At 48.6% G+C, this 70,314-nt stretch overlaps 2 protein-coding genes across 6 annotated transcripts; both read left to right on the forward strand.

The window, feature by feature from the left end:
* The first annotated feature begins 11,309 nt into the window (after nucleotides 1-11,309).
* Nucleotides 11,310-35,496, forward strand: SYNGR1 (synaptogyrin 1). Of its 3 annotated transcripts, XR_003998259.1 has the most exons (5): nucleotides 11,314-11,626; nucleotides 27,271-27,508; nucleotides 30,066-30,211; nucleotides 33,421-33,721; nucleotides 34,540-35,496. XR_003998259.1 is itself a non-coding variant. In XM_030546583.1 (4 exons), exons 1-4 carry the CDS (start codon nucleotides 11,528-11,530, stop codon nucleotides 32,180-32,182), a joined length of 582 nt encoding a protein of 193 aa, XP_030402443.1. In that variant the 5' UTR covers nucleotides 11,310-11,527; the 3' UTR covers nucleotides 32,183-33,513. The 3 variants fall into 3 exon arrangements, 2 of the variants coding, with proteins under 2 accessions (XP_030402443.1, XP_030402431.1); XM_030546583.1 differs by lacking the exon at nucleotides 34,540-35,496 and having other exon boundaries at nucleotides 11,310-11,626; nucleotides 32,084-33,513; XM_030546571.1 differs by having other exon boundaries at nucleotides 33,421-35,496.
* Nucleotides 35,497-48,208: 12,712 nt separating this feature from the next.
* Nucleotides 48,209-58,774, forward strand: TAB1 (TGF-beta activated kinase 1 (MAP3K7) binding protein 1). Of its 3 annotated transcripts, none has more exons than XM_030546556.1 (11): nucleotides 48,209-48,304; nucleotides 49,620-49,756; nucleotides 49,961-50,114; nucleotides 52,422-52,508; nucleotides 53,098-53,236; nucleotides 53,761-53,874; nucleotides 55,856-55,967; nucleotides 56,092-56,236; nucleotides 56,613-56,835; nucleotides 57,179-57,335; nucleotides 58,128-58,774. In XM_030546556.1, the coding sequence occupies exons 1-11, from the start codon at nucleotides 48,272-48,274 to the stop codon at nucleotides 58,333-58,335; spliced, it is 1,509 nt and encodes a 502-aa protein (XP_030402416.1). In that variant the 5' UTR covers nucleotides 48,209-48,271; the 3' UTR covers nucleotides 58,336-58,774. The 3 variants fall into 3 exon arrangements, with proteins under 3 accessions (XP_030402416.1, XP_030402407.1, XP_030402410.1); XM_030546547.1 differs by lacking the exon at nucleotides 48,209-48,304 and adding an exon at nucleotides 49,099-49,305; XM_030546550.1 differs by lacking the exon at nucleotides 48,209-48,304 and adding an exon at nucleotides 49,351-49,450.
* The last annotated feature ends 11,540 nt before the right edge of the window (nucleotides 58,775-70,314 follow it).

Here is a 70,314-nt window from a genome sequence, read left to right on the forward strand (position 1 = left end):
TTTTCTTTCTTTTTTATATAAAGCTTTCTTTTTAAGACCTGTTGGAGTTTTTCTTTAGTGGGGAACTCCAGGGAATTGAGTCTGTACTCACCAGGAAATTGGTGGGAGGAAGAAGTCAGGGGGAAATCTGTGTATGTTAGATTTACTAGCCTGACTTTGCATTCCCTCTGGGTGAGGGGGGAAGAGAGATTAGCTCTTGGTAATTTTGTTCTCCAGGACTGGGAACGGGGAGGGTGGAGTCCCTCTGTTTAGATTCATGGAGTTTGCTTCTGTGTCTCTCTCCAGGAACACCTGGAGGGGGGAAGGGAAAAGGTTTATTTCCCTTTGTTGTGAGACTCAGGGGATTTGGGTCTTGGGGTCCCCAGGGAAGGTTTTGTGGGGACCAGAGTGCCCCAAAACACTCTAATTTTTTGGGTGGTGGCAGCTTTACCAAGTCCAAGCTGGTAACTAAGCTTGGAGGTTTTCATGCTAACCCCCATATTTTGGACACTAAGGTCCAAATCTGGGACTAGGTTTATGACAGCAGCATTAGTCATAGTCCTAGGGTTTAAGGCCAGAACAGATCTACTCTGATCATCATGTACATCACAGGCCACCAAACACCCAGCCACACTCACATCAAACCCAACAACTAGAATTAGACCTAAGTATTACAGCCTTTAGGAGACTAAACTATGGTGTGCCACAGCCAGAGAATAGGAAGGACCAAGGTGCACCAGTGCCCAAAGCCTCTGCAAGCACTTTTCCTTCACTTTTGCGTATCCACTTTCTTCTATCACCAGCCTCCACTCCCTTTAAACTGATCATGTTTTCAAGCTACTAGTGTACTCTAGCATGACCCATCACCTCTCCTCTCTTTCTGATGCAATTGACTGTGGTGTCATCACCCAGTCATCTGAGGGGACTATCCAGAACCAAATACAGGGGACAGATGGCAGGGCAGAACATTACTGTCGAAATGAGCACAACCCCACAGCTAAGAGGTTGGAGTTCTAGGAGAGCAAAGAGCAGGGCCAAAAAGGTTGGATCTCCATCTGCCAGTGAAGACTACTACTAGACACAGAGCCGAATGGACGGGGAGCTGCATCGAGTCCACCTGGTGCTACTCTACTTCTTGACCTATTCTATCTTTGTGAACATCTACAAACCACTGTTCCATCCCTTCACCACTGTAGCAGACCTAGCGTCCCAATGGTTCACTGCCCAGGTGATCAGGCTCTTCATCCTGTGGCGCTGCAGCCTAGAGATGGCAATTGCTTTACTCTTAATTCTGGGCAAGAAGCTCTGGGCTGAGATGCTAGGAAATAAGGCACTATGGCAGTCCCTGGCAGCAGCCAGAGTCTTCTGCCTTCACCTAATCACCATCCTGCTGCACTGTGGTAGGAGATGTGCTGTGCAGCTGCTGGGGCACCTGAAACAAGTGGTTTGGGCTACCTTGTCATCCAGTACCCAGTGGGTCCACCCTCATCTGGCTGCCTGTTTCCAGGAGGACAGCAAGAACTGTAAGATAGTGCTACGAGGAGGCATGCGGAAGGTGAGCATCTCCCTCTTCTTTGGGTTCCTCGATGTGGTGCTAGAAGTTTTCCACATGTCAGCGCTGGCAGTGAGATATGGAATCACCCACATCTTCAGCTATGCCAAGCCCACATGGGACCCTGCCTCAGAGGACAACAGCTTAGTTACCATCACTTCTGTCCTCCCCCCTGCCCGGGTTCCGTTGAGTCACCGCTTCCAGGGCTCTACAACCTCAGTCCTCAAAGACTTCCCCTCATCCACTGACATGCTTCAGTTTGTGGTTGTCAGTAAAAACATAGGTGCCGGTAGGTATAGTTTGAAGGGCACGGCTCTTCCCCTGCATGTAAGATTCCAGAGCTATAAGAGAATGAGAGAGCCATTTTCTGTGCAATCCAGAAGCACTACAGTGAGGCAGCTGAAGATAGCCTGCGTGGTCTTCATTGTGCTCTACCTCTCCATACTTTCTGTCATTGTCCAGTGAGTCACATAAAGGACCAGCTCATATATTTGTGATATTTTATTTATGAAAGATGTCCTTGCTCTAACCCTGTTTTTGAGGGGAGGGGCCTAACAGCACAAGGTATGTAATGCAGGGGGAAGAGTCCTAGTGGTGCAGTGTGTTTTAAGCATAAGATATCCATCTCTGAGGACCATCTCTGAGGATTTGGGTACGAATCCTGATTTAGATGACAAGTGATAAGAATTTGGCCTCATCATATTTCTTGATGTGTCATAAGAACTCCATCAAGGAATGAAGAATGTGTAGAGTGAGGTATTAAGAGGCGAAAGCAGGAAGTGGGATATAGCGTGATGGGAAGCCAGAGAGATGAGATGGAGTAAAGGAAGAAGGTGAGGGGCTGTGGAGGGAACAAAGGGAGCAGAGAGAGGCAAGAGACCAAGGAGGACACAGTGAGAGTAGAGGGAGCAAAGAGGAAGCAAGAGAATGAGGAGTGAGAAAGAAGGAATGGAGGGAGGGACAGGCTGAGAAGAGAGTTGAGGAAAACAGAGATCATACAGACGACTGACAAAGGGGGTAAGAGACAAAAGGAGAGAACAAACAGGAAGAAAACAGAGAGGTAGAGAGAGATGAGGCAGGGACAATTCAATGTCTGTGGCCATCCCAGTCGTTGGCCTTTCTCCTGAGAGTACCAGCATAGGGAGCAATCTGTACCAAATGGGCATGTAGTTCTTTTGGCAAAGGTTGTTCAGTGCTCTACAGTATGTGCAGTGAGTTGGGCGTATCTCAGTTCAGTCCTAGCAGAGAGATGGACCACACTGCAAAAGCCACCATCACAACGGTCATACGTTTAAATGTTTAGGGAGCGTAGCAGTGACCTTCATTTAAACTTCACACAGTATTTTTTGTGTTAATTCTCTTAAGTCATATTTCAAAGACCTTACCCAAGAAAATACTAATTGACTTTGAGATTTTTCTTATGTAAGGAATTCAGGATTTGGCCCAGTGATATCTCCTGAACAGTGGAAAATGCATATTTTAAGTGTCATGCTGGAAGAAAAACAAATAAATCTGAACTCTTACATTCAGTCAATGGACTACCAGTTAGTAGCAGCAGTTTATCATATGAATCATCCATTGGTTGATCATGTCATGAGAACACTGCACTTTTTATAACAGCTTCTGAAATGGCTCATCCAAAGGCAGGAGCCTTTCATTTGGAGGATTCCCACCACCTTTTAAATATGCAAGACAAATTCATTTACATCACGACATCATGGGATGACATTGCATTATGGTGCCATCACAATGCAAGGCCACCGTAATTGCATCTGCCTCATCTTCCCCACTCTTAAGTAAGCCGGGGATAACTCACCAGCCAGCCACATCAGTGAAGCTCTCACCAGTATCGAGAGTCCCTTCCCTGTTTCCAGAGATGCAGTTATTGTTCAGGCGTAAACACAGATATAGGGTGAAGAGAAAGAAAGGATTTATGAAGAAGGCAGATATTCAAAATTCATATTCGCAATACATACAATCTCTTAAATAAATGTATACATGTAGTCATCATATTACATAGCTCAGAACGACCTTAATGACACCTGAAAATGGCACAGTGATATGGGGTTAGAGTTAAGTTTTAAAAGGTTTGATCAATTGCCTCCACTTTCAGGATACACTAAGCATGTTTTATTTTTAAGTAATCACAAAAAATATTTTTCTTCTGCAGTTATAAGACAAGTAAATATAGGGCCTATCACAGAGCAGTGTGGCAACTTTTAACGCTGCTACTGAACAGCTCCATGTTCATGGTAATTTGTAATGCCTTGTAACTCAAAAACAGCCTTTAATTTATTCATACTTTGCAAAAAGATACAGTAAAAAAATAGACACTGTAAAAAACAAAACATCCTTAGATTCGATAACAATTGATCAGATAAAATAGATCTAGTTTCTTATATTGGAATCCATTATTTTCGCATTTGAGCACCTCAAGATTTAAAGAAAAGACATAAGATAATTCACATCTCCCGTCCCAGCAGGGACATGTTATCAAGCTGATTGTGAGCTTTTCAGGGCAGGAAGCATGTACTCGTATGTATTTTTAAGTGCCTGGTACAACTCACCCTGAATGCAGTTAGGGCCTCTAGGTACTACTCTGTCAAACAATACAAAACAATGCTCTGGAGTTAACATTATGCAGGGAAGGGAGAGATAATATTAAGCTTTATCGTGGAACCTGTTTGCAACAACTAAATGATGGAGACTATCACCTCTTCATAAGAAAATGTAATACATACACCACCAATATTAAATCACTCTCAGTTCATTTTCTAGTATTTCTAGCATACAAATCAGCATAATAAAAATCAAGTCATACTGCTGGATGGTAGAAGCTGGCTCAAACCATGTCCATAACTTGTTTATACAAGGGTTTCTGATAAGGCATCTCTTCATTCTGCTAGCTACATAGGGCTGAGTTGCAACCTGAACAGTTATTAATTGGGAACTGGAGGATGAGATAAATTATTAATTCATCCTTTGGCAAAGGGAAATCAGATTGTACTGGAGTCACGAAGCTCTCTAAGGTCTGTCTAGATTTGAAATTGTGCTAGTACCCGTTTAACTACACCTCTACCCTGATACAACGTGACCTGATATAACATGAATTCAGATATAAAACGGTAAAGCAGCACTCCGTGGGGGCAGGGCTGCGCGCTCCAGCAGATCAAAGCAAGTTCGATATAATGCTGTTTCACCTATAACATGGTAATATTTTTTGGCTCCCGAGAACAGCGTTATATCGGGGTAGAGGTGTAGCTGTTTTCAGACACAGCTCTTGCCAAGCAGCTACAATTCTTCAGTGCAGGCTCCTTGCCCTTGCACCTGCAACACTGCTGGGCCCCCGCCCAGCCATAATCTGGCCTCAAATCCTAGACCACACCAGGCAGAGGAAGAGGAAGGCAGATCAGAATTCTTGGCTTGTTCTGCCAACAATTCAGTAGTGTCTGAGTCATCGACAGGCTGATACGTTCCTCCAGCCCGCTTCCCTGGCCTGCTAGTATAGCAACAAGTTCTTCTGTTGAGAATGCAGGAGGGAAAAAAATGCTTTTGTGCCCAAACTCTGATTCCTGCAAACACAGCTCACTACAGAGCCTTGTCTAACATTGGTGCCACCTCATCAATGGGCGCAATGACAGGGCCTTAGTAGCCATCGCTGTCTTTTAACAGTGTATTGTTTATATGTGCTCTGAGCAGAAAGAGAGGAAGGAGAAGAAAAGATGGAAAAATTCAATAAAGAGAAAAAATTAAGCTAAACAGATAATGAAAAGTGTGAAGGAAGGAGTAGATACATTAAGATGGGGTAAGTCCTCTGCCCTGCACCAAGTCTGAGTAAACAGGGTGAGTAGAAGGAGAACAAATCCCCCACCCCCTCCACAGCCAGAGAGAAACAGAACTATTCTACCACTAGTGTAGCACCCAAGGGAGCAGCAGTTTATACACAGGAGTTTGGTCAGCAGACCCACACATATATGTGTTGTCAGGGATTCATGCCCCCATCTTCTCTGCAAATCCTCCCTGCTCAATGGAATCCGACACCCAAGGCACAGTTCTGTTGCCTTTCCAGTGGCATGTGTACAATAGGTGGAAGGGGACAGGATTTGGCCCTGTACAGCAGAAGAAAAGTGGAGTGAAAGAAGGGAACTGAGGAAGAAAAGAGCAAGAGAAACAGTATGGAAAGGCAGAAACTCAGATTAAAATGACAGATAACCAATGTATATATTATTGTTATGGCAGGTGTTCATAGGTAGCCCTATTACCCCCAAGGGTCTCCCAAATTCTTTTCCTTAGCATACGGACAAGCTTTGATTATTCTTGTGTTAGATTTTGGTTACCCACGTTACCAGGTACAGAGAGCTGTGCTAGTGGCAGGGTAATTTGTTGTCTGCCTTGGTCTCAGCTTAGAGTCAATTCCTGAAGCATAGTTACTCTCCAGGAACCAAGCCTTTGTGTTGGGTTGAGATTCCTGGAAACTGGATTTGCCCTGTGGACTGTTTGGTCATCTGATACCAGATCTGATGTACATATGTAAATAAAGCAACTTATGCTTAGAATGTACCTGCAACGCTGATTTCTCTTCCATTGGGAAGCTAGACTGCAAGATTCCAGTGTCTGTCACCACTCAGTGGTCTTCCAGGGGGTACATCAACTAATCTGGATATTTGCCTAGTTCTACAACAGGTTACATAAAAAGCACTAGCAAAGTCAGCACAGACAAAAATTTCATACAGACAATGACTTGTTTATACTGCTCTATATGCTATACACTGAAATGTAAGTACAATATTTATATTCCAGTTGAGTTATTTTATAATTATATGGTAAAAATGAGAAAGTGAGCCATTTTTCAGTAATAGTGGCTGTGATACTTTTGTATTTTTATGTCTGATTTTGTAAGCAAGTAGTTTTTAAGTGAGGTGAAACTTGGAGGTGCACAAGACAAATCAGACTTTTGAAAGGAGCACGTGCTTGGGGTGGCACAATTATAGGGGTGGCATTCCAGCCATTCTTTTTTTTTTTTTTTTGCTTTGGGCGGCAAAAAACCTAGAGCCGGCCCTGTTCCTCGGTGAGCTCTGCAAAACTGGCAGGCGCAATATGCAATCATGAGTCCCAATACCAGTCTGTTCACTCCTGCCACAGACCACCCATCTTCCACCCATCCTCTAGTCAAGCCCAGACCCACAGAGCATGGAATCCTAAGGAAGAGGCGGGAGAGCCTCAGAAGCAGATGGGGCCCCTTCCAGACCCATGTATCTAAGAAAACCTCTGAAAGCACAAAGATCTTGAGGGGATGATTCAGGTCATAGTCCGGTCCACAGAAATGAGTCCAAACTCTAGCAGAAGTAAGTGAATTAAGTGTGCTCCAACAGAGCTCCCTTTTGCAATTTTCTTAGTAACACTAAATGCCAGCCAGTCTTGTCTGCTTTTTTAACCTTTTTGCATTCTGCAACATGGAACTGGGATTAATCTCGGTCCCTCCTCTGATCTGGAGCTACGGTTTTGCAGTGTAAATTTGACCAATTGCAAATCAAGCAGAGCTGTTAATCCAAAATGCTATAATGTTTCAAATCCCCATTTGGCATAAACTCCCCTTCTTCAGCTAGGGACTTACCTGTAAATTCAGCGAGTCTCATGTTCTAGACTCCCAGCTGATTCTCCATGCTCGTAACCTTTAAAGTCTTTGAAAGTGCCTATCTCAGGTGGTTACCTGGCTGCAGGACCGGCTTTAGGAACTGCAGGTCCCGATTCAAATATCTGGTGGCAGTCTGGGTCTTCGGTGGCATTTCGGCAGCAGGGGGTCCTTCACTTGCTCCAGATCTTCTGCGGCACTGAATGATCCCCCACCGCCAAAATGCCGCCGAAGACCCAGAGCTCAATCAAGGGTGCAACTGTGGTTCCATGATGCTCCCACTGAAGTTAACGGGAACTTTGCCATGGACTTCCTTGGATGCAGGAACAGGCCCAATGTCAGAAGACATCATGGTTTTTAAAGAGGATGCAGCATCCACGTGCTTGAAGAAGTCACGGACACAATCAAAGGTCCAGAATATATTCTTGTAACAAGCAATAAGCCAATATGGGCTGAATCTGTTGGTAAAGCAGCACGGGCGTTGATTAAAAAGGAAGAGAGTCTAAGCAGTTGCCATCTTATTTTTCACCTGTGACTCCTCTCTCTTGCCTCAGATTTGATAGATCTAAGAAAACCTCTTACAGTGTCAGTTTCCCTCCTCAGCACTGCTCAGATTTGAAGAGGCAGAGCTCATATCTCCAAAGATGCTAAATTAAACAAGCCTAAGTTTGTTCACCTTCGAGCATGTTGTAACATCTGTTTCTCCAGGCTTTTACTGAGGGGGTGGGTTAACTATGTTGAGAGAAGAGGGGTTTACTCTTGGTATGCAATGTTTTTTCTTTGTTGGCATTGCTTCAGCCTTAATTCTTTGTAATAGATTCAGTTGCACCTAAAGCTCCAGGTGGCTGCGTGCCTATACATCAGAATAAATCCACAAAAATGGAAGGAAGGATGGTCCAGCAGTTAAGTCACTAGCCTTGTCCAGCCCTTAGGAGACCTGACTTCAATTTCCTGCTCTGCCACAAACTTCCTATATGACCTTGGGCAAGTCACTTAGCCGCTCTGTGCCTCGGTTCCCCCTCTGTAAAATGGGGATAATGATACTTCCCTACCTCAGAGGGATGTTGAGAGCATGAGTATGTTAAAGGTTGGGAAGCACTAGAAAAGGTTCTGAAAAGGGCAACTAAAATGATTAGGGGTTTGGAGAGGGTCCCATACGAGGAAAGATTAAAGAGGCTAGGCCTCTTCAGCTTGGAAAAGAGGAGACTAAGGGGGGATATGATAGAGGTATATAAAATCATAAGTGATGTGGAGAAAGTGGATAAGGAAAAGTTATTTACTTATTCCCATAATACAAGAACTAGGGGTCACCAAATGAAATTAATAGGTAGCGGGTTTAAAACAAATAAAAGGAAGTTCTTCTTCACACAGCGCACAGTCAACTTGTGGAACTCCTTACCTGAGGAGGTTGTGAAGGCTAGGACTATAACAATGTTTAAAAGGGCACTGGATAAATTCATGGTGGCTAAGTCCATAAATGGCTATTAGCCAGGAAGGGTAAAGAATGGTGTCCCTAGCCTCTGTTCATCAGAGGATGGAGATGGATGGCAGGAGAGAGATCACCTGATCATCGCCTGTTAGCTTCACTCCTTCTGGGGCACCTGGCATTGGCCACTGTCGGTAAACAGATACTGGGCTAGATGGACCTTTGGTCTGACCCGGTATGGCCGTTCTTATGTTTTTATGTTATGTTCTTATGTTCTAAGCACTTTGAGATCTGCTGATGAAAAACTAGGTATTATTAAATAAGAAGCTCAAATTTTCCAGAAAATGTGTCTAGAGGAGAGCAAAAAAGAAAAGTGAACCAGAGCTTTGCTAAGAAGAATCCACAATGTGGTCATACTCACAACAGCTTTGACTTTCTCTACACAATGGCTTTTACAAACGTTAAAAACCCAGTGAACCTACTTCTGATTTCAATTCACCAGTGTAGAAGAGTAATTCTATTGAAGCAAATGGCGTCCGGGCATAAAACCAGTATATGCAGCAGGAAAATCAAGCCCAATAACTTGAGCTATGTCTCCACTGCATTTTTTTCCTTTACAATTTCCCACCGAGGCAATTCCACTGGTGGCAGCAAGGGTAGGAGTCTTACCTCAGACCAGCAGCTTTGCCAACTCTCATGACTTTACCACAAGTCTCACTAAGTGGTGTTTTTCTTAAAGCCCCAGCTCATGGAGTCTGGTGATTATATGAGAATCTCTGCTTTCATTTTTTAAAAAGTATGTTTTTAGCCCTTGTGGTTTCAGAGAAATTCTTGAAAATATGAAATGAGCGCATGTAAGCGCTCAGAAACAAAGTAAATAAAAAGAGCCCAACATATTATTTTTTGAAAAAAATCATGATTTTTAAGTCAATCTCATGATTTTGGGGTCTGACTCGTGATTTTTTAATGCTGGACTAGTGGCACTTTATCCACCATGTCATCTGAACCTGCTCAGAGAAGGTCTAGAAAACACGGTAGTCAAAATGTAGGTGGCCATGGGCACCTTGTCTACACTAGAGCATACATGAAATTTCAAGAATCAATGTCTAGGCTACTCAGTCCAAGCTTACACCTGAATCATGTGCCAACACACTATGGCTGCTAGGGGGCGACTCTAGGTATTTTGCCGCCCCAAGCATGGCAGGCAGGCTGCTTTTGATGGCTTGCCTGCGGGAGGTCCCCGGTGCTGCAAATTCGGCGACAGCCTGCGAGAGGTCCTCCGAAGCTGCGGGACCAGCGGACCCTCAGCAGGCATGCAGCCAAAGACAACCTGCCTGCTGCCCTTGCGGCGACCAGCAGAGTGCCCCCCGTGGCTTGCCGCCCCAGACACGCGCTTGGCGTGCTGGTGCCTGGAGCTGCCCCTGATGGCTGCTCAGTGCGGATGTGTCTGTTAAAAAAAAAAAGCGGTTTAGCCCAGGTAGGAACCCAAACTACAGTCCATTATTGAATCCTGTTCTATGAGGGCTTGCTCCCACCCACACTGGCTGCCAAATTGGGTTAGATATGGGGTTTTGTCTACTACCAAATTCACAGATAGCTCCAGCCATCGCCCTCCTTTGCCCACTGTCCAGCCCAGCATGGGGACAGGTACACTGGGATTCTCTCAGGAGTCACTCCACCCCCTTTCTGACTCCTTTACACTGCTGGAGTGGCACAAGGGGTCCTGGTCCATGACTGGGGCTTCTACCTGCTATAAGCAACAAAGAATCCTGTGGCACCTTGTAGACTAACAGACGTTTTGGAGCATGAGCTTTCGTGGGTGAATACCCACTTCCTCAGATGCATATAGTGGAAATTTCCAGGGGCAGGTTTTCACACCTCAACTGCTAGAACAGGGCCTCATCCTCCCTGATTGAAATGACCTCGTTATCTCTAGCTTGCTTGCATATATATACCTGCCCCTGAAGATTTCCACTACATATATCTGAGGAAGTGGGTATTCACCCACGAAAGCTCATGCTCCAAAACATCTGTTAGTCTATAAGGTGCCACAGGATTCTTTGCTGCTTTTACAGATCCAGACTAACACGGCTACCCCTCTGATACTTGATACCTGCTATAAGAATATAGATAGATAGATATAAAATGGAGGCAAGACGCTGACTCTAGGTCTTTGTCTCCTGTGAAGCACCTCATAGGGGCTTCTGCGCTGTCAAATAAAATAACTATAAACCCTGTGATTTACTGACTGTCTTGTTTGCTGGCAAGCAAGCTGAAGATGAAGCAATGAGGGAGGTTCACTCCCTGGCCCCTAATATCCATATCAGCCCTGTAGCCTGCCAGCTCAGGCTGGTGGGATCTCAAAGCATCCTTCATGCCAACCTAAGGCTGTTTCGACACCCCCAGCCCCTCCAACTCACCCATGCCAATGCAGCAAAGGTGAAATGTTTATCAGCTGGACTGAGATAAGGTAACCATTGAGCAGGACTCAGGCTGGGCCCAGGCACTTGTGAGCAATACTTTTTGTAGGCCCTACAAAAATAAAACAGGCAGCACCCTTCATTGCCCTGAGTGAGCACTGCATTAAAAATACCTAACAGCCGGGGTTTCACTGTGGTCCGCACAGCTCGCGTACAGATGGGCTCACGCTCTCCTGCCCGCACTCGCTCGGAGCGCGTTCCCGCCACTCAGCTGCTGCTGCGAGGGAGCGCGCGGCCCCTGCGCTAGCGCCTGCCCCGGAGTGGAGCGACCGTCTCTCTCCAGCCGGGCAGCGGTGACTGAGCGGGGCGCGACAGCGCGGCCATGCACAGCTAGCCCCCGCCCGCGCCCAGCTGCCTCCCTGAACCCCCCGGGGCGGCGTCCCGGGCCCCGCGGCCAGCTGCTCGGAGCGGCTCAGACACACGCAGGGGCTCAGCGCCGTGCTCGGGGCGCCCCGAGGATGGAAGGGGGCGCGTATGGAGCGGGCAAAGCCGGGGGCGCCTTCGACCCCCAGACCTTCTTCCGGCAGCCTCACACCGTCCTGCGGGTGCTCTCCTGGGTAAGGGCGCGAGGCGCGGGCCGGGCTGGGGGGTGCCCTTCCCCGGCCGCGCTCCGCAATGAGCCGCGTGCCCTGCGCTGGGGGGGCGCTCCCCCCACCACGCACCTGCCGGCCCCGCTCCCCCTGCCCCACACCGGCGGGCCCGGCCTCAGCGCGGGCGAAGCGGGAGCTGGGGCTGCAAAGTCACCTCTGCCCAGAGAGAGGCGGCCGCTCTGCTGGGATCCCCGGCTCAGGTGGCGGCTCCGGTGCTGGTCGCGCATGTCCCCCCCCCCGCTGCCCGGAGATGGGGTGTTTCTGCAGCGGGGTGGGGGCGAGAGGAGGGTGGAAAATTGAACGTGATCCAAACACAGTCCCGCGGGGGGATCCCATCCGGGCGCGGGCCCCCTCCCCAGGGTAGGATCTGGTGCACTGGGGGCGCCCTCCCCCGGGTCAGTCAGTGTAGTGGGGACATTTTCAGGGAGGAGCTTGTTTTTGTTGCAAGAGGGGACCTGGAAACACTGGTGTCTGCGGGGGGGTGCGGAGATGATGATTCTGCACGACAATCTCCCTGCCTCGCCAGCCAGTCTAATGCTCTCTGCTCTGCTTGCTGCTGGAGACGCGGGGGGGCTTGTACGAGATTACGGGGCGGGGGGAGGGGGAAGCGTTTTGTCCTTTCTCGCCCGCCCGGCTCCCGTGTCTTCTTTCCCACTACGCGATGTGTTGTGGATCCGTGGGGGAGGGGGAGGGGCTTTTCGGCCTCTTTTCCTTGCTGCGGTGGAGGGAGGAGGGTCTCTCATCTTGTAACACTGATCCCATGGCTGCAGCTCTGTGCGGGAAGGTCACGGGGATTAAGGGAGCGAGCTGCAAACACAGAGCTGGAGAGAGAGATTGCGTTAAGAGAGGGGGGCAGTGTGAGGAGGAGAGTATGAAGAGGGAGAGTCACACACACCCCCCAAGGTGGACAAGCACGAGCCTGAGGTGCCCCAAAGCAGCTCCCTGTTTGTTTGTTTTTGTTTTTTAAAATGTATATGGAAAAAATGGAAAGGAAAGGGCAGACAGAGGGTGTGGGGGACAGGGTTGATTGGACTGACCAGGCTGTTGCTGGCACTATCATCCTATAGCCAGACCAAGCTCTGTGCCGGTGCAAAGGAGGTGCTCTGTCTGCTGGTGTGACCAAAGTGGCCCAGTCCATTTCTGTCAAGGAAGATGCCCCTTCGGCCTGATTGCAAAGCCTGGCTGCACCCTGAGATCTCTGGGGATATGATTAATGTGGTCAGTTGGTCTGTCAGACTGGGCCTATGTATGGTACAGTACAGCATGGTTGTTACTGGGGGATGGGGAATTCAGTAAATCTCCTGGTGTAAGGCTGCTATGGAAATCCATTATGAGGTGTTGGATGCATCCCGCCATCACCTGGTTTGGGGAAAGCAGCAGAGAGTGTTCCAGCCAAGGATGATGGACATGGGGGCGGGGAAGGGATAGCTCAGTGGTTTGAGCATTGGCCTGCTAAACCCAGGGTTGTGAGTTAAATACTTGAGGGGGCCATTTGGGGATTGCTCCTGCTTTGGGCAGGGGTTGGACTAGATGATCTCCTGATGTCCCTTCCAATCCTAATATTCTATAATTCTATGATGTGACCTAAAAGGATTTTTCCATCCCTAATCTCTAGGACAGAATTTCCTCTCCCTTTTTGGTAATACCACGACTTCACTCTAACACTGCAGGCAGAGTTCTGGCTTCCCAAAGCCAGGAGGGAAAGAGAACAAGAGATGGTCTCTCCTGTGTGCTTCTTTCTGCTCCATTGTATCTTGTACTCTGGCGGCTCCTCCATGAACTCTCATACTTGTTCCATAATGACTGCCCAGCCATGGCAGACTACCCTGGGTTTAGCATTCCCTTAGATGCCCTGCATTTCCCCACAACCCCAGCTCTGTCTCCTTGACCTTGACAGAGGATGGAATGAGACTGACCCTATGCAGTGCATTACAGCCCTTCACTTAGCTATGGAAACAAATGTCCCACTGCAGAACATTGGCGGTACCTCGGGGTCAGCATCCCAACAGGGACAGCCTGCTTGATAGTCATGGGGAGAAAAGGGGTGTGCACCTTTTTCTCCCCCTTACTTCATTTTCTTCTCACTTGTTCCTATTGGCCCATTTTACCCCCTCTTTAGCACCTCTCCCCCAATGCTGCGGAGCCAGAGCCTTGAGTTCACAAGCTAACCCAAAGCATTTGTAATGATATGCTGTGTATTATTAGTGTTTATTGTGAAGCACCAGAGGTATGCCTGGCACTTTACCATCACAGAGTAACACCTGGCCCCATAGGTGCTGGAACTAGAGATGCGGGGATTAAGGGAGCGAGCTGCAAACACAGAGCTGGAGAGAGAGATTGCGTTAAGAAGGCGGTGAGAGGGGGGCAGTGTGAGGGGGGTGCACCTTCACCCCCTAGCTTGAAGTGGTTTCCATCATATCCACGGTTTACAGTTTGGTTCAATGGCTCTCAGCACCCCCTCTATAAAAATTGTTCCAGCACCTCTGCCTGGCCCCTGCCCCATAGAGCATGCAATCTAATTTTGATGAGTGCAGTACACACCTTTAAAGGATGAGGCACAAGGACTCGGGTAGGTTGTAGAAGATGGCGTACATTGTTTAACGTTGAGAAGAAGATAAGCGCCTGGTGATAGGGTCTGACACACAGGAGGCTTAGGCCAGTGTAGCGAGGTTGGTATCACTAGAGTGCCTCTCTGGGTGGGCAAACTTCTTTGCCTGAGGGCTGCATTGGGGTTCCGAAACTCTACGGAGGACTGGGTAGGGAAGGCTGTGCCTCCCCAGACAGCCTGGCCCCCACTCCCTATCTGCCCCCTCTCACTTCCCACTCCCCGACTGCGCCTCTCAAAATCCCTGACCCATCCAATCTCCCCCCCCCGCTCCTTTCCCCCTTGCCATGCTGCTCAGAGTACCAGGACTGGCAGCTGCGCCGCCCATCTGGAGCCAGCCACGCCACCATGCAGTCTAGAGCACTGGGGCAGGCCGGCGACTCTTGCAATTGAGCTGCCCAGCAGGAGCTCGCAGCCCCGCCACCCAGAGCGCTGGCTGTGGGGGAGGAGGGCAGCAGGGGAGAGGCCAGGAGCTTGTCTCCCCAGCCAGGAGCTCAAGGGCTGGGTGGGATGGTCCTGTGGGCTGGATGTGGCCCGCAGGCCGTAGTTTGCCCACCTCTGGTCTAGAAGATAACATCAGAGAAGCTTAGTTTTGCAGTTCTCAAACTGTGGATTTGTGTCTCCAGAGAAAACATGCTGTTAACAGCAAAAATGTTTTAAAATAAATAAATAGGGGTGAGAAATAGTTAAATAAAACAATGTAAATGTCTGTCTGATGATGATCTTCTCCTAATACAGCATGGCAAGAAAATCCTCCAAATATTAATGATTAACCTGTTGAATTGGAGATAGTTCACCTCCCAATGACTTCATAAATATCTGCTTCAATTAGCTCTGGTAAATGAAACAACCAAACAATCATTCATTTTCTGATATAGCTGTAAAATTAATCTGAAAAGTTTTCAAAATAAATCACTTAAAATGTAGAGTGTGTACCTTCTAAAATTGAAATATACATCTATCTCCGAGTTGTGAAGAATACGTATTAAGGTTTTAACAACCAACAAGAATACACTTTTATGTAGAAATCCAGGATTAAATCAAGTCTTCCTGACTAGTGATTTAATTCATGATTTAAATTTAAATCAAATCCACCCTGGACATGCCCACTTTTAAATCTAGCTTTGACACCACAAATAAATAAAGTGCTAATTGAGAAAAGTCTTGTTGCTTATTGTTCAGGGTTTCCTGATTGCTGGGCGCTATTCATTCCAGAGATTGAAGCATCATTCAGTTTAAAAAACATAAACAGCTTGGGAGTGTCTCTTTGTTTTAGAAATAGGTTCAGTTAGGTGGCTTGGTTCTGTGCATTTCAAACAGCAGCTGCTCAGTGAAAGCTTTGAATAAAATGTTGCCATATGACTAGGAAAGCAAAGTTTCCTTCAAGGATATGTGAGCTCAAGAATCAGCTAATAAATAATAATAGGATAATAAAAACAGCCCCCTACCATCCCCTCTCCTCTTTCACTCCATGTTAGTGTTATCATTTATCTCTTTTAATTACAGAAGCTCCTAGAGGTTCTATCTAAACTGAGATCAGGGCCCTGTTGTGCTAGGCCCATGACAAACACGTCGTGAGAGACAGTCCCTGCAGCAAAGAGCTTACAGTCTAAGGCCTTGACTACACTGGCCCTTTACAGCGCTGCAACTTTCTCGCTAAGGGGTGTGAAAAAACACCCCCCTGAGCGCAGCAAGTTACAGCGTTGTAAAGCGCCAGTGTAAACAGTGCCCCAGCGATGGGAGCGCGGCTCCCAGCGCTGTAAGCTAATCCCCACAGGGAGGTGGAGTACCTGCAGCGCAGGGAGAGCTCTCTCCCAGCGCAGGCGCCGCGACCACACTCGCACTTCAAAGCGTTGCTGCAGGAGCGCTCCCACAGCAGCGCTGTACAGCTGCAAGTGTAGCCATAACCTAAATATGCAAAACAGACACAGCGACTACAGCCCAGAGAGGGGAAATAAGTTGCCCAAGGTCACACAGCAGGTCAATGGTAGAGCTGGGATAGAACCTAAATCTCCAGGTGCCTAATTGAGTGCCCTGTGCACCACATCATACTCTCGCCAAGCCCCTGCACTTACAGGGCTGCTAAATGTTGGGGCCAAGTCCAGTGGGAATTTAAATGAGGACGTAAACTGCACTCGGAGTACAGGTTAGTCAAGTAATGGGTGTAAACAGTGAAGCAGTGAAATTTACACTGATTTGGTTTTTGGGGAGCAGATCCAGTCCCTGGTGCGTGGTACTGTAAGTCAGTGGCAGCTATACCCACTTCTACTAGGACCTGAATGTCCCTGAAGGTATTGAGGATGGTGTGTGTGAGAATAGAGAAGCAGCTTTCTTTTACACCCCTATTAGGGGCTTTCTCTGCTATTCCCTTTATCTTCCACCACCCCACCCGCGGGGCTAGGTGTGGAAGTTACACTCATCTTGCACACACTGACTGCTAAATCATTGCAAATGACCCTGTTACTACTTTAGGTGTATGTTTGTCAGAAACTGGCTGTAATTTTCAGCCCATGTATGTCACTGCTGAATTCAGCCTAGACGTTTCCATTGGTGGCGCCTCCACTTACTTCAGGCTATTGAGTCTTTGTGAGAGGGACTTACTCCCTCACCTTTCCAATGGATGACAAGGGGATTCAAAGCTGGGCTCCTGTACACACTGCTTCCCTGTCGTGAGTTCCCAGTCTCACACTGGTAGCAGAGCAGCATTCAGGAGTTTCCACATTTGTTCAGCCTTGTTTCTTCCCTTTGGTTTCTGCCAGAAATAGCACTGAGTGCTGTGAGTGGTAGCTACCTCATCTTGTTCACGTGATTTCACCGCACCCACAACGCCTGCTTACTGGCTGCCTTCAGATAGGCCGCTGAAGGGAGCTCAGCAGTGTATATAAAATGTATTTGGATTTAATTAAAGCAGTGGGTGCAGTGTTTCATGAAGCCTTACTCACAACAATAATTCAAATGGGCTTGGGCAGGGATGCTGTCAAACGAACTGAGAACTGGCTAACAGACCACAATAACCAAAGAATAACGATACATAACACTAGATTTATCTGGGGGAGATGCCAGGTGGGTTACAGCAGGGACTGTTGTTAAGTCGAGTTCTGTTTAACATTTCAGTAATGATCTGAGAGTGGCAGTAAGCATCGTGTTACTGACATTTGTAGATGATACTAAATTGGGCAGAGTTGTGAACCCTGGTGAGGAAGGAGAAGTAACACAAAGGAACCAAGAGCAGTTAGAAACATAAACAAAAAGTAATAAAATTAGATTCATCTTGGAAAAATACAGGCTAATATACTGATGGAAAAATAATCCAAAATGGGAGAGAGACCACTGGGAAGCAATAATGCAGAGGGACCTAGGGGTGACAGTGGATTGTAAATTAAACATGAACCTGCAATAGGAGATGCAGCAAACAGGGCCAGTGTAATTTTTTTTTCTTTAAGGCATGTATGCAGAGACATCAGTTACATCATGGAGTCCATAGATAATTGTTCTCTAGAAATGTTGCACTACTGCACCTGACATACTGTATTCAGTCTGAGAATTTCATTACTAGAAAGATATTGATGAATTAGAGGGTGTTGAGAGAAGAGAAATCACACAGATCATTAAGCCTTCCAGTGTCTTTATGAGGAAAGATAAAATGATTTAAATATGTGTACAGTTGCTAGGTTGAACAACAACCAAAGGGAATATAATAACCCTCTGGAAGCATTTGAAGGGTATTGACATCAACGTTAGAGAGGAACGTTTTTGGGTGGTTCTAGGAGTAATGGGATGAAATTAAGAAGATTGTTTAGCCTGAAGATCAGAAAGAATGTTTGGTAGGGGGATCCATTGGATTAGGCTGAGCTTCTCAAAGCTGCCTATGGGAATCTAGATGAACAATTCCCTATAATTTTTAATCCTGATCCCTTGGACAGTTTTGAAAATCTCATCCTTATTCTCCAAAGGAGATGTGATAGAAGCCCCAGTGCTTGGAACATATAAGATGGCCTGTACAAAGCACTAGAAAATGTATTGTTGGGTGCAGTAACCAGACCTAGGTGATGCAGTGCATCTTTTCTGTCTCTGTCTGTTGTCGAGTGTGGGAGGAGCACTCCAGTGGAAACTGGGCTGAGTTGCCAAGGAGGGAGAGGAACAGAACGATGGTGGAGAGAGGGTGCTTTCTTCGGTTACGTAGCCCTTTTGAACGCTACTCCTACAGGGTGTAAAAGGTTTAATACTAGGGATCAGCACCTCAGCACTGTGTAGCAAAGTGGGCCAGCTCAGTCATGCCATTTCAGGTCATACAGTGGGAACCAGCTGGGGGAATTAGGGTTCCAGAGCCTTCCGCCTCTATATCACCTGCTCCAGGTCAGCCCCAGATCAGCAATGACTAAAAGCTGTTATCTGGCTACTGATAGGATGAAGTGAGCTAGTGGGTTTTGTTCAATTCCTACTGGGATTGCTGTCCATGTCCCCTCCCCCCACCCCACCACCCCCAGCTGACTGTCTCAGCAGAGCAACCAAATAACGGGTCATGCAGATGACTGTCCTGCACAGAGGTGACCCTCCTGGTCAGGGCTCAGTCACACCGGGAGGGTGACATCCTAAATTCCCTGTAAGCTGCGGGGCCGTGCAGCAGCTTATTAAGCATGGTGCAGGTGCTTAGGGCTGCGGTGGGAAGAGATTCCTTTCCCCGGCTTCAACCTAGCCCAGCCACAGACCTGCCGTGGTCAGGGGAGAGGCACCCCTCCCCTGGCCCCAATCCAGCCCTGCCTCACATAACAGAATTCATTCCGCATGTGGGTAGGAAAAATTAGAGGGAACACTGGTGGCATCTAGGAAGTTTTGGCTCCCTGCACAGTACCTGGCTGTGTGGGTAAACAGAGGCTTTTAGCTGCCAGACCTGTCGGTCCAGCACATGTCACAGACATTTACCAAAGAAACTAAGTATATGCTTTCTTCAAAACTACCTGAATCAAAGTAGACACAGAAGGAAATGTATCTGTGCTGGACTCTGCAAAGCCTTCCAGGAACTCTACTTGTGGATGCCTGGATGAAAATAAAAGCTGGATAATCTCTAGCAGGTTGCAGAGTGGTCTTTCTTCTGCTTTTTTGCTAGCCTAGCTTGATTTATTTATTTATTTTGGATCACTACCAATATCAAGTGCAGGAGAGGTTTTTGCTTTGTTCTGTCTGAGCAGGATTTGATTATAAGCCCCATGAGGAATAGTATGTCACTAAAATATTTCCTTTTTATAATGAAATCAGGGCTTCAGGGGAAGGGGAGAAAGCAGGCAGTGTGACAGCCTTGTTACTGCAGGCAGTTGTGGGAAGTTAGCTAGGGCAGGAAGCATGGCAGACAACCCCACGGTAGGGCAATCTTGGAAATCTCTGGAGTGGAGTCAGCGTGACAGATTCCTCATGGGGTAGTCATTCAATTCTAATGCACTGCTGAAGGCAGGCAGTGTTCTGCACGCATCATATGATGCTCAGGAGGGCTTAATGCTCTGCTGAAAATGGGCAGCATGATGGAAGCATCACATGACACTCAGGGGTTCTGCTATGCCGGCTACATGGCTCAGCCTGCAGTGTTGGGGCGGAGGGAAAAGCAACGCCTCAAGCAGAGGGGATTTCTGCTTCCCAGAGTGTGGTTCCTCCCTCTGCTGCTGTTTAAAATCAGCTTCTTCAATTCAAGGAGGAAAATGTCTTTCAGGAAGGAAGCTGCCTTCCCTTCCCCCAGGCGGACCCTGCCCCCTCTCCCCTGCCACAGGCACACAACACACATGCTCTGCACAGCATGCGATTCAGCTCCCCGGTTTCCCCCTTCAACACGCCAGTGTTCATTTGATCTCCTCTGGCCATTCTGTCAGTTGCTCCTTCATTACCGCACTCTGATACGGGGGTGGGGGTGCATAGTAATAGTTTGTGGGTGTCTAAGAGGAGGACTGGCTGCAGGTGGTGCAGCGAGTCCACTGTAGAGGGGGTGAAGAGGACGATCGGAACCTCTGAGTTTGCCTGTCCAAATGCCTTTGCTTGTTTTAAAACCCCCTTGCATGCCAGTGTACTTCTGACATAACTCCAGAGCATTCGGTAGAGTTATGCCAGTGGTTCTCAAACTTTTGTACTGGTGACCCCTTTCACATAGCAAGCCTATGAGTGCGACCCCTCCTTATAAATTAAAACCACTTTTTTTAATATTTAACACTCTTATAAATGCTGGATGCAAAGCGGGGTTTAGGGTGGAGGCTGACAGCTCACAACCCCCCAAGTAATAACCCTGTGACCCCCAGTTTGAGAACCCCTGATGTGAGAAGAGAATTAGGGCCCATGGGTTTAACTGAACAAGTGCTGGACAAGCACTAGATTCTGCTTGGTCTTTATGCAAGCATGCTGTGAGGGGTGGGAGCAGGGCGTGTCAGAGCCAGCCAGGAGTGCAGGGACTGGTCCCTAGCTATTCCTGCAGCAGTGCACAGTGCCTGTAACGGGGCAGAGAATTGGTGCAGCAATGGCGCGGCATCCCAGCACCAGCAAGCAGAGTTAGTCACCATCCAGTGCAGGGGCGGCAGGTTTGTATAATTTTTGGTGGTCCCCAGAATGGGTCCAAGTCCCGCCTCCTCCCCACACCTGCTTTGTGTGTGTGTGTGTGTGTGTATATATATATATATATTTAAAATAATGTAAAAATGGACTGGAAACAGTAAGCATTTAACAATTTCCCTATATTGCACAATGTGGGGGGTGGAGTGGGGAGATGAGGGTTTTGGCTGGGTGTGAGGGCTCTGGGGGGTGGGACAGGGCTCAAGGCTAGGGCAGAGGGTTGGGGTGTGGGCGGATGACGGCTCTGGCTGGATCTGGGGATGAGGGGTGTGGGAGGGAGCTCAGGGCTGGGGAAGAGGGTTGGGGTGAACATGCACGAGTCCAAGGCTGGAGGAACTGAGCAGGACTTTCCCTGAAATCGCTTCTCTTGGCTGCTACAGCTCACTGTGGCATTGGGTACAGCAAGGATAGGTAACCTACAGCATGGGTGCCGAAGGCAGCACACGAGCTGATTTTCAGTGGCACTTACACTGCGTGGGTCCTGGCCACAGGTCCAGGGGGCTCTGCATTTTAAATTTAATTTTAAATTAAACATTTTGAAACCTTATTTACTTTACATACAACAATAGTTTAATTATATATTATAGACTTAGAGAAAGAGACCTTCTAAAAATGTTAAAATGTAATACCGGCACGCAAAACCTTAAATTAGAGTGAATAAATGAAGACTCGGCACAGCACTTCTGAAAGGTTGCTGACCCCTGGGGTACAGGAAGGGAGAGCAGGGAGTCTGGCTCCTGTACTCTGAATGCGACTCCTGCTGGTGCCCAGGCAATGAGGAGGGAGAAGGGACCTGAATGGAGTACAGAGCAGGGCTGCCCAGAGGATTCAGGGGGCCTGGGGTCTTCGGCGGAGGGCCCCCACTTCAGCGGTAATTCGGTGGCAGGGGACTCCTTCCACTCTGGGACCCGCCGCCGAAGTGCCCCGAAGACCTGCAGCGGGGCCCCCTGCTGCCAAATTACCACCGAAGTGGGACCCGCTGCCAAAGTGCTGGGTCTTTGGTGGTAATTCAGCAGTGGCGGAAGGACCCCCTGCCTCCGAAGACCCAGAGCAGAAGAAGCTCTGGGGGCCCGGGCCCCGTGTTTGTTTTCCAGGGCCCCCGGAGCAAGTGAAGGACCCCACTCCAGGGACCCTGAAAAACTCTCATGGGGGCTGGGGCAAATTTCCCCACTTACTCCCCCCTCTGGGCGGCCTTGGTACAGAGCCACAAGAGCCTGTCATGTGGGGAGGGGCCAATAGAAGGAGTAGGTTAAGAAAAGGAGCTTCATAGGAGACTGGGACTGGAACATGGAGACGAGAGGTGAGGGGAAAACTAAGACTGGCTGGGCAAGGCGACTGGGAGTAGGAGCTGGTGGGGAACATGGGCAGGCAGATGGGTGAGAGACTGGGCGCTTATGTGTTGGGAAGGGGAGGACTGAGAGTAGATAAGCAGCTGTGGGGAAGAGGCCAGGACTGGCTGGGCAAGGTGACCTGGCCTGGGATCAGGAAAGAAGAGAGACTAATGTAAGCTTGGGAATGGTCCCACTATTGTGAGGAACTTTCCTGACTTCTGCACTACCCCGGTGAAGTGGGCTAGCGAAAGGATCTGAGTCCTCGCTCCCACTTCCTTTACCCAGAGGCCTCCCTGCCCTTGAGGACTCCCCTTCCACTCTCCTGTCTGGCAGAGTCCTCGTAACCCTAACAAGGCTGGGCCCAGGACTCCTGGGGGCTTGACCTCCAGCCCTGCTGTGGTCAGCCAGGACAGGGGCTAGGGTGTTCTCACTCCGGGGTACTCTCTTTGCACTGCGCACCTCCCTGACCCAGTGATCACATCATACAATTTAAAGCAAATACAAGTTATTTAATTAACAATTAATTTAAAAAAAGAATAAGGAAAAAATGGAAAAGGTTGAAGGAAACACATCACCCTGCTCTGTGGCAGGGAACATCACAAACAGTGTCTCTGGAATGTCAGGGCAGTTCACAGTCTGTTCCTTGTAGGTCCCAGGCCTTCTCCTCAGGCCCTGGCTGTGCTGCAGGGACGCTGCGGGTTGGACACTTGCTCTGGCGGGTGGCCACATGCTCTCAGGCTCTGAGTGGCAGGACCCTACTCAGTGTCACCCCCGCCCTGTCAGGGTTACAATCCCCCTCCAAGTCTGGCCTGCAGGGCCTCTTGGCTGAGGTGTCTCCCTGTGCTGGGCCCACTGCCCAGGGTCCCCCTTGTTTTCCCCAGCTGCTCACCGCACCCAGCTCCAGACTACTCCAGCCCAGCTCCAGCTCCACTCTGCCTCAGCACAGCTGCTGCTGCTGCTGCTCTGCCTTCAGCTCCTTGGGCTGCTTCTCTGGCCTCTCTGGCTCCAGTTGCTACAGCTCTTGCTCCCAGGGCAGGTCTGCTCTGCAGGCTGCTTCTGTGACTCTGCTCTCAGCTCTAATTTGCTTCCTGGGCTGCTTGTCTGGCCCCTCTGGCTCTGGTTGCTGCAGCTCTGCTCCCAGGGCAGGTCTGCTCTCTCTGGGCTGCGCTCTGGCTTTTTGGGCTGCAGCTCTGCTCCCAGCAGCTTAGCTTGGGCCCCTGCTCTCTCCTTAGCTCGGCCCCACTCCATCTGACTCAGACAATTCCAGCTCACAGGGAGGACTCGGTACCCCCCTGGCCTCCTGACTCCTTGATTAGCCTGCCCACTCTGTCAATCAGGCTGATCTGGAGCATTGGCCTCTCCACATTGTTCCTGGAGACAGTCAGTCTCAGGCTCCTGATCTCCCATTGACCCCTCCCTTTTTAGTCCTGGGAGCTAGCAACCAGACACCCGCACTGAATGTTAGTAAGGGGGCAACAGTCCCCTTACACTGAGAAGAGACAAGATGCCTGGGCTAAGGTGGAGAGAGAGATAGGGCTGATACAGGGACAGGCTGGAGGGGATATGGACAAAGGGGGTCAGGTATGGGGGGAATGGGGCAGAAGGGTCTGTGCCCACTAGAGCACACTCCACTACAGAACTTGGAACCATAGATTTCCAGAGTCTCACCATTCCTCTGCTGTCAGCAAACATTTGTGAAATTCACTGGCAGAGTGCGCATCTCATCTCCTTCTAGTGCTGGACCTGGTCCACACAGCAGATGACAACCTACTATTGCTGTCAGGTACTCCAGTCAAGGAGCAGAGGCCTGTGCTCTGGATCTCAAATTCCAGCCCTGCTGATGGCTGATTATGTATCAGATTGGAAATAACTGGCCAGTAATTTATTCCCACCCTAGCGCTACAGTGCCTTAGATTTCTTGGACCATTGCGATTGCAAAAATTCAAATGGTGCTTATACCCTGTAAGTGACACAGGGGAATGGGTGGTGTTTTAGTTGAATGATTCCTGTTAGTTGGGCCCCTGGCTATCTTTGCTCACTGTCTGAAACTTGATGTCACATCTCTTTGCTCTCAGTTTTAGTCATGGGAGTGGGGAATGATTCTAGCTCTCTCTCTCTTAAGGTTTTTACTGGTGCCTCTTGCAGTTTCAGGGTTAACTGCACCTGTGACCTACCACCTGGTCTTCCTCAAGGACACCCTCTTAAGCTTTCTGGCTCCCATGTCATCTCTCGGGGTCAGAGGCCCTGTCTCTCTCCCTCCAGACCAGGGGTTTACATTCCCTCTGCTCCTCAGTAGGTTTGACAGGGTCCCGTCCAGCCCCTGTGGGTTACCTCTCTCCAGGGGCTAGAACAGGGTACAGCAGTTACCAACCAGCCTTCACACAGCAAACTGCTTTTCTTCTTAGGGCAAATGCTTTACAGAGGAAACATCTAAAAAGAATAAAATGACTTACACTCGTGCTAAAAGCTTACTAGGGATCGCCCCTCTCCAACTTAGGGCTTTGGTAGGTGTTGGTCTTTTCAAACCCTACAAATGGGTTTGCCTACTTGGTTACAAGTCCATGTCAGTTTCTAGGTCAGGAACAGGATCCCTGACTGGCCAGTTCAACTATTTAATTTGAATATAGCTGGGCCTTATGGGAACAGGCAATCAGGTTGACAGCTTCCCCTGGCTACTAATCTAAAATGGATCCATCAGTGCCACAGGCACTGTTATGTCTGTGGGTGGCTGTGAGCTTGTTTTGTCCAAGTGCCAGCTGTGTGTGCTTTCCCTCTACATTTCCCTATGTGATTTGCTTCGTACACTGCTTTCATTACACCAAGTTCTGTCCCCGGATAGACCCGTGCGAAGGCAAAGGGAATCACTGAATGCTTATCATTTAAACAGCACAGCTATCGTATAAAGTGGGAGTAAAACTGCCTTCAGTGAGTCAGGTTTTCACTTGAAAACTAGAGCCAGTGAGGATAGACTGCTGTAACTGAGAGCAGAATTGGGTCTTTCATATGTTCTTGCAGCCCTGTGTATTCTACTCCAGCCTGTGAGCTGGCACATCAGTGGGACAGTTGTGTGCCTCCTCCACTCTCTGCACTAATGGTTGATGGGGACACTGTTCACATGGACACACCTGTTGCTACCGCACCAAGAAACAAGCCACCTGAATTCTGACTTACCAGTTAGTGAGTTGCACACTATATGGGTCACTACTGACTGCAGAATCTCTGTTTTGGTTCACCTTCTATGTGGATGTAAATTGACTCCTCTAAACCAGATTTATGCCCATCTTGCACTACAGGCACAGAGGACCCGATCCTTTACACCACAGGAAACCCGCTGAAGTTACTCTTTTTATACTGGTGTGTAAAAAGTGAGAGGAAAGTGATCATCAGCGTATATAAGAAAGGCCATACTGGGTTAGATAGTCCATTCAGTCACCTATTTACTTACCTTTTCTGGGTGGATGGAGAGAAGGGAGGACAAACGAAAGGAGCACACAAGCATAATGCTGCTGGGTTAGTGATCTGATACACATGAAACAGGCTGGGCTGTGCTTTTGGGGGTACCAGAGGTGAATGTATTGCATGTGCTATGTTTCAGAATAGCAGCCGTGTTAGTCTGTATCCGCAAAAAGAACAGGAGTACTTGTGGCACCTTAGAGACTAACAAATTTATTTGAGCATAAGCTTTCGTGGCTATGTGATTCTCCATGGGCCACAGTGCATCCTGAAAATGCCTGCAAAATCTACAGCTAAGGAAAAAGTGTATCAGTCAGTGGCTGAATGGATAGAATAAGAATATTAGTAGACAGATGGCTAGTGTTATGTGTGGATAGAGGGAAGGATGTAGTGAACAGAGTAGATGGATAGAAAGGATAAGGAGGTGTGGATAGAAGGATTGTTAGGAGAACAGATAAGTAGAGAATGCAGAGTAGTGGAGAATGGGAGGGTGAATGGGGAAGAGAGAACCGGAGAAGTTGGACAGATAAAATAAGTGAATAAAGGGGGGGAGGGAACAATGAATAGAAGGGAAAGCCATCTGGAGAGAACTGGTGGGTGGAGGATGGAGTGGGAGGGTGAATGGCTGCCTATAGAGTAAGGGATTGTGAGGATTTAGGGCTTGTCTGCACTTACAGTGCTACAGTGGTGCAGCTGTATTGCTGCAACTCCACCGCTGTAATGGTTCAGTGAAGACACTGCCATCTGTAGTAAATCCTCCCTGGGAGGCAGTAGCTAGGTTGATGAGAGAATTCTTCTATCAACCTAGTGCTGTCTACATGGGGACTTAGGTTGGCGTAACTACGTTGCTCAGGGGTGTGAATTTTTCTACCTGTGAGAGATGTAGCTATGCCAATATAAATTTTCAGTATAGACCAACTCTCAGAGCTTGTCTGCCCAAGAACTAAAACCGAAGAAATGAAATCGGTCCTAGTTCACCCTTTTCCTTAGTCTGGCGCTAGGCTGTGTGTGGGCACTCTGATTTCAGATGGAGATTGACCTATTTAAATGTAGCTTAAATTTGTAAAAATAATAATAATAATAAAAAAAATAAAAATATAAGTTTAGAATATCCTATTATGAGGCAATTCTTAAAAATAAAGTAACATTTTTCAGGTAAACTTCCCCTCAACTATTGCCCAAACTAGAGCAGGGCAAAAACTTTTTTAGCAAATAGTAAATTCCCTGAAAAGTGCATTTTGGGGGGCACCAAAACTCTCTGAGTTCGTGTCTAATTCAGCAAATAGTTTTAAACAAAAAAAACCTGAAAACAAAAATTTTGGAAATGTCAAAATGAACCATTTGGTTTGGAATTGACACGTTGTTTCCAAGTATTGTTTCATTTTGACGTTCAAAATGGTATTTGACTCAACAAAATGTTTTCGGTTTTTTGTTTTGTTATAGTTCAGTTATAGTTCTAAGTGACTCAGTTTTTTCCAGCTGTAGTCCAAACAAGCTACCAAGACAGGCTCGCAGCTCAGACAGAGAAGGACTATGAGGGCCAGCTAGTCTTGGGAGACCTCTCTCTACTGCACTAGTCATCTGGTGTTCTGGAGGCAGGCATGGTCCTCACCTTCCTCCTGCCTCCGTCTCCTCAGGTGTTCTCCATTGTTGTCTTCGGCTCCATTGTGAATGAAGGTTACCTGAACAGCCCCACTGAGGTGGAGGAGCACTGTATCTTCAACCGCAACCATAACGCCTGCAACTATGGCATCACCGTGGGCGTCCTCGCCTTCCTCAGCTGCCTTCTCTACCTGGCTCTGGACGTCTATTTCCCACAGATCAGCAGCGTCAAGGACCGCAAGAAGGCAGTGCTCTCGGACATCGGCGTCTCTGGTGAGCTTCCTGGCTGGTTGGCGTGGAACCCTTTTCCTCAGGGAGCTGAGCTGAGGGAAAGAGCCTGTCTTATTTCATAAGCCAGCTGGCCAGACATCCCTGGAACAGGAGCTCTTTGACTGGTCTCCTTCCTTGTCCCCACTCACCTGGTCCTCTTTCCCTCTTTGTCCTCCAACCTTCTTCCCCCTTCTTACGCCGACTCCTTTTTTTCCCTCTTCTCCTCTCCCTGTCTCTTTCCTTCTCCTTCCTCCCCTCATCCCCTATCCTCTCCTTCCTCTTAACTCATCATCTTTTTTTTCCACACCCTTCTCTTATCCTCTTCATCTTTGCCCTGTCTCTCTCTGACCTCTCTCTGGCCTCTGCTGCAGCCTTATGATTTGATGGTGGGATAATGACACCACAGACAGCTCAAGCATTCCTCACACAATGTGGGAGACGTGAGCATATGTGCAAATTGCATTCCTGTGACTAAAAATGGCAAGCCTTAAAAATTACCTGCAAAGGAAAGAAACAGCTAGTTTATGCCCCTTTATTTTAATTCTGTATGGTGCATAAAAACAGCTTGAAAGAATCCCATTTTGCCCTTATTTTTTTCCTTTAGAAATATCAAGTCTCATTTTCCCTGTTTTTTGCTGGATGTCTCCTTGGAACACTGGAAAACTGGGGTAGGATCTTTCTAGGCCCTTATTTGAAGGAGTAGAGGGTGACACATCTTGTAACTGAGGTTTTTCTTTCCAGTGCCAAATGTCTGAATCAAATAAGAACCTACCCCATCCCCCCTGCCCCCCTAAACCCTCCCCCCACAGAATTTTAAATAGTCTGACTATAAATTCCATTCAAGTCACTTTTGTACTGTGCATGTTCTGAGGCATTTCAGGCCCCTGTCCAGCTCCTAGCACCCAGGTCCCTAGTTTGCTTCCCATGGTCCCTAGTTTGTTGGAGCTGCAGAGCAGCACCTGTGTGCCTGGTACTTCAGCTGGAGGCTTCAGTGAGTGGTGGGTGTCACAAGGAAAGTTTTCTTTCACATCATGTCTCTGAATCTCTGTCCTGCTTTGCATCATCTTCTGCACCAAGTTACCTCATCTCTCTTTCAAAGTTTTCCTGTCCTCTACTCTCTCATTCATCTGTCCTTGTCTCCGCCGACATCCCCACACACGCTCTACTTCACACTGACATTTCACTCCTCACTATTCGCTTTGTCCAGCTCATTCCCTCCCAACTTCATCCCTTCTTTTGCAGCCCCAAGACACCCAGAACAGCTTCCCAAGAGTGTGCACTGAGACTGTTCCCTCTTGCCCTTAAAGTAAAATACACAATCACTTGTTCGGCAGAGCCTTCCCAACATGATGTCCACCCCTGTTCTGCAGGCCTGATTCTGAACTCCCATCAGCTCATGTCAGGAGTATCTCCACTGACACCAATGGAGTTACCCCACTGGAAAACTGTTGTGCAAAGAGAATCAGGCCCAATGTCTGTTCACTCACTCTTCTGTACGTACCTCTTTTGGCCTTTAAGTGTGCAAGCCCTTCAGGGGTCTTTTTGCTTGTTTAGCAAACATTGTGCATTGTCTAGCCAGGGAACAGTGATAGTGCTATATAAATAACAAACGGTGAGATGAAGAGAAGAGAAGCGGAAGGGAGTGTGTTAGAGAAACTGAGTGCACTACAGCAGAACAAACATCCTGCCTGTTTCTCCCATGTTATCTGGTCATACCTCAGAAAGGGGGTAAATGCATCAATTTCTGTTCCCTCCAGGGACTCCAGGCCAGCCCCTTTCCCACACCCTGATGCTCTGATCTGGATTATCCACACTCCTTTCCCCTCTCCTTAGAACTCTGATCCTGCTCATTTATCATCCCTCCCCAAGGGAGCTGTGATCCAGGTGTTTTCCTCCATCAAAATGCTGCTGCTCTCTTGCTCTCTCCTCTCATTCTCCAATCCCTCGAGCAGGAACACTGTTATTCTGTCTAATACCAGTGTGTGGCCCATCTTTTGGAAGAGATGTAAAACAGAGGGCCTGTCTGTCATCGTGTAGCTGTATTATAGATCCCATGGCACTTTGTATAAGTGTAAAGGCATTAGTCCTGATGTCCTGCCCAGATTCCAATCATTGTGTAATTTCAGTCTGGCTGCCTCCAATTCCTTCGCAGCTTGTTCCGGAGAAACTGCTCTTCACTTGTTCTTCCAGGACCATATTGTGTAGCGTAACTGGTTCAGAAGGGCTGCATTTCAGAAGTGAGTGATCTCTCCTCATTTAGGAGGCCCTGCAGAACTCACTCACATGAATCATGTAACCCTGCAAGCTCATGCTGATAAAACCTTGGTACCACACCATACTTAAATGTATTCTCTGCAGCTGCACACCCCAGCGTGACAGCTCTGTCCTCAGCTACAGCCATGCCGCTCCACTGAGTTTAATGGGACTGCACAATCAGAATTTGGCCTACTCTGTAAAACACTTGGGGGTCTTTCAGGATAGAAATTGCTGAAGAACCTTAATATATTTACTGTTTACCCCTAACCCCCCCCCCTTTTGTTTTAATGCTGTCCTTTCCCAGGCTTTTGGGCATTCCTCTGGTTTGTTGGCTTCTGCTTCCTGGCCAACCAGTGGCAAGTTTCAAAGCATGAGAACAACCCGCTGAATGAGGGGGCAGATGCAGCCCGAGCAGCCATCACCTTCTCTTTCTTCTCCATCTTCACCTGGGTGAGTAAAGCAGCTGGGACCCTGATTAGAGCCCTGGGATCAGGGCTCCCCTGCATAGAGGTTCCCACCCCACTTAGGGTTAGCCCAGCCCTCTGTGGATGGACGGTCCCCTGGCTAGGGCTAACACCGTCTGCATTTCCAATGGAACAGAAGTTAAAGTGGCTTCTGGGAGAGGCCCAGTAGAAGAAATGGAGGATGGTCCAGTGGGTAGGGCATTAGCCTAGGACTCAGGAGAGCTGGGTTCAAGTCCCTGTTTTGCCACAGACTTTCTGTGTGACTTTGGGAAAGCCACTTAACTTCCCTGTGCCTCAGCTCCCCATCGGTAAAATGGAGATACTAGCCCTGCCCTACCTCACTGAGGTGTTGTGAGGGTAAATAGAACAGAGACTCTGAGGTGCTCAGATACTGTGGCAATGGGGGGCTGTATAAGTACCATACAAAGAGTCTGTTTCTCTTTCCAGGATGTGTTGCTAGCATTACTGACATCCTGAGGGGCTTCAGCAGCTGTGTTGGGGGAGGGCATGGCTGTTAACATCCTGTAGCACAGCATATGGTCTTCCCCCTCTCTAAAAGCAGCAAAGAGTCCTGTGGCACCTTATAGACTAACAGACGTATTGGAGCATGAGCTTTCGTGGGTGATATCCACTTCGTCTCATGCTCCAATACGTCTGTTAGCCTATAAGGTGCCACAGGACTCTTTGCTGCTTTTACAGATCCAGACTAACATGGCTACCCCTCTGAAACTTCCCCCTCTTTGTATCTGGTTTGCCCCCATGCTGGCATCCCTGTTTCATTTATTCATTTGGTAGGAAGAAAATGGTAGAATTTGTTTGGACCCTTCCCAGAGCTTTCTTTCCCTTCCCTTTTTATCTCCCAACCCACACCATAGAATTTCTCTACTTGTCCAGATTTTGGGGCTCCATTTCAATGTAACCTATTTGTGTATGGAAAAAACCCAACAACCTCCTTGTACTTTCAGTCTTTTATTTGAAATTAGGAGATGGAACAAAACAAGAAAGAACATAAGTAAAGTCTGCACAAGAGAGCACAGTGTGTCTGTGTCTGTCTTTTGCGAGATAATGTGTCACCCCTGCCGTACAAAATAGCAGCCAGCACACTCCTAGGAATGAAACTGTATGGTACGCAGATGATAAGATCATGCATAGATGGCATAGCTGCCATCCCGCTCAATCTGCTCTTCTCACTAGATGTTTCTCTGTAGTTCTAGTACAGATGGGGTGGGAAATCAGGGGCTGGAAGAGCTGTCAAGGCAACATCTTCACCCCCCTGAGAGATGCGGCAAAGGAGAGCAACACCTGCCACGTCCTCCCAAACTTTGTCTGGGTGTGTCCGCACTGGAGTGGGAGGTGTAGTTTCCAGCTCAGGGAGACATACCCATGCTAGTTTTGATCAAGCTAGGTGTTAAAAATAGAAGTGTTGCCATGGCAGGGTGGGCTAGCCACCTGAGTAAGTACCTAGGATCCAGGGCAGGATCATACTCAGAGAGCTAGTCCATCCCACTGCCAGCAGCACGATGGCTACATGGCTGTTTTTAGCATGCAAGCTCAATCAAAGCTAGCGCGTGTACATCCACTGGAGCTGGAAATGATGCCTCCAGCTCCAGTGCAGACGTACCCAATGAGTGGCACTGCGGGCTCTCCGCACAGACCAGAGTTCCTCAGCCACAGGAAGAGAGGACCATGAGATGAAAGGCCTGAGGAGGAAGGCGTGGGTCCAGCTGCTCTCCCTGTTTGGCTGGAGGAAGGGGAGTCTAATAGTGTCTCTTGGGGGTTTTATTTCAGTCACGTGTCTTTGTTTGGTCGTCTCCCTCATTGACTCTTCTCCCTATCCCCTCCCCCTCTCTCCTCACAGGGCCTCCTGACATTTCTGGCTTTCCGGAGATTCAGACACATTAGCTTTCAGGAAGAATACAACACTCTCTTCCCTAGCTCCCCCGCACCGCTGCCCTAGGGCCATTCCCCTGGGGAGTGCTTAGCGCCATTCTCCCTGGGCCTTAGCGAGGAAGGGGTGCGTATAGCGGAGGAGGTGGTCAGAGTGCAGATGATTCCAACTCCTAGGATCAGGGTGGGAGGCAGGGGCTGAGAATACAGATGCACGTTGCCATGTCAGTGCAGCTGACGTGGTGGGGAGAGAGAGAAGCGATGTGCCTTGGAACTGGGATGGGACGTTAATTGTCCTTTGGGGAGTTGGAAGGAAGTGACCTACCTCTCCTCCTCCACTTCCCCACACCTGACTAACGCTGAATAACACCTCTATCCCTTTCTGTTGGAATCTGCTCGGTCTTAATATTTTAGCCAGGCAGGGCTCCCCTCACCACAATCCCTACTTCCCATTTCCATTTCCTCTCACTCCTCTGCCCCTTTCACTCACTACGCTGGGATGGACCCTGGGTGGCTGGACCATTCAAACATGTCTGGGACGCAGGGGGAAGGCAGCCCTCTGGTCCCTGACCCTCCCTAAGCCCCAGCCCCAACTACCGTGTCACATCAAAGAGCGTTCCAAAAGCAATGTCAGAGGCAGGGACCAGGAACAAGGCTGGATCTATTCTAACCACTGTCCCGGGGGAAGGCATCTGCTTCCCCTCTCCTCTCCTCTCCTCCCCTCCCCAGCAAGGTCTGTGATTTTTTTTCTTGGTAGCGTAGCGGGTCGCTTAGTGGATGACTGGCAGTGAAGGGGTTAATGGGAACAGCCGCTGCCTCATGTCCACCCCTCCCTCTGGCGGGTCAGTCTGGAGCCCCAGTGGGGTATAAGGTGAAATATGTGTCAAATCCAGCCCAAAGGAGCGAGAACACTGAGGTGGACGTGAAGCAGGTCACCTGGCTGGGTAGGGGACGTTATACATGTGTATCTGCAGGCCGTCTATGCCTGCACAATGTGAACCCCATCGCTGGGCAGGATGGACCCAGGATACCCCAGAGACTGCTGTGGGCCTGGGCAAAGCAAGTGCAAGTAGCGGATGGCACACTCACGTTTTCTCTCTTGTCCTGGGCTCGCACTCTCCGTGGGACACACTAATTCTTCTTGCACTTGGGTGTGTTTAACCAGTGATTTCCAGTCATGCTTTGTGCACTAATCCTTAACCACTACTAACTCGGCTTTTGTTTATCTCTCCCCCTCGGCGTGTTTCCTTCCCTTTCTCGTGCCGCTTTCTCTCTCTGCTTCCCGTTTCCCCTTGTCCTCCCTTAAAGGCGGGCCAGGCATTTCTGGCGTACCAGCGCTACCGGATTGGTGCCGACTCGGCCCTCTTCTCCCAGGACTACACGGACCCAAGCCAGGACTCCGGCCTGCCTTACGCCCCCTACACCAACGAGGACGATGCCACAGACACGGTGGGGACGTACCAGCAGCCCCCTCCAGTAGACGCTTTTGACGCTGAGACGCAGGGGTACCAAACGCAGAACTACTGAGCTACACTGGTGTCTCTTCCCATGCCCCTCCCCTCCGCCCCCTTCCCTCTGCCAGCGGGAGGCCACGGCACAAAACAGACAGGTGTGTCCCAGTGAACAGATGGCCCTTGGCCATGCTGCAGCCTTCTGGGCCATTTGTTTTTATTTATTTTATTTTTTTAAAAGAAAAAAAAATCCCTAATGGCTCCTCCCTCCCTCTGAATTGTCCACCAGATCCAAACTGTGTATTCCCAAATTTGTCCCTGTCCCGGCAAAAGCTCCCCTGGCAACGTGGGAGTGAGCAGCAGCTTTGGGCAAGAATCCAGCTCAGTCTTTTGGTGGGCAGGGGAGGGTGACAAGGGCACCAGCACAGGAAGCAAAGGCCTAAGACTTGGAGATAACAGGGGAACCGCTCAAGCGGCTCTGGCGGGCGGGTGGAGAAGGTGGCACCTACAGTGTTGGAGCAGATTGTGTGTCTGTGGGGTGGGGGAGTTGGAGATGGCAGAGGAGTGTGTGAGGGAGGGAGAGGTCAGAGCAAACATGCAGGTGTACAAGGGTGGGGGGTGGGTGGATGTGCAAACAGCGGGGCAGATCACAACCCTTTTGCCTCATGGGGTATTGCCTCCTCGGCAGTACAAGGCTGTATGGGAAGTTATTGGTAGTTTATCTTCAGGGGTGTAGGGAGGAATGGTATTGAGGGTGGGGGATGGGGGGGTGAGAGAAAATGGGGTGAGGGGAAGAGTTTTGCAGGCACCATCAAAACTACAAAGACTTTGGTAGATTTTAAACCAAGAGAATAATCAGGACTGGACTGGATGGGCTATGTGGTAAGAATCCCTCCTCCCCCAGGCGATTGCATTAGAGGTGTTTTCCCCTTCCCCATGTAAGCACCCTTCTGAGGTTAACACTGTGTTCCACTAGGGAGAACCAGAACTAAGCTGCACCCTCAGGGTGGGGAAGATGTCTTGAGAGAAACTCCTGAGAACTCCCTTCGTCCCCTGCTCCTTCTGCTTAGGGATCAAAACTGGCTTAGCACGGGATGAGGAGGAAGGCACTGGGCTGATTTAGGGAAAAGCCAGCTTCACACCAGCTGAAAGGGAACTTTGTCAGCCAACTCTGGGAGCCCTGTGGCCTTTGCCCAGAATAAAGGTGCAGGACGAAAGGGACAAACGAGTGAATTTCATTTTTATAGTCTTGTTGAATCCACATCCCTGGTGGAGTTAGAGAGATTCCACCCTCTCTGTGCTCCTAGACTGATCATCCTGGGCATCTGTGCCACGCTCCCTGGTGGCCAGAGAAACAGGGCAGGACTCCCAATGGAGCTTCTCGCCCTGCTGGAAAGAAATACTGCTGCTTTTCTACCAGCTGGTGTCTAGACATTCTTAGAGTGGGTGTAACCAATGAGAAGGGCCCCAGCAGCTGGGCTCTTGAGTTTGCCCCAAAATTATCCTGGCTGAGACTGATCAGGGAACCTAAGAGGGGTCTTTAAACAGCAGGTCTGCTAAATGAGCTGAATGGGGAGCATCTCCCCCTGCCCTTGCAAAATCTGGAGGGGCTGTGCTGCACTCTCTTCCCACTGAAACATGGTCTTTGTGTATCTTACAGCTCTTCAGAGATGTCAGTGCTCCATCCTCAGCCCCTAGCTCCTGTCTTGTCTACACCGGGAAATCAACAAAAACAGCTATTCCAGGATAGCTCCCTGTGTGGACACTCAGTTCTGGAATAAAATATGTTTTTTTTAATCCCAGAGTCCTTACTCGGCTTTGGAAGTACACTAGTTATTCCGGACTACAAGTGATTTTTATTCCAGAATAGAGTGTCCACAGGGGGAGCTATTCCACAGTAACTGTTCTGGGCAATTTCCCTGTGTAGACAAGCCCTAAGGGCTTGTCTACATCAGAAAGTTGCAGCGCTGGTGAGGGAGTTACAGCGCTGCAACTTTGAAGGTGTACACATCTGCAGGGCATCACCAGCGCTGCAACTCCCTGTTTGCAGCGCTGGCCGTACTCCCGTTTTGTCTCGGGTGTAGAGGATCCAGCGCTGGTGATCCAGCGCTGGTAATCCAATGTAAACACTTACCAGCGCTTTTCTTGACCTCCGTGGAAGGAGGAAGCCTCTGGTAATCAAGCTGGTCTCCTTCCCCAGCTTGCTCTCGCGTTCCCGGAACCCCGAGCAAGCAGGTCTCCTTCCCTGCGGTTTGCAGGGGGGTTCGGGAACGCGAGAGCAAACCGGGAAAGGAGACCAGCTTCGCCGCGGTTTGCTCTCCCGTTCCCCGAGCAAGCAGGTCTCCTTCCCTGCGGTTTGCTGGGTGGCTCCGGGAACGCGAGAGCAAACCGCGGCGAAGCGGGTCTCCTTTCCCGGTTTGCTCTCTAGTTCCTGGAGCCCCGAGCAAGCAGGTCTCCTTCCCTGCGGTTTGCTGGGTGGCTCCGGGAACGCGAGAGCAAACCGGGAAAGGAGACCAGCTTCGCCGCGGTTTGCTCTCCCGTTCCCCGAGCAAGCAGGTCTCCTTCCCTGCGGTTTGCAGGGGGGTTCGGGAACGCGAGAGCAAACCGGGAAAGGAGACCAGCTTCGCCGCGGTTTGCTCTCCCGTTCCCCGAGCAAGCAGGTCTCCTTCCCTGCGGTTTGCAGGGTGGCTCCGGGAACGCGAGAGCAAACCGCGGCGAAGCGGGTCTCCTTTCCCGGTTTGCTCTCTAGTTCCTGGAGCCCCGAGCAAGCAGGTCTCCTTCCCTGCGGTTTGCTGGGTGGCTCCGGGAACGCGAGAGCAAACCGGGAAAGGAGACCAGCTTCGCCGCGGTTTGCTCTCCCGTTCCCCGAGCAAGCAGGTCTCCTTCCCTGCGGTTTGCAGGGTGGCTCCGGGAACGCGAGAGCAAACCGCGGCGAAGCGGGTCTCCTTTCCCGGTTTGCTCTCTAGTTCCTGGAGCCCCGAGCAAGCAGGTCTCCTTCCCTGCGGTTTGCTGGGTGGCTCCGGGAACGCGAGAGCAAACCGGGAAAGGAGACCAGCTTCGCCGCGGTTTGCTCTCCCGTTCCCCGAGCAAGCAGGTCTCCTTCCCTGCGGTTTGCAGGGTGGCTCCGGGAACGCGAGAGCAAACCGCGGCGAAGCGGGTCTCCTTTCCCGGTTTGCTCTCTAGTTCCCGGAGCCCCGAGCAAGCAGGTCTCCTTCCCTGCGGTTTGCTGGGTGGCTCCGGGAACGCGAGAGCAAACCGGGAAAGGAGACCAGCTTCGCCGCGGTTTGCTCTCCCGTTCCCCGAGCAAGCAGGTCTCCTTCCCTGCGGTTTGCAGGGTGGCTCCGGGAACGTGAGAGCAAACCGCGGCGAAGCGGGTCTCCTTTCCCAGTTTGCTCTCTCGTTCCCCGAACCGCCGAGCAAGCAGGTCTCCTTCCCTGCGGTTTGCTGGGTGGCTCCAGGAACGCGAGAGCAAACCGCGGCGAAGCGGGTCTCCTTTCCCGGTTTGCTCTCTCGTTCCCGGAACCCCGAGCAAGCAGGTCTCCTTCCCTGCGGTTTGCTGGGTGGCTCCGGGAACGCGAGAGCAAACCGCGGCGAAGCGGGTCTCCTTTCCCGGTTTGCTCTCCCGTTCCCGGAACCCCCCCTTGAAGCCGCCCAACAGCGCTGCAGTGTGGCCACATCTAACACCACTTGCAGCGCTGGTTGCTGTAAGTGTGGCCACTCTGCAGCGCTGGCCCTATACAGCTGTACTAATACAGCTGTAACTACCAGCGCTGCAAAATTTTAGATGTAGACATGGCCTAAGAAAATGAAGCCAGGAACCAAAGCTAGGTGTCTCATGAGTGTGCAGAATATTAACTCTTAGGCTACAACGCTTGAGCTGGGCAGAGCCCGCAGCCCCTAAGATGGAGGGATCAGGAGCAGAACCAGGGCAGGATGATAGTACACAGGGGTGCTAGGTGGCAGTACAGAGCACTTACTGTTAGGACTCCTAGTTCCTGCCAGGCTTGGGAATTGAACTTGGGTTGCCAGGAGGGCAGGACAAAACATCGAGGTCAGTGGTTTTCCAACTTGTTGTTCGCAGACCCCTGAGGGTCCACAGACTATGTCTAAGATTTCAGGAGAAGTCTGCACCTCCATGTGAAATTTTTTTAGGGGGTCTGCAAATGAAGAAAGGTTGGAAACCACTACTCTAGGTTACAAGCTTCCTCCCCTGCCACATACCTCTCCCCAAACGTGGGGGTAGGAGAAATAGGGAGACGCAGCTCCAAAATGGGGGGAGGAACTGTCTAGTGAGGAATCCCCTCCTTTGTACACAATTATACAGATGTTTTTATCTGCAGTGTCTATCTTTAAAGGGCTGTTTCTCAGAGCTGCCTGTGGAACTTCTACCTTTGGGCACTGAAAGCTGTTATGGGAGAGAACTGAGACTCCAGCTGTTGCATGATCTATATGCCTGTGTGTGTATATTGTCTACAGGCCTCTCCACTGGCACCTCTCCCAGTGATTCGCTGTACATGGCACATGGCTAGCAGCTAGTGGAGGTGAGGGGAAGGAAATGATAGGCCCTGTCACAATTGAAGCACAAAGAGGAGCTGGGGAAGTCTCTCACTCCATGGTCCCAAGCAAAAGCAATACTGTAAATAGGAGATTTGATGGGGAAGGGTTCACATCTCCCAAGCTTCTCTTCCATTGGGGTAGTTTAATATTTAGCTTTGGGGAAAGAGGGGACTTTATCAAGAGGGTTCTTTGTAATTTGTGTCAGAGAGAGCTTTCTCCAAGTCATCTCCCCTGTCCCCCCCCCCCAGAGTGAAAGAGAGGATGACGGGTGGGGGAGGGTTGTGTGGGGAGGTAGAGGAGTTATAAGCAACTGGTGTCTCAGGGTAAAACCCCAGCATGTCTTTTGGAATTAACCTCTGAGACCCAGCAGCCATCCCCCACTTCAACAGAGCACCTTTGGCCTGTGTGTGTGTGGGGGGGAGGGTATTGTGGTTTGTACCATGGGACTATTTTAATGTCCCCTCTCCCATCACAGCCAAGAGCGTCCCTAAAGTCATCTAGAGCTGGTCAATAAAGAGACCTTTCCCCCTTACACCCTGCTACCCTCACAACACCGAGGAACCCCCTAGCTGCTCTGCGGTGGAACTCGGCCAGGCTCATAACCTCCCCTGTCAGGGCAGGCACCTCCCAGGCAGATGAAGAACCAGTCTGCTCCTGTCTCAGATTATTTCCCACCTCTCTGTCCTTCTGCTCCTGTTCTCTGTCCCTTGGCAGATGCCTGCATGGCAAGCAGGAGCTTGCAGTGGTTCCTAGAGGGTTCGCCCACTCTAGTGGCTCAGTTCCTGGCTTTGCTTTTGCCTGGTGGGTGCAGTGAACTCTTTTCAATGTAACATCTTCAGCCCTGATGAATGAGGGACTGGGGGAGACAGAGAGAGGAGGACAAGGGTGTCTGAATAGTAGAACGATTAGGGGACATTTCCCTCTCTGGTGTTGGTGGCTGTTTAACAGGGTTGCAGGTTCCCTACTGGAAGTGAGGGAACAATTCTGGCCCCCCACCCACGTGTACACAGAGCATGTGGGGACCCTGAGTTAGAGGCTGTTTCACAACAGGAGATGTCGGCAGGGCCAACACCAGCCCAGCAAGCAGGTGCTTGGGGCGGCCAAGGGGAAGGGGCGGCATGTCGGGTTGTTCAGCGGCAATTTGGCGACGGGTCCCTGAGTCCCTCTTGGAGGGAAGGACCTGCTGCTGAATTGCTACCGAAGACGAAAGCGGTGCGGTGGAGCTGCCACCAATCATGACTTTTTTTCTGCCACTTGGGGTGGCAAAAACCCTGGAGCCAGCCCTGGGTGTCGGAGGGAGTTATTCCTCCAGTGTCCTGACAAGTCCTAGGCACAAAGTTTCTCCCCTCCCATGCACACATGCTATTCCCCAACTAATTCACTCCCCCCCATTGTTCCTGAGAGCTCCCTAGGAATAAGTCTCTGCACCTGACACTTCCAGCACCCTGTACCCTTATAAGCATGTGGGAGGTCCTGGAAATGCAGGACAGATAGGTGGGTCCTTTTAGAAATCTGAACTCCAACTTCTGGAGAGACTAGGAGACAATGAGGCCTAGAGGTTAACTCAATCGCCTTGTGCAGAACATACAAACCATTTCTCCAGTTGATCTCACTGCCTCTGTGGTATTGATAACTCCAGTTGGGTTTCCCTGCCCCTCCCCTGCAGCGTTACTGCCTGTGTATAGTATATATATATTATATATAAATAAAAAGATGTATAATATAAAGCAATACATATATATGATGACTAAAGAATGGCCTGCTGCACACAGGTTCCTCGGGTGTCTGTCCAATACTGAGTGACCCCCGACTCCCTCCCCCACCTAGTATGTTTTTCCAAAATCAACTCCAATAAACCTTGCCATCTTGGCACCTGTGTTTACTACGTCCTGTATATTTGTGGTTAACAAAGTGAAGGTGGTAACTACTGGTGTCTCTTATCAATAAAGTTGTTATGTTCAAAATAACAAACCATAATGAAGGTGTCAGGTTTTCTTCCCTTTCATATCCTCGGCATTTGGGGGTTATTTTACCGAACAGTTTATTGCTTTGATATATTTCTAGATTATTTATCCATTGTTCTAGCTTCTAGCAGGGGACACATTTTAAAAATTTCATTCAATATTAAAAAAACCCACCAAGCTTTGCTACAGTAGACTTCAGCAATAGATACCCTCCCACAAATGCCTATCTCATTTCCAAGAGCCACAATGTGAGAAGCATAATATTTAATTACCATCCCCTGCCTAGCCTTAGATGACACTTTCCTCACATCTTTCTATCTTGCAGTAATGAGCCCATCATCATGGTATCTGAGTCCTATGTATCCTACCCATCCCCCTCTCCAACTTGTCAATCAACATAGGGTTCCTGGTGCTGAAAGACTCCATTTCCCAATCCCCTGAGACATCCTCCTTCCCCTGGCAACACCCTCCTAGTTAGGGCAATATCGAGTAGCCGGGAAGCGCAGAGCCATCTTCTGATCCATTTTTGTTTGGGGCTTTAGGCTGGGTTCAGTTGCACCTGCAGAGCTGAAACCAAGGGTGCCAAACCTGAGTGGCGCTGTGACCTATGAGCCAGGTTGCAATGCCACTCATTCAAATTTGACCCAGATGCCCCTTTGTCATGACTGAGGGGTGGCTGGGCCAAACCTGAGTAGTGATGTGACCCCATGCACCAGATTGCAACAACCAGACCGGGGGGCTGGACCTAGCCCCAGGGACAGGAGCCATCACTGTGGCTTGAGTGTGGGGTGGGCTTGCTCTCCAGTTCCCCTCCCCAGCACCTCCCCTCCACACGAGGCCTGGATTAGGGTTGTAGTGCTGGGCCAGACTTAGGGTGCTGCTGTGGGTCATCCGTGCCCCCCTTGATTACAACTCAAAATCATGTCGAAAAAGAGTTTAGAACAGTGCACCCATTGAAGTGGGAGGCTACATTTGGGGTAAGGCTTCTTTCTACTCTCCTAGCTTTTGAGATGTTAGTAGGTTGCAGAAATGTCCTTTGTAGCCCATTAAAAACTCATTGTCAACCAATAACCCATGAGCCACTGTGATGTTGCTGACCCCAAGCATTCAAAAATAATTAGCCCCTGACCTCCCTTGAGCCCGTGAGCTTGTCTTAAAAATCATGAGATTTCAGATAATTAGACATTTTGGCATCTTTCATTTCCTTCTGTTTTTTCAACCTTTAGGGGCCACATTTTTAAGCTTTGCGCTGTGGCCATGAAGGCTAGAAACTGCATTGTATTTTAAAATGAAAGCTGAAATTTTCATGAGATCACAAGGACTCCAGGAGCTGGGGCTTTAAGCTATCGTGAGACTGTGAAATAAATATAAATAAATATCATGAGCCTCTCAATAAAATCACAGTGGCTGGCAACACCGAAACCTACCCACTCAAAAAATCCAGATTGGCTGAACACTAGTGGGATCATCACCTTTGCTGCTGTTTGGTCTCTCTTGGGCACACACAGACATGGAGTGGAGGTAGGTCTGTTCCCCCTGCCACCTTTCTCCTGGGGGAAGCTATTCCATTTTGCCTTTTCAAACCCCTGGGGCATGTTCAGGAAAGGGAGCTGTCAGCTTTTCTCTCTCCAGTTCTTTCTCACACTTCTGTCTCTTCCCTCTCCTTCTCTCTTTCCCTTGTTTTCCAGCCTATATGGAAAGGGGGATGCCTGTAGGCCCAGCTGCTGCCTGCTGACTCTAGTGCCAGTGCACTACCCAGCAGCATCTTCATTACTCACTTCATAGACTAGACACATGGTGCTGCAGCCACTGTTACAGTAGCTGGTCAGTGCCAGGAGGGGGCAGCAAAGGTGTGGCAGCTGGGCCTGCAGAAAGAAGGCTGAAGATGTGGGTAAAGGGAGACATGATGGGAGAGTCTCATTATACCTTCTGGTCCTGCTCCTTCAATGGGCAGGTTCTGAATGGCTCTGCAGCATTAAGACCAGGAGTAGCATGAGTGCAGCAGGCCCAGCTATGCTGGACCAGCATTTCTCTTCCACCACTCAGCCTGCAGCCTTCCCCGAAAACTGTAGCTTTCTCCTCCAACCTCAGCCTTCATGATCCGCAAGCAAAGAAGAATGCTGCCCCTTCTCCCCCCCCCCCCCCCAAAAAAAAAAATGTTGCTTGTGACTACAGGTTGGCAAGGCTGGAACTATTAGATGATTGTTTGCAGTGTTGCTGTAGCCATGTCAGTCCCAGGATATTACAGAGACAAGGTGGGTAAAGTAATATTTTGTATTGGTCCAACTTGTGTGTGTGACAGCGACAAGCTTTCAAGTTAACACAGGATCTGAAGAAGAACTCTGTGTAAGATCAAAAGCGTGTCTCTTTCACGAACAGAAGCTGGTCCAATAATAGATATTACCTCACCCATCTTTTCTCTCTATTATATATCTGAATCCAGCCTCGTGACTCATCACACACACAACATAAGCGTTGTGACTGTTTATCTTGCCATCACTGCACTCCTCAAGAGTGTGTCTATCTGCAGAAACCATCTCCCACCCATTGGCCCAACAGAGTCACTGCACTTCTCTTGTTATGGAGAAAACACCTGTAGAACTAGAGAGGCAATAATGCCAGTCTTCACCCGAAACAACTGCATGCGAAACAATGGAGAAAATACAAGTAAGAATGCCATAACTGATACAAGGATTGCAGTATGACACATGGGGAGAGAAGGATTGTTTTCATGCCACTATTAGCTTGATTCACTGGATCATTTTATTTATCAACTGAGGCTCAGAGGAGCTTAAATGACCAATGTCCTATTTTCTCGGGTAGGTTCTAGCTATGACATACAGCACAGTGATTTCTGCTGTTAAGAAGAGAGAATGAGGGGAAACATAGGAAAGGGGAAATAGAGTTAATCAAAATCAGCAAAAGCTGTGTGGCGCAGCGTTCCACGATGTGTAAAGCTGTCAGTCTAGCTAAATAATTAGTCATGATGCACTACTTTGTACATCTGTAGCACTCTCCAGCTGAGGCACTTCAAGTGTTATGCAAACACCCCGGTGAGGTAATTCTTACTAGTCACAGTTTGCAGATGGGGAAAATGATGTACACAGCTGTTAAGTGACTTACTCAAGGTCATACAGTGTGACTGCCGGAGCCAAGAATAGAATCCCCTGTATAAGTATCTTCACAGGGACTAAATACTTTAATCTAGCAGATAACGGTATAACAAGAACTGATATCTGAAAGCTGAAGCCAGATACATTCAAATTAGAAATAAGGCAAACATTTTTAACAATGAGGGTGATTAACAAACTCCCAAAGGCAGGGGTGGATTCTCCATCCCTTGATGTCTTCAAAGCAAGACTGAATGCCTCTCTGAAAGATGTGTTTTAGTAAAACATAGCAGCACCACTGTTGTGCTCAATCCTGGGTGTAAAGGGTTGGAATGTAATGGCCCGTGATATACAGGTGGTCATGCTTGTTCATTTAATGGTCCCTTTTGGTCATAGACCAAAGCAGGTCTGCTTTAACCTCTAGAGAGTGCTTTCTCTCTCTCTCTCAGGATTAAATTCTGCTGTAACATATACACACAATTTCTATTAACCTGAGTGGGAGCTGCATGTACATGTTATAAGGCAGAATGCAATCCTAATCAGCTGCCCAGGGTGGGGGCAAGTGGGGCAATTTGCCTCAGGCCCCGTGGGGTCCCCCATGAGAGTTTTTTGGGGCCCCTGGAGCAGGGTCCTTCACTCACTCCGGGGGCCCCAGAAAACTCTTGCAAGGCCCAAGCCCCCGGAGCTTCTTCACTCCAGGTCTTCAGTGGCAATTCGGCGGCGGGGGGTTCTTCCGCTCCGGGACCTGCTGCCAAAGTGCCCCGAAGACCCGCGGCGGGGGGGTCCTTCTGCCCAGGACCCATCACCGAAGTGCTGGGTCTTCAGAGGCAATTCGGCGGTGGGGACCCCCCGCCGCCAAAGACCCCAGGCCCCCTAAATCCTTTGAGCGGCCCTGATCCTAATTCCCGAATCCCGCAGTGTGATGCATATGGACAGATCCCTGTGCCCATACATAGCCTCAGTGATTTCAGTGGAGCTCTCTGCAGGCACAGGAAGCTACCCATGCTCATCATATTATAGGACTGCGACCCTAGGCATCATCAAATCAGCATCTGCTGCTGCTGCTGCAATCCAGAAAATGTGATAGCTGCAATGCAGCTGTGTTTTAAAATAGATATCTCCCAGCATCTTTTTAATATATAAACCCAATAGAAACATTCTGCTTTACATGGGTTTTTTAAATTCCAGAGAAATGTTTTTTTAAAATAATTTTCCCCATTTCATTTCTGTGCACATGCAAGCCCCGATCCTGAAAATGCTTACACGTGTGCTTATCCTTACACATGGTCTTACCAACATCAGTGGGACTAAACTTGTGCATCTAGCTAAGCCTCTATGTACCTGTTTGCAGGACTGGGACCTTCAGTTTAGCATATTCTCTTACCTGGCCAATATTAACCTTTTTTCTAAGAAATCATTCTAACACAGTATCTATTTCCATTTGGATTATTGAACATTCTTGTGTCCTACATATATTATAAAGACAGAAGGGACCACTGTGACCTTGCAGTCTGACCTCTCATATAACATAGCTGATAGGCCTTCCTTTAATTAATCCCTGTTTGAATGGGAGCTGATCTTTTAGAAAAGCATCCAATCTTAATTTTAAAATTTACCCACAGCCCTGGGTAAATTGTTCCAATGGCTAATTAGTCTCTCTGTTAAAAATTTACACCTTATTTTCAGTCTGAATTTGTCTAACTTCAACTTCCAGCCAATTGGTCATGTCCTGTCTGAAGAAAAAGGATCCGAATGCTCCACATATTTGGAAGAAACAGATGTGATCAGGCACTAGACAAGAGTGGACAAAGAGGGGTTGGACTCTGCTGGCCAGGCCCCCAACATTTCATAAACATAGTTCAAAATAATTGAGTTAATTCATTGGTGTTTATTTTTAAAGTAGAATTGTATGTGTCTGAACCTCATATATTTCTACAAAACAAAAGAATACTATGGGACTACAGAGTGTCCAACCTTGATAACTCCCACCCTAGCCAGCATGACATTGCCACACAAGAGCAGAATTTCACATCTGATCACTTTTACACCCCTTGGGTACTGATTCACACAGAGAATGTGCTGTTCCCAGAAACCTTCAGTGCTATGGCAGCCATTCTGCCATCCATCATTCACATATAAAATGTATCAGTCACACAGGTGGAGGTCTCTTCATCTGACTCCTCATTTAAGTGATGGGATTATTCTTACATCTCCCCTCCTGTTCCCGTAAAGACGTTAAACAAAGCCCATCATTCCTGAAACAGGCTACCCTCACCTAGAAAGGTGCAGACACAGTTTTGAGAAAGACCAAAACCAATTATCTGTACGTGTGCATGTATATCATTATATAATTTTTAAAAACTATGCTGTCTTGCTCTAAATTCATTCACTGGGTTCCTTTGATAGGATTAGCCCTGACCAAGGGCCAGATTAAGATCTCAGTTATAAGAGACTCCTGAGTAACTCCACTGACTTCGGCAACTATAGCCCAAATTCTGAGCAGGAAGCACAGCCCAGTAGGGGAAGAGGTTGTGCAAAGGTAGTTTTGTGGTGTCTGAATTCTGAACTGGTTCAGGAGCCAGCTGAACTTCTGATGTAAATTAGAGCCACCTCAGGGGCCCCCTACTGCCCCAGGTCTCAGCCCCAACATGTCCCCATGTAGGTCGCTGCAAAGGAGGACAGCAGAGCACTTTATGCTGCCTCTGCACCAGGGGCATTCTAAATGGAGGAGATCTAGCTACTCCAGTGGCATAAAGGAGCTAAGAACACAGTTGAGATATGAGACGTAAGGTTTTGAACTTAATCAGAACTGACCCTCTTTAAAGACCTGTCAGATGCACCAGCTGTGATCGGGGGCTGAGGAGAAGAGCTTTTGAGTAGAGGGTCAGATAAAGGCAATTTCAGATGCCCTAGGTGCACCATGACATGGGCCCACCGTGGTTCTTCCCCCGATCCTTCCCTCCTCTTAGAATGATGGTAGCAGAGGGACACCCTCCCCTCTCCCCAAGGTCTCCTTCTCCCCTCTGAAGAGTAAAAGCAAAGGGCCCTCTTTCCCTTGGAGAAAAGGCAGAATGTCAGCAGTGAGGCCCTTCAGTACTTCCCCACAGGACACGAGTATCTGCTTGAGGCGATGGGACTGCTATACTCTTCCTGGCTGGCACAAACAGATCTCTGTTGGGTGGTGTTTGTGGGGGCCCCCAGAGCAGTAGGGCTTGTCCATTGAGATGGTTGGGGCAGATCACACCTCTCCAATCTATTGTTTCAGGCTCAGGCAGATTTTCAGGTCACATTTTCAAGCTTTTCTTCTGAATCATGAGGGCTAAGTGAAAATGAAAGCTGAGGTTCTGGTGTAATCACATGACTCCAGGAGCTAAAGGCCTGTGCCTTATCCAGCTCTGTGTGATTGAAGCATGAAGAGGGAAGTATGAGCAATCACACTGCAGGTATGGGTGGGTGGGTGCTTCTAGCTGGATAGATGGACACATACTAGCTCAGCTCGAGCTAGCGCCAAAACCAGTATTTCGGCCTTGGCACAGGTAATGGCTCAGGGAGTATGTGCCCAGGAAGTCAAGTAGGATTGTAGTAAGACCCTAACTGCTGACACCACCTGTGCCAGCACGGCCACACCACTATTTTTAGACACTGGTTCGAGGAGAGCTAACGTGTGCATCTAGTCAGGCTGGGAACTGCTCACCCAGCTGCAGTGCTTCAGCGAGGGGAGCATTCAGGGTGTGAGGAAGGAGAGGAGTGGGCGCTGGGGTGAGAGGAGGTGGGAGAGGGCAAGGAGGTGGTGTGTGGCAGAGGGGGAGAGTCTAGGCCCACTGGAGAAAGGCAGGGGCTGGATCCAGGGCTGAGACAGGGATGTGGGGTCATGGGCAGGCAGGGAGTTGATCCCCAGGGCAGCCGGACAGAGACCACGCCACAGGGCCCGAGCCAGGTGCCACAAAGGGTTGCCAGGTGCCGGTTTTTGACTGGAACGCCTGGTGGAAAAGAGACCGTGGTGGCTCCGGTCAGAACCACAGACCGAGCCATTAAAAGTCTGGTCAGTGGTGCTGTGGGTCTAGGGCAGACTAGTCCCTACCTGTCCTGACTCTGCGCTGCGCCCTGGAAGCGGCCAGCAGGTCTGGCTCCTAGGTGTGGGGGGAGCACGAGGCTCTGCATGCTGCCCCTGCCCCGAGCACCAGCTTCGCACTCCAATTATCCAGAAACAGGGAACCACAGCCAATGGGAGCTGCAGGGACAGTGCCTGCGCAGGTGAGAGCAGCACGCAGAGCCACCTGGTCCCCCTGCCTAGGAGCCAGATCTGCTGGCTGCTTTTGGGGCACAGCGTGGAGTCAGAACAGGCAGGAAGCCTGTCTTAGCCCCCCCCCGCTGCGCCGCTGATTGGGAGCTGCTAGACATAAGCCTCTGCCTCAACCCCCTGCCACAGTCCTGAGTCCCCCAAACCCAGAGCCCCCTGCTGCACCCTAAACCCCTCATCACTCAGCCCCAGCCCAGAGCCTGCACCCCAAGCCCAGAGCCCATAAATCCTCCTGTTCCCCAAGCCCCTCAACATACAGCCCCCTCCTGCATTCCAAATCCCTCAGCTCCACCCCCAGCCTGCACCCCAACCCCTGCGCCAGCCAGGGAGGGGTGAGCAGGGGGCGGGGCCTTGTGGAAGGGGCGGGGCTAGGGCGTTCCATTTTGTGAGATTAGAAAATTGGCCACCCTCATCCCCATGGCGACGGGGTGACCCGACAGCAAGTGGAAACACGGGGAGGAGGGGGGGTAATAGGAGCCCATATTAAAAAAACCCAAATATCGGGACTGTCCCTGTAAAATCAGGACAGTTGGTCACCCTAAATCTGCCCCTCCCCGCCGGGGGGGGGGTAGCCAGGCGGGCAGGTGCCCCGGGCCCGGGAATAACCCCCCGCTGCGGCCGGGCCACCAGCATCCGCCCCCTCCCCTGCGCTGCCGCCGCCCGCCCGCCAGTCGGCGCTGCGCGCTCCCCAAACGCGCCGGTCCGGCCCGGCCGCCGCTCTCGGCGCCGCCGCGCTCTGCTGGGCTGGGACCGGCGGGGCGCTGCTGCTGCTGCAAAATGGCGGCGCAAAGGAGGAGCCTGCTGCAGAGTGTGAGTGAGAGCGAGAACCCCCCCCCCGCGGCGCCGTGGGGAGGAGGTGACTCCCCTGCTGAGGGGGTGTCTAAGGGGGGCACAGGCAGGGGTGGGGGTAGGAGTGGCTATGGGGGGCACAGGCAGGGGTGGGGGTTATGGGGGGCACAGGCAGGGGTGGGGGTAGGAGTGGCTATGGGGGGCACAGGCAGGGGTGGGGGTTATGGGGGGCACAGGCAGGGGTGGGGGTAGGAGTGGCTATGGGGGGCACAGGCAGGGGTGGGGGCTATGGGGGGCACAGGCAGGGGTGGGGGTAGGAGTGGCTATGGGGGGCACAGGCAGGGGTGGGGGTAGGAGTGGCTATGGGGGGCACAGGCAGGGGGGTTGGAGGTAATAAGGGGCACAGGCAGGGCTGTAGGGTAGGAGTGTCTATGGGGGGCAGGGGCAGGAGGTGGGGGCTGCCCCCTCTCCCCACTGGGGGTGTGTGTGGAGGGAGCCCAGGGAAGGAGTGGAGGAGGGGGGTGGCTGTTGAGTGGCTGAGGGGCACAGGGAGGGGGTGGGTGAAGGGGGTTATACTCCCCACTGGATGACTGTGTGAGGGTCGTAGGGTGGGGTGTGAGACCCCTCCCAGTATTTGAGTGGAGCAAGTGGGGGGCGGTGCCTGCATGCTCAGGGATGTGTGGTGTGTGGGCACCTAGAAGCAGTCTCTCTCTCTTCGGGGAAGCAGATGTCCATAGGAGGCACGTATGTGTGAAAGCTGATTTGAGAGCGGGAAGGTGTGCGCCGTGTTTTGAAGGGATGGTTTTGAGAAGTGACTGTGGAGCTGTCTGGAGGAAATGTTTTCTTGGGGGGGAAAGTTGGCTGTGGGCAGAGTGGAATGATTATGCTGCCAAAGAATTTCTCACTATTTACCTTCACAACAGTAGATTGTTTCATGTTCCTTTGATGGCTGCAGTTGGATGTGTGCACCGCAAAACCTGATCAGTCTGTTCCCCAAATTCACCTGTACTTCTGGCCTGCAGGCAAGAAAGATTACACCAGGGTTCATCCGGGGCAGTTAATGCTCTGCTATATTGAGTGTGTATTCCAGTCCTGTTTCCTTGTTAGCAAGGGCTGAAGGTGCAGCTAATGCTGCAGGCTGCTCACTTTCAGAGGGGGAGAGTGGTGGTAGGTGATTTCACTGGGGCAGCAAGGAATAAGAGGTCACTAAGTGGGTTACTGCATTCAGGACTGTGATGAAGTACTGGATGGTGTTCCTTCCTGTGCAGAGCCCAGTGTCCCTAGTTCTGAACCAGTTGGGATTCTACATGGGCTCTTTCCTGTTTTTGTTCCCCAGGAGCAGCAGCCAAGCTGGACAGATGACTTGCCTCTCTGCCAGCTGTCTGGGGTGGGCTCAGCTCCAAACCGTTCCTACAGTGCAGATGGTAAGGGGACAGAAAACCACCCGTGGGAGGATAACTGGCTGAAATTCAGGTAAGTGGGCTGCAGGTGGAGATAGAAGCTCACAGATGGAGAGGCAGGACAGAAGTGGTGTGTGGCTTTTTACAGTAGGGGTCAGAGTGGGGCAGAACTAGAGTGTACAGGACTTGTTAGGAGAGGCTCACAATGGTGCTATCTATCCCTGTCGTTGTGCCTCACACCCGCCCTTAATCCCTCCACCCTGACCCTCTCTGGCAGGAGTGAGAACAACTACTATCTCTATGGGGTCTTCAATGGCTACGATGGCAACCGGGTCACCAACTTCGTGGGCCAGAGGCTCTCTGCGGAGCTGTTGCTGGGCCAGCTAAATGCAGATCACAGTGATGCTGATGTGCGCCGGGTCCTGCTGCAGGTAATGGAATTCTGGCTGTGAAGACCCCATGCCTCTCCCTGCATCAACACCCCACTCCCCTTTTTGCCTCAGGGTAAACAATATCCTGGCCCTTAAAGGGTGGGGAGAAGATTGTGGACATCTGGCAGGAGCTGGGAGCACACTTGGCTTGAGAATGTGGAACAACAGTATTCATTTCACTTTCGCCTAGTCTTCCTCTATCACTCTGCTTCCCTTAGTGCAGTGTGGACAACTCTGCAGGAGCTGCATTCAGCCTTTCTTGGACATAGGAACAGGTCAGCTTGAGCAGGTGATTATAAGGAGAAAAAAGGTGGCTGTAGAGATGGAAGGGACCTCAAACTATCATCAAATCCAGCCCCTTGTTCTGAGACAGGACCAAATAAACCTAGACCATCCTTGACAGTTCTTTGTCTATCCTGTTTCTTAAAAACCTCCAGCAGTGAGAATTCCACAACTTCTCTTGGAAGTTGATTCCAGAGTTTAACTACCCTCTTAGTTAGAAAGTTTTTCCTAATATCTAATCTAAATCTCCTTTGATTCTGATTAAGCCCCATTACTTCTTGTCCTACCTTCTGCTGACATGGAGAACAATTGATCACCATCCTTTGTAACAGCCCTTATTATATTTGAAGACTGTCATCAGGTCCCTGCCTCAGTCTTCTTTTCTCAAGACTAAATGGGCCCATTTTTAAAATCATTCTTCATAGGTCAAGTTTTTTAAACTGTTTATCACTTTTGTTGCTCTCTGGACTCTCTCCAATTCATCTTCATCTTTCTTAAAATGTAGTACCCAGATTTGGACCCAGTACTCCAGCTGAGGCCTCAGGAATGTCGAGTAGAGCAGGACAGTTACCGCTCATGTCTTACATATAACACTCCTGTTAAAACACCTCAGAATATTAGCTTTTTTTGCAAGTGCATCACATTGTTGGCTCATATTCAGTTTGTGATCCACTATAGCCCAGGCCCTTTTCAGGTGTGTTACCCCCTAGCCAGTTAGTCCCCATTTTGTGGTTGTGCATTTGATTTTTCCTTCCTGAGTGAAGTACTTTGCACTTGTCTTTATTTAATTTCATCTTGTTGATTTCAGACCAGTTCTCTAATTTGTCAAGGTCTGTTTGAATTCTAATCTTGTCTTCCAGTGTGCTTTCAATCCCTCCCAGCCCGGTGTCATCCACACATTTTACAGGCATACTCTCCACTCCATTATCCAAATCATTAATGAAAATATTGACTAGTACCAGACCCAGGACTGACCCCTACAGGACTCTGCTAGATACTTTATCCCAGTTTAATAGCAAACAATTGATAACTACTCTTTTGAGTACAGTTTTTCAACCAGTTGGGCACCCACCTTATAGTGATTTCATCTACACTGCATTTTTCTTATGAGAATGTCATGTGGGGCTGTGTGAAAAGCCTTACTAAAATCAAGATACATCACTCATGTCTACTGCTTCTGCTATGCCAGTAATTCTGTCAAAGAAGGAAATTAGGTTGGACTAGGAGGATTTGTTCTTGACAAATCCATGCTGGCTATTCTTTATAACCCTTTTATCCTCTAGGTGCTTACAAATTGATTATTTAATAATTTGTTCTAGTATCTCTCCAGGTATTGAAATTAGGATGACTGGTCTGTAATTCTCTGGGTCCTCTTCATTCCGCCTTTTAAAGATACGTACTGTGTTTGCTGTTCTCCAGTCCTCTGGGACTTCATCCCTCCTCTGGGAGTTCTTGAAAATAATTGCTAATGCTTCTGAGATTGCGTAGCTAGTTCCTTAAGTACCTTAGGATGAATGTATTCAGGCCTTGCCGACTTGAATACATTTAATTTATCTAAATATTCTTTAACCTTTTCTTTCCATATTTTGGCTTGTGTTCCTTCCCTCTGCTTGTTCATATTAATTGTGTTGAGTATCTGGTCACCACTGACATTTTTTGTTTATGATAGTGAGTGAAGTGAAAACATTTAAGATGTGGGGAGGTGGGATTGTGAAACCATTTCCTAAAGCAGCAGTAGATCTCTCTGGTCTCCTTGTGAGTTTGATTTTTCATTTCCTGCCCTTAACTGTTGCATAATATTCCTACGTGCTGTTACCCAGTTTCACCATTCCACTTCAAAGTGGTTGTACTTCACTGGTGGGTGTAGTGATCCCGATGTGTATACAAGTCTATACATCAGTTTGTAAAGTTGTTGAGTAGGTTAAGTTTTTGTTAGGATGGAAGGTAAGCAGACATCAGATGGCTGTGTTTGCAAAACAGCTGCTATTAACTTGTCTCCTATTAATATTTCCTGTCCCCTCATAGGCTTTTGATGTGGCAGAAAGAAGTTTTCTGGAGTCCATTGATGATGCTTTGGCAGAGAAGGCCAGCCTTCAGTCCCAGCTGCCAGAGGTAATCTGACTTTAGTGAAGCGATGCATCCCTGCCCCCTCCAAATTGCTGGATGGGATTTGAAGCCTCTTGCCTCTAGGTCACTGGCCTCAGTCTGGCCCATGGGAGGCTGTAGCTGAAAATAGTTACCCTCTAGTGATCATTTGTTCGTTTGTGTGAAATGATTTAGGGATCTCAATCCAATTCCCAGCATTCCCACATCACATTAACCCACCATCACCATTGGCACTACTTGGACCTCTTACTGTTAGTCTCAGCAGAAAGACCAAGAACTGAATGGGTCATGGAGACTAAACTCTGCAATCACCATTATAGATGTGTTCCTTCTAAGACAAGGCTGAGGCATACAGGCAAGGAAGTGGGCATGGCCTCTGTGACTATGAAGTGTCTGTTCTGCCAATAAACAGGACTTCTGTCTCCAAGGTATGTCAGATCTGGCACTGTTATTTTTCAGTGCTAAACAATGTGCTCAGCTCTGCACAAGACACAAGATTAAAGGTGGTCCCTCCCCTGAAGAGTTTAGTGTCCAGTTGTGATTTCGATGCCATGGGTTGTGTAGGTTTAAGCTCCCCCCTTATCCTGTGTTCTAGGGAGTACCCCACCACCAGCTGCCTTCTCAGTACCAGAAGATCCTGGAGAGATTGAAGGCCTTAGAGCGGGAGATCTCTGGAGGAGCTATGGCTATTGTGGCTGTCATACTCAACAACAAGCTTTACATCGCCAATGTAGGTGTGTTCCTCTTCTTCGCCCGCTCAATCTTGATATTTCTGAGGGTGGCTGCAGCTCTGGCAGAGTGAGGAGAACCTGAGCTTGAGGAACAATTGGATTGCTTCTTACATTGTGAGAAATGCACTTGAGTTAATTGGGGATGGCAGTGAAATCAAAATGGTCCAGAAGCTGGTTGCTGGGTCTGCACCTCTCCAAAGGTTGGCTGATCTAATGTTTGTGACCAGAGACACATAGGAAAGGGGCTTCTGTACAGTAGTGCAGTTCCCTAGGGAAGAAAGAAACCGTCTATGTTTTCAGGCACTGGTTGAGGGCTGGATTAGGGGTTGGTCCAGATTGTTCTGTATGCTACTGAGGTGCTATTTGTAGGAGATTGCAGTGAAGGTTTGTGTGTTCTTCATTCCCTTCCCTCTTTTCCTCCCTCGTTCCCATTTCTTCCTATCATCCCTTCGGATTTTCTCCCTCTCTTCCACCTCTCCACCCCGTCTTCATAATCATCAGGTCCTCACGTGCTGCTCCCACCACAGGTACAAACCGTGCACTGCTGTGCAAGTCTACAGTGGACGGGTTGCAGGTGACACAGCTGAACGTGGACCACACCACAGAGAATGAGGATGAGCTCTTCCGCTTCTCCCAGCTGGGTAAGTGATGAGTCCCAGAAAGAGGGGAGCTGTGCTCAGTGGATCCAGAGATAGGCAGCCCTCTGCGGGATGATGAGAGAGTGGTCAGAGCTAGGTCCATTTCCAATCCGTACTGGTGTCTGCCTCACAAAACCCCCTTCTCGTTTGGTACTGTTTTGGCCTTTTGCTGGCAGTCAAGCAGAGAGGCCACGGAATGAATGAGCCATGGTGACTGAACTCCCTTCTCACCCCAGAGTAGGTCCCTCCAGGGCTAGGTTACATACATTAATGAGGAATAATATGGAATTGAAGCTTGCACTGCTGCTGCCACCTGTGTTGTACCTGTTGTGGGGATAGAGAGGATTTTGTCTCAAGGGCTGTCAGTCCAGCACCTTAAATCTTGTTCCCCAGAAGCACCTGCAAAGTAGCAATGAGCTGGAGGAGCATTCTGGGTGGTGATATATGCAGCCAAGCACCCCCAAAAACCAGTGGTAGCCCCAGGCTTATGGACTATACAATCACATAAGGCTCCTTTTCCCCAGGGCTCCATGCTATGCACTCTGCTGCCTGCACACCCAATCCCTTAGCCAGCCAGTGTATCCTACTTGATTCTGTCTGCAGTTACAGCCCACTGACACTAGAGGTGAATGTATCAGAAGTTTAACATTGTTCCTGATGTTCTCCCTTATTTGGTTGTGCCTTCTGGTTTTACTGGCAACTGATATCTAACTCCTAGCAGCCTTTATGCAACACTTGAGATTGACAGGCGTATGTAAAGGCTGGAGCATACACACTGCCTGGTCGGCAGACCAGGAGCCTCATTGTACTGGTCTGTCAATCGCAAGAATCATCCATGCCAGGAGCCTGCAAGTCAGCCACACTAAATGACTGAGTCAGTCTCAGCCTGCAGCAGTTTTCAGGGCTGTGCCTTGCTATTGGGAGTAGACATTGGACCGTCCACGTAGTGAATGTGATTGGAATCAGATGGGAGTCTGACCTGGACCCCTGCGTTCACCTTGGGGTGGTGATAGTCACCCTCTAGAACTAATTTTTTCCAAAATTCTTTTGTGTCTGTTGTCCGGTCATAATTAGGAACATGAGAATTGCCAGTGCAGATCAGACTCTAGAGACCTGCCTAGTCCAGAATTTTGTCTCTAATAGTCACGACCCCATGATTCAACGGAAGGTGTTAGAACCCCCAGAATGGACAACTAACCTGCCCAGATGTGAAGTTCCTTCCTAACCGCTGCTAGTTAGTGATTGCTTTATGTCCTGAAGCATAAGGGTTTATATTTCTATTCCTTCTAACTTTTTTTTCCATATAACTGCCTGCTTGCTGCTCTGATCAGTGGGGTTTTTTTACCCTTGGGAGCAGCTGATGCTGATGTAGGCACCTAATCTGTGAGTGGCGTTGAATTTGCTTGTTCTCACTTACTCAATTCCTGGATTATAAAGATGGTGCAGTGTGGCTGAAGCCATCATACAGAGGTTGGGGGCTGGGGTGGCAGTCGTAGATGGAGAGGCAGCTGGACAGAGACCCTTGCATCTTATTTCACGTAAGACACCCTTCTCTCCCCTTTTGCAGGGTCTACAGGCAACCTTCTCATAAAGTTCCACTGTGCTTCTGGAAATCCTGTACACCTAGCACTGCAGCTAGCAGTGGTTTTGGAACTGGATGTGGGCTTTTTGTCCCAGGACCAACTGTCCAATTCACTGTGTGTGTGTGTGTACATGTATGTGTGCTCTCTTGCTCTTCTCAAGTTCCTGGAGCAACTGATGGGGGAAAGCTGTCTGCTGCAAAAACTGGGACAGGATGAGCTACTCTTCCTCCCTTCGCTGTTGAGTTCCTGGAGGTTTCTTGATGTCTCTTCATGTCCCTTAGTTTACCCTTTGTGGTATCTTTAACTATGGGTGTTTCCTTTCTCCTTCCTCAGGATACAAGTGCAGGAACTTCAGCAAGTATATCAAAGAATCAATTAACTTTTTTTTCTTTATCTGTCAGGTTTGGATGCAGGGAAAATAAAGCAAGTTGGAACTATCTGTGGGCAAGAGAGCACCCGGCGCATTGGAGATTACAAGGTCAAATATGGCTACACTGATATTGAACTACTCAGGTTAGAAAAAGTTCAACTTGGTGGTCTTGTTCTCTCCCCAGCCCTGCTTCCTTCTGAAGGCAGGTTCCCGCTTCCACCTGCCTGTGTCACTCTATTAAATACTAAATCAGCTTTCTCCGCTCAGTGCTGCTAAATCTAAGCCCATCATAGCAGAGCCTGAAATCCATGGAGGGCAGCCATTGGATGGGGTGACTGGCTTCCTGGTACTCATGTCAGAAGGGCTCTACAAAGCTCTGGAGGCGGCTCACGGACCCGGACAGGCCAATCAGGTGAGAGCTTCCTGGCTGGAGGCATTCCTAAAGGTGTTAAATCATCCCATCGGTACCAGCTCCACTCACGCAAGCTGCCTTGCACTGATGTCCTGTTAGCACCAGCATGGTTGGGTGCATCATCCCAGTCTGCAGTGGGGTGAGTGAGCTATTCTGGCAGAGTGGTTTTTTCTGGCTGCTTTCGCTCTCTTGAAACGGAGCAGTCCATTGGGGCAGTGGGTTGGTTCCAGACCACAAAGGTCAATTTAAGGTGGGACATGCAGCCCTCTCCAGCTATCTGACTGGGCAGTTAGCATACGAACCTTTTATGCTGGATGGCTGGGTCAGGGTTCTGCCAGAATCCTCCCCTAAAGTCCTTTTCTCTCTCCACGGTCAGGAGATCGCAGCCATGATTGCTACAGAGTTTGCTAAGCAAACATCACTGGATGCAGTGGCGCAGGCTGTGGTGGACCGGGTTAAGCGGATCCACTGTGACACTTTTGCCAGTGGTGGGGAACGATCCAAGTTCTGCCCCTGGCATGAGGACATGACGCTGCTGGTGAGGAACTTTGGGTACCCGCTGGGCGAGATGAGCCAGCCCATGCTGACCCCGACACAAGGTATGGGAGGCGGAGAACAGGAAAAAGAGGGTGGGTGGAGTGGAGATTAGTACCCCTCTGTCCTGCCAACACTGACCTGATGCCAGGGCAAGAAGCCTTCTGTGGATATTTTGTTCCTCTCTACTTTAATGGAATTGTCACTTCAATACCAGGTGTCCAGGGTGTCCTTGCACAGTGTGATTCAGAGACTGGAGGGCACTGGAGAGAGCAATTGGGGATATATGGGATCTCAGTAGGCCAGGACACCCCTCTAGCAGTTATGGGGAACTACAGACACTGGAGTTTCCATGCAGTCTCCCACGTCTCATGACAGCTGTTATGTTCCTTTTTCCCCCCTTCTCAGGAGGCCGTATCTATCCTGTTTCTGTGCCATATTCCAGTGCCCAGAGCACAAGCAAGACCAGCGTAACGCTGTCCCTTGTCATGCCTTCCCAAGGCCAGATGGTCAACGGTGCCCACAGCAGCTCCACCCTGGATGAAGCCACACCCACGCTCACTAAGTAAATGACATGTGCTGTTTCAGTACCAATTGTCCCTCCCTGCTTCTCAGCTGGTGCAATTTGGGTGGTGGATCCTTGGTGGACTGGGTGGTCTAGTAGTCAGCGCCTGGACAGTGGTAGGGGAGCCTGAGCTTGCCCACTCCATCAAGGGCCTCAGGTCAGCCGACTGGCCCATGGAGAGTCTGTGGCTGTGCAGGTCGCCTGGCTGGCTGGTGGATTGGACGCAGGAGAAAAGAAAAGAAGAGTTGAATTTACGTCATATTTTTTTGGAAGGGGCATTTCTCCACCATGCAAGATCACGGTTGGCTTTGATTTCAGCACCACCTTTGCCCATAGAGAGGAGCATACAGCTCCTGCGCTGCTAGTAACTTTTTGGTTCCCACCTTCCAGTTGTTCTGGGAAGAGTGGAGCTGCCACATCGACGTCACAGTTCACACGGTGAAAAGGGCTTCTTGTTGCCAGACTCTGCTGTAGAGGCAAGGAAGGAAGTCTTTTTTTTTTTTCTTCCCCTCATTTTTCTCTTACTCTGTCCTCCTCCTCTCCCTCCCCCCCCGATGTTCCATGCATCAGGCCTGTCATGCTGAGGCAGCTCTCTTATCACCTGTGAATATCAGAGTGGATCTGAACATGTCTCTCTAATGTTCCTGGAGGAGTGAGGGACTGCAGCTATGTGTGGTGTTAGCTGCGGGGAGGGTAATTTTGTTACGGTTAAGAGGCATTGGCATTTGATATGCACTAGGCATGGACAGATTAAAATGAACATGTCTGTTCTCTCCCTTCTCTTTTCTGCAGTCAGAGCCCAACAGTGACTCTCCAGTCCACAAACACCCATACCCAGAGCAGCAGCTCGAGCTCAGATGGGGGCCTCTTTCGCTCCCGCCCCTCCCACTCACTCCAGCCAGATGAGGATGGACGCGTTGAGCCCTACGTGGACTTTGCAGAGTTCTACCGGCTTTGGAACATGGACCATGGTGAACAGGGAATATTGACAGTGTCCTGATGTAGGGAGAAGAGGGGTGCCTTGCAACCACCAGGAGCTCACACTGAGGTGAGAATGAAATAACTCCAGGTGGTGGCCAAGTTCTGTCATGAGTTGTAACCTGGATTCAGGCTGTGATGAACCCTGGGCTTGAGTGCTGGTGCAACTGTTTCATCAACGTGTGTGGCTGTCGCATTTTACCTTCTCTGGGAAACCCCATAAATATGGGAAGGGGTCACAAACTTATCCCTCACCACCAGTATTATGGACAAAGTCAGCAGGGAGGGCTCTGTTATGGTAAGAGCAAGGGCAGATTCTGTACAGTGGCTGTACATTGTGTGTGTATATATACGCAGTCATTGTACATTGAAGTGCAAAAACCCTACGCTGTGGTACCTGTGTTTTAACTCCATAGAAGATACCTCTATTTTGCAGAATAAATAACTTATAGCTACTGTCACCTGCGTGGCTTGCTGTGTTTTCTTTAGAGTGAATTTTAGTGCTGGTGAAAGGAAGGTTTTGGGATAACAGCTCTAGAGACTGAAACCTTCAGAACAGGTGAGACAATCAGTAGCATGCCAGCTTCTCCCTGCATGTGTGTCTTGGACCTTTTTGGGAAGGGCCCTTCTTAAGTAAGAGCGCAGGGATTTTAGTCTCCTTGGCTCCCGCAGTTATTGGACTTTCTGCTGTGACTGAGGTCAGGGCTTGAATAGTTTTAGCTGTAATGCAGAGACTTGCCCAATAGGAAATAAGACCTCTAGTTCACTTCCAGTGGACCACTGACCAGCTGTTGGAGGTAATTACTGGCCTGAGCTTGTCAGGAACTGGTAACCTGAAAGGGAAAGGCTCTTTATCCCATTCGTAATCCCCTGCCCCATCCAGTCAGACAGCTTGTGACTTCAAGTTAAAATGTAACTTCAGATCCTCAGAGAGGAGGTCTGGTCCACCGAATGCTCTCATAAAGCTCCCTTATTTCCCCACATGCGCTTCTGTCCGCCTCTGGCAGACTCCAGGAATCAGAGAACCGTAGTTACAGAGGGCAGATTGTAGCACAATAAATTAGAAAATGAAATCTTGATGCTGGTCCCTTAGTATAGGGACATGTGAGCTTGTCAGCTTCCTAGAAATCTTCTTATCATCAATATGAGAGACAGTGTGTCCTAGTGGATAGAGCAATGGACTAACCCTCAGGAGACCAGAGTTCTGCTCCCAGTCTGGCCATGTCACTTCACCTCTCTGTTCCTCTCTTTCCCCATCTGCAAAACAGGGATGTGATACCTACCTGCTTTGTAAAGTGCTGATGCAAAAAGCTACATAAGAGGTAGCCTAAAAGTTTATTATTATTTTTATACAGTACCCAAAGCGTGTGAGGTATTGCGCTGACTTTATCTTAGCAGTTGTGCACTGAAGATCTTACAAATGCCAGTTTAGACAGAACAGACTGCTGATAAACAGCGGGATGGACTGTGGGGTGGGGCAGTCAGAGCTGGCAAGAGCAAGAGGATGTCGTTAGTTAATAATGTGTATGTTTTGAAGGATAAGCGGTGTCCGGGAATGGAATAACACGGGGGTGGAGGGGGAGCAGGGCGTGCTGCAGGGCAAGATTAGAGTTTATCAGAAATATGTGCACCGGACCAGACTAGCATAGAAAGCTGCATTTGATCTGAAAAGTACTAAAGAAATGCCCCAAAAACACATGTGGGTGGCTCCCTATATGTGCCAAATACAGATGCTGATGGCTCTGCATGACACAACTTTGATTCATACTTGCTGTGTGGGTACTGGCTGCTAATTTTTCTTTCCAGAATATCATAGAAAAGTTCAATTCTCTGCCCTTCTTGGACTTCTCAGATGGTTAGGTGTGCTGGGTGTATCTGGCCGTGCTGGAGAGGGGCCTCTTGTCAAATACATTCAAACCTGACACGGAAATAGCATATGTTGGGTTGAGGGAGGGGATCCCTTTTCAGACAGGAGAGCAGTATGAGCCTGTGACAGGTTGGATCACAGAATCCCCCTTGGGAGCTGCCACCTGATGTGCCAAGACTACTTTTGCCTCTGCTTTCCTGGCCCGTCAACCTAGGACTTCAGTGCCCTGCCTGGTTTGAGCCAGACTTGCTAGCCTGCTGCAAACCCAGACCCAGGGTCTGAATCACATCCCATAATAGCTGTAGGCTTACCTGAAAGCAGCTAACAGAAGTGTTCCTGCCTTTAACACTCAGATGCCCAACTCCCAATGGGGTCTAAACCGAAATAAATCCGTTTTACCCTGTATAAAACATATACAGGGCAAACTTATAAATTGTTTGCCCTCTATAACACTGATAGAGAAAGATGCACAGCTTTTTGCCCACCCAGATATTAGCACATACTCTGGGTTAATAAGTAAAAAGTGATTTTATTAAATACAGAAAGTAGGATTTAAGTGGTTCCAAGTAGTAACAGACAGAACAAAGTAAGTCACCAAGCAAAATAAAATAAAACACGCAAATCTATGTCTAATCAAACTGAATACAGATAATCTCACCCTCAGAGATGCTTCAGTAAGTTTTTTCCTCAGACTGGACACCTTCCAGGCCTGGGCACAATTCTTTCCCCAGGTACAGCTCTTGTTCCAGCTCAGGTGGTAGCTACAGGATTCTTCATGATGGCTCCTCACTTTTTGTTTTGTTCCACCCATTTATATATCTTTTGCATAAGGCAGGATCCTTTGTCCCTCTGGGTCCCCGTCCCCCCCACCCCCCACTGGAAAAGCACTAGGTTAAAGATTGATTCCAGTTCAGGTGACATGATCATATGTCACTGTAAGACCCCAAGCCTTCATTCCTCCCAGCCTGACTCACAGGAAGGCTTGCCTGCAAACAGAGCCGTCCACAGTCAGTTGTCCTGGTTGATGGGAGCCATCAAGGTTCTAAACCACCATTAATGGCCCACACTTTGCATAATTACAATAGGCCCTCAGAGTTATATTTCATATTTCTAGTTTCAGATACAAGAATGATACATTTATACAAATAGGATGACCACACGCAGTAAATTATAAACTTTGTAATGATACCTTACAAGGGACCTTTTTGCATGAAGCATATTCCGGTTACATTGTATTCACTTCTTAGCATATTTTTATAAAATCATATAGCGTGCAATGTCACAGAGCCTCTCTGATGTTCAGTTTGTTGGCTTGATGAGCCCTGCAAATGTGGGGGAGGGATAGCTCAGTGGTTTGAGCATTGGCTTGCAAAACCCAGAGTTGTAAGTTCAGTCCTTGAGGGGTCATTTAGGGATCTGGGGCAAAAATCTGTCTGGGGATTGGTCCTGCTTTGATCAGGGAGTTGGACTAGATGACCACCTGAGGTCCCTTCCAACCCTGATATTCTATAAATCCTCTCCTTATCTGCAGAACAGCAAGCTTCCTCCACAGTGTACTCTTCCACCCCCACTCCCGGCTCCCCAACCTAGAAGAAATCACAGCACCTTCAGTCCTTGGTGTCTGAGAGTGCTCATAGGTGTCTGGGATATCTGTCATCCTAGAATCAGAACTGAGATCCTCACTTCAGCCCCCATAGGCTGTGGAACAGCTATCCAGCGAGAATGATTTGGCTCTTCTGACATGGGCTGAATTGAAGTCAGTGAAAGGTTTCAATCCCATCCTCAATTCCCTGCCCTGTATATTGATATCTGTATAAACAGGCTTTCCTAATCTACTTCGCACCCCCATCTATGCTGTTGGCTAATTTAGTCTGAGATCAGTTCTAATGGCAATATTCCAGCATGTGACTATTTGAGAGAAAAGTTCAAGAATTACTAGCACACTTAACAGGACATGCTAAACAAACATATCCTGCAACCTAATTACTGATTTAGTGAATACAAGGAATGAAATGACTGTAGTGCAGTATGTGGATTGCGCTAAGGTGTTCATAGAGAACCCCTGTCCCAAAATAAGAATATGGAGAAAGGCTTACCCTCCTGAAAATTACTACAGCTTGGGTTAGAAGTCTAAGTAATGAAAAGACTCCAAAGGAATGGGAAGATGTGTGAATAGTACCACGTTGACTACAATAGAAATCAGAAGTTAATAGCTTCATTAGTGAGTTACAAGAAGATACAGAGTAAGCAGTGACCAAATTCCAAGTGATATCTTCTCTCCTCCTCCCCCCCCCAAAAAAAACCAAAATAAAAACAGCTGAGTAGTAGACATAGGAGGACAGAACCAAACTCTACAACATGATCTGGAGCAGGGGTCGGCAACCTTTCAGAAGTGCTGTGCCGAGCCTTCATTGATTCACTCTAATTTAAGGTTTTGCGTGCCGGTAATACATTTTAATGTTTATAGAAGGTCTCTTTCCATAAGTCTATAATATATAACTAAACTATTGTTTTATGTAAAGTAACATTTTTTAAATGTTTAAGAAGCTTCATTTAAAATTAAATTAAAATGCAGAGCCCCCCAGACTGGTGGCCAGGACCCAGGCAGTGTGAGTGCCACTGAAAATCAGTTCGCATGCCGCCTTCGGCACTCTTGCCATAGGTTGCCTACCCCTGATCTGGAGAAACCCATAAAGACCTGCATGCAATGTGATGAAATTCAATATCACTGAAAGCGTAAAGTCCCACACAGGAGGAGAGCAAAGAAACAGTGCAGCTACCCAGCAGGAGACTGTTAGCTTCTCTCAAGCAAGTGAAATGCTGAATATATTGTGCAATTCTGGTATGAAGAAAGCTGATACCCTTCTCTGTGAACAATCTCATGTAAATGGGGTCTGTAATGGTGAATCGCCCTGAAACTGGACTTTAAATAAGAGTTGTAGACCTCGTCTCCAATATAGAATCACAAGGGCAAGAAAAGGGGTGACAAGGATCAGAGAAAAAGAGAACCCTAAACGTGCAATCTAAGGCAGGCAAGAGAACCAAGTTGGGTCAGGCTTGGCCTGTATTCTAGTAGACTTCCAGGGAAGTGCCTGAGTAGAGTACAAAGTAGTGGTGGTGGTGGGTTTACTCATGTCAGTTCTGAACTAATGCTCCAAACATAATATGAGAGGTGTCTGTTGTGTTGTCTTCTAGCTTGGCACACCCTCTTGTGAAAGGGCACCAGCATGAGTCAGAGTTTCATGTAGCAGCCAGTGACTTGTTCGAGCAAGCCTGGAATCCCAAACAAACATGAAGAAGAGACACGAGGTGTTTTTATTTGAGTACTCGCACCGAGCCATCTAAGGCCAAAATCAATATATAAGCAAACATGGAAACAATGCCTTCGCTTTGCGAAATGTAATTTGTTGCCACAGTCTTATCTTCAGCTGATTTCCTACTCTGGGAACCCAGGGTAGTTGTTTGCTCCCAGACAGGGGGTCTAAACACATGGGGGAGGTATTTCCTGATCTCTCTAGCTAATAAGGCTGAAGAAAATACTTCCTGCTCAGACCACTCAAAGCCTCCATTGGTTTGCATGGTTATTCCTCCCTTAGAGGAGTATGTTTTCAACTACTCGGTATAAGGGAGAGATTTTTCCAGATCTGCCCCTCAGACTATTCCTTACCACCAGTTTGTCATCCTCCCCAGTGTGCTAAGCCTCAAAATGAGAGGTTACATTAGAGGGCAAGCTACAGATAAAATAAAGGAACATATAACAAGCAAAGAAGCAGCCAGTGTGTGCTCCAAGTCTTTCAATTTAGACTAACATGTTAATGAAGGGGGCAATACACCTTTTAAAAATCTATCTTAGAAAGACGTAAGGTATCTCTGTACTGAGCAGCAGTTAAAGATAATGGGTGTGGGCAGAAAGAATATTCTAATAGTCTCCCCCATTCCAGCTGTGTGTATTCATCCTGTTCCTATCTCCCTTCACAACTTAATATGGCCCCCATTATTGTAGGCCCTCACCATATATGATGTAGTTATCTTCACAACAGTCCTGTGAGGCAGGGAGCTACTATCCCTGATTTACAGATGTGGGGAGCTCAGGCACAAAGCGATTTCCCAATTTCCCACAGTCACACAGAGTGTCTAATGGGGCAGGGAATTGAACCTGGCTCTCCCAAGTCCCAGGTTGCCACGTCCTTCCATTTGTGCTGTTCCTTCTACTTCTGTCCCTACTTGTGGGTTGGCCCTTGCTGTTAGAGATACCATGAGGTGGGGGAAGAAGGTCTGATTTTAAAAAGTGGATCATACATTTAAAACTTACCAGGGTCACATTCAGTCAGGTCATCTCAGGTAAAAGGGGGGCCTTAGCTGGGATCCTGCCGCTGCGAAGGCTCTGTCCCCGCTGCTTTTGGGAGTCTCGTTCTGGGCTACTTTAGCTTTAATGACCCTAAGAGTTGCTGGCTTGGTGTGTTGTGGCTGGACGCCTACTCAGGTTTGGTACTGTAGGGGGCTCTTCTCTATGACAGCCTTTTCCCTCACACAGGTGAGATGTAAAACTGAAGTCCTGACTACCTGTGGTTATTAAAGATGACATGGAACTTCTTACTGTAAGTTCTATAGAAATGGCACAATAAATCCACTTACATCAAACAAGCTTTAGTGAGAGAAAGAATGGTCTGATGGAACTCAAGATCTGGGTTTAGTTCCTAGCTCCACCACAGACTTCATGTGTGACCTTGGACAAATCACTGTGGGCTTCATTTTTCAGGCAGTGCTGAGCATCTGCTACTCCAGATGAAGCCACTTGAGCTGTTCTTGCATCTTACTTCACACCTGTTCTTTTTTTGGCAAATCTGGAATTTTTAATTGGATGTTTCTCTTTCCTGCGCAAACCCACCAGTACCACCAAGAACTTGAGATTCTTGTCTTCATCGGCTTATTTCAATATCACGTCTCTTCCTCCCCCTCACCCCCCCAATCTATCCGTTTTGGGATGTACCCTCTGTAGATGTAGGCATGTGTCTAGCTCGCTCCACGCTCCATCATGCATCTAAAGTAGTGGAGTAAGGTTTTCTGTTGTTGGGTTTTTGGGGGCTGGCAAGAGGGTTATAAGAAGGTGGGTGGGATTGATACACCATTGAAATAAATGTAGTGATTGATGTGATGACAAAAGGGAATCAGGGAGGAGACAGCTCTATGCCAAATTGCAGCCCATTGTTCAAAAGATCTGCTTCCTAAGAAATGTTCCCTTACCTGTAGATGGGCACATTTTTTTTCTATATCTATATATAGTTCTAAGAAAAGACTTAAGATCAACTCTCTGTAGCAGTGGTGAGCAACCTGCAGCCTATCAGGGTAATCCACTGGCGGGCCACAAGAGAGTTTGTTTACATTGACCGTCCGCAGGCACAGCTGCCCACAGCTCCCAGTAGCTGCGGTTCGCTGTTTCAAGCCAATGGGAGCTGCAAGAAGTGGCACAGGCTGCAAGGACGTGCTGGCCACCACTTCCCACAGGCCACCCAGCTCTGCTCTATGGTCTGTGACATGGATAATTATCCATAATATTAATGGGGTTGTATTTGGAATCCTAACACATACTAGTATTAACCTATCCTAATATGTATTAGTTGTATAATGTGTTCATTGTAAATATGCCAATATGGAAAGGTTAGGTATTTTAAAATCCTATGGTACTTGTTGCAAAAGTAGGAGTGTTATTCTAAGTATTCTGGCTAACATCCAAAACAAGTAATTGCATTCTGCCAACTTGGACTCCCCACTGAAGTTTCAAATAAATATAATAATCGTCTTTGCTTCTTGTCTTAAACCATTGTGTATTGTTGCTGTATGTTGCTAAACAGCTGCCACATTCCATCCCAGAGTTGGCTACGTTTCATTGGTGACTCAAGTTGTCCCTATTTACATATGAACCATAAAACTCTTCAAGATTCTTTGCAAAAGAAGCACAGTATACATGGAAGCTATTAATATTTATCTTCTGAAGCTGAGAACATAACTGGAAAGAGAGGGACTAGAACAACTGAGTTCAGGCTACTGAACAGTCAGAATTGATGAGACAAGAGATGTCCTGAAGGAATAAGAGCAAGGAATTTCTGCATGAAGGATTTAAAGCACAGTGGACCATGAGAGGGAAAAGACTAGGACTCTCTGTTTGAAACAAGAGAAGCTATGACAAGTACAGTGTTATGGTGGCATAGCACTAACGCCTTAGTCAAGGATGACTCTCCACTATAATGTCCATTTGGGAACACACACACACACACACACACACACACACACACACACACACACACACACACACACACACACACACACACACACACACACACACACACACACACACACACACACACACACACACACACACACACACACACACACACACACACACACAAATTAGGCAGGCTGCCTACACACACGCACACATATTATTGCGTGAGATTCTCTACTAAGGGAGATTTCCATAGCTTGAGGCAAATTAGATAAAGTTTCCAAGAGATGGGAAATTCTACTGGAAGACAGTTCTGACTTCTGTGAGAGGTAGTATTTTGATCATGTGCACAAGTGTGCTAGATGCTTTAAGAGGTTCCTAACACTCCTTCCCCCAGCCCACTCAATTGTACAAGAACAGCTTGACCTAGAAAGGCCACATTTGTGTTGCTGTGCTGGCTTTCTCCAGGAGGAGAGCTTGTCAGCATCTTAGTAGGCTACTGATTTAGGGTCAGATTCCAATATGCTTCTGTGGAGTGTGATACTTAATAAGTTGTCCCATTGATTTCATAGAGACTACTCACAGAGTAAGATAAAGGGTGCTAATGTGCATGAGTAAAGGGGGCAGACTCTGTCCCTGAGTAAAGTGGGGCAATAAACATTTCAGGATGCCCACACGTTCCGCATACGCATATGGAGTCTGGAACTACTGTGATCTGGCATGGGACCATAACGCCTCGGTTGTAGCTACTCTGCCAGGTTTACTTTAGGTTAGGATGTTCACAGTCCCACACTGCATCCTTCCTAAGGCCCACGTTGGAGCAGCTGTGCCATCTGCACCTTAGCTTCCACATAGCCACAAATAACAATTTAACACATGGGCCACTTCACCTTGAATGGTCCCTCAGAATATGTGCTAACTACTTATGCTATAAACTATCTGTTCAATCTTGTATTCAGTTGTGACACTCTGAGTACCTTTCCCAGACTTGAAGAAGAGCTCAGTGTAAGCTCGAAAGCTTGTCTCTCTCACCAACAGAAGTTAGTCTAATAAAAAATATTACCTCACCCACCTTATCATTCTAATATCCTGGGACTGACACAGCTATCACAATACTGCATAAAACTGTTTAGAAACACCTGTGGAAATGTGATGGGGTCCCTGGGGTGCAACCTGGATTGTGGTACCACTAATCCCTCTGTCCCAACAACCAGAAGTATCTGTCTCACCCTGTGATGCTATTGGCAAGCTACAAACCTCTGGCAGGTTCAGCACTTAGACATCCACAGGCAGGGACACACCCAACTGAGCTGCATGAATGTTTTCCCCAGACACTCATGAACCAACAGTAGAGAGGCTCCAGCCAATTCTCCCCAGCCTGGCACCCCAGAACTGTACTGTCTTGCCCTGATCAGAACCCTGACCAGTGTAAGTTCATTACCCAGTTTACCTCTCTGTCGATGTGGAGAGGACACACAGTGGCCTTTGTAAACTGAGCTGAGATTTCCCAAGTACTTCAACCAAAACACACTGTTTTAGGTAAAATATAAAACAGATTTATTAACTACAGATAGATTTTTAAGTGTTTATAATTAGCAAGCGTAGAGATCAAAATTGGTTACCTAAGAAACAAAGATAAATTTGCAGTCTGAGTTCTATAAACTAAACAGGATTTGAGTCAAGCAGGGTCTCATCCTGACAGATGGTACAAACAGGTCACAGATCTTAAATGCACAGGCTAGAACTGCCTTCCAGCCCAGGACCACCCTCCCCTGGTTCAAAGACTTTGTCCTCTAGACATGTTTCCAGGTGTTGAGTTGTGGGAAGGTGAGACCAAGTCATGATGTCACTTCCCCTCTTTATTGTTTCTTCCAGCTTGCTGGAAAGATCTTTTGCTATAATATGGGTCAACCAGTCTCCACTGTATATGTGCTCTCTCTGAGATGTTGGGAGAGTGGATTCCCTTCAATGGGCCATCAGGGCGTCTGGCTGCTTCGCTGTACCCAAAATGTTGGTTGTGGGTGTTCCCAGCCTCACAACATATTTCAGTAACACATCATAACTTCTCATACAATGGTAACACATACAATCCAACAGGGTATTAATGTTCAACAAATCAAGACTTTAAAAATGATACTTCACAAGGCATACTTTGTACTAAACATATACTTATATGACAGTGATGAATATGGGGGTTCCAGAGTACTACTTTGGGTACCGAGTACCACAGGAAATAGCTAGGCAAAACACTGAATATGGCCTGAAGATTGTAAATATTCAAGATTTAAAACACCCATAAGAGAGATTATTGCAAATTTCTCAAAAAAACAACTGTTAGCCTGGAAATCCAAAGTGAAGGTTCCTGGGATGGTGTGTATAGACCTCATGCTGGCAAACAAAGGGTTAACAGGCGCCTAAGAGTCCAATTAGTTCCTGGAGGGTGGGCCAGGCCCAATTGAGTATTAGGCCCAGCTGCAGAGGAGCTGGGTCATTATACTAGAGGAAGGTGGAGTTATAAACAGGAAGGAATGCTAGGGGAAGTGTGTGTGTGCCCTGGGGATCTCTACTTTGTTATAGATATCTGCAGTGGCAGAGAGTTGACCTATCAATAGGGTTGCTATGTAGCTAGTTTTCAACTAGCTTCCTTGTTAGTTTATTTTTTTCAGTGGGGACATGTTAGAATGCTCTACGTTTCACACCCTTGTAATCCAGGTAAGAAAAGTGACAAAATATCAAAATACACTTTTTTAAATCTGTGTGTGTAAAATGTTTCCCTCATCTGCTTTAGCTATAAGTGGATCCTTTTTGTTAGGTGGCCAGTGGCTGGCTTTTGTTAGTGTTTGGGTGATGGCCAATGGCTGTTCTTATGGCTCAGCAGTAGTTACCCTACCTGTAGGTGGAGTAGAAAAATTTCTCTAGAGCAAAAGAGATGGTAGGGAGGTGTTAAGAAGCTCTTTGCAATAGGCCTAGCGAAGAGGCTGACAGAGGGCCTGACAGACATGCTGAGTCCAGCAAGGGCTCTGAGAGAGGCCCTGAGATAGGGCCAGGGAAGAAGCGGTCCAGGAATTAAAAATAAGGTGGCTGAGTAGACAAGCTTAGTATGCTTGTGAGAGGGTCCCTGGCCTGGACCTTGGAATAGAGGGAGAGTGTGGGTTCCCCTAAGGCAGTGGTTCTCAACCTGCAGCCCATGGGCTGCTTGTGGCCCAATCAGCACACAGCTGCAGCTCATGTGACATCAGGGCCATACGGGTAGTATTGGATGCAGCCCACATAAATAAGTTGAGACCCACTGCCCTAGGGCCTCCTGAGGAAAGTGGTGCAAAAACCCCTGATACAAGGGGTGAAGACTACTGACTCTTGAGTCATGCTGAAGGTCCAGCGTGAGGGCAGGGGACTATCACTTTGTTGGATTCCTGGTTTATCTTGGAAGGGATGAGTCCAAATGTGACCTGGCCAGAGGCCCAGATCACAATAAGAACTGGACCATCAGCAGGCCTGAGTGGCTGTCCAGTGGAGGTGACTTATGAGAAGGTCCTGCAACATCATGCCCTGCCACAGGGGAGTGCACCAACTGGTGGGAGTTTTCTGCAGTTACTCTGAGCTCTTGTGGAGGGGCTAAGTGTATGAAACTGTCATAGAATCAGATGGGAATGAGCCCAGTAGCTAAATGGTCTGGCCATTCCCTAGCATTCAGGGTATAACTCAAAACAGATCTGGATTCAGCTGACATGGACCACCCTGGTGGGTGAGGGAAGACAACTATTTGCCAAAATCTGGAGGTCCTCTCAAACCATAAGGCTCAAACCAGCCAGTCTGTTTATGGCCTTAATCCACCTTTGTCACGGGAAGCTCCAAGCTTCATCCAGCACCTAGAGAAGTTCAAAGTGGTAAACCACAAGAAGCGATGGCCG

Source organism: Gopherus evgoodei, chromosome 1 (assembly GCF_007399415.2).
Source record: "Gopherus evgoodei ecotype Sinaloan lineage chromosome 1, rGopEvg1_v1.p, whole genome shotgun sequence".
NCBI classification, from domain to species: Eukaryota; Metazoa; Chordata; order Testudines; family Testudinidae; genus Gopherus; species Gopherus evgoodei.

Coding starts and splice junctions, on each gene's coding strand:
- TAB1 (XM_030546547.1), top strand. CDS start 49,243: ATGTGTGCACCGCAAAACCTGATCAGTCTGTTCCCCAAATTCACCTGT. Junction 49,306..49,619: donor CCTGTACTTCTGGCCTGCAG/GCAAGAAAGATT, acceptor TTTGTTCCCCAG/GAGCAGCAGCCAAGCTGGAC. Junction 56,237..56,612: donor GACCCGGACAGGCCAATCAG/GTGAGAGCTTCC, acceptor CTCCACGGTCAG/GAGATCGCAGCCATGATTGC.
- SYNGR1 (XM_030546571.1), top strand. CDS start 11,528: ATGGAAGGGGGCGCGTATGGAGCGGGCAAAGCCGGGGGCGCCTTCGAC. Junction 27,509..30,065: donor CTCGGACATCGGCGTCTCTG/GTGAGCTTCCTG, acceptor GTCCTTTCCCAG/GCTTTTGGGCATTCCTCTGG. Junction 30,212..33,420: donor TCTTCTCCATCTTCACCTGG/GTGAGTAAAGCA, acceptor CCTCCCTTAAAG/GCGGGCCAGGCATTTCTGGC.